The sequence below is a fragment of the Hyperolius riggenbachi genome, chromosome 3, assembly GCF_040937935.1.
Source record: "Hyperolius riggenbachi isolate aHypRig1 chromosome 3, aHypRig1.pri, whole genome shotgun sequence".
NCBI classification, from domain to species: Eukaryota; Metazoa; Chordata; class Amphibia; order Anura; family Hyperoliidae; genus Hyperolius; species Hyperolius riggenbachi.
The window spans coordinates 11434544-11495491 of record NC_090648.1 but is presented as its reverse complement, the minus strand read 5'-3'; the positions used below and the strand labels follow the sequence as shown (position 1 = coordinate 11495491).

At 47.6% G+C, this 60948-nt stretch overlaps 3 protein-coding genes across 3 annotated transcripts in view; 1 reads left to right on the top strand and 2 right to left on the bottom strand.

Moving 5' to 3' along the window:
* Window positions 1-390: 390 nt before the first annotated feature.
* MPDU1 (mannose-P-dolichol utilization defect 1) lies at window positions 391-35006 on the bottom strand. Its single transcript, XM_068273853.1, has 7 exons — window positions 34714-35006; window positions 28215-28280; window positions 18031-18163; window positions 8206-8291; window positions 6892-7010; window positions 6670-6780; window positions 391-650 (listed from the first exon to the last, which is right to left on the bottom strand). Exons 1-7 carry the CDS (start codon window positions 34958-34960, stop codon window positions 522-524), a joined length of 891 nt encoding a protein of 296 aa, XP_068129954.1. The 5' UTR covers window positions 34961-35006; the 3' UTR covers window positions 391-521.
* LOC137562477 (uncharacterized) lies at window positions 34900-37851 on the top strand. The gene has a single exon (XM_068273851.1). The coding sequence runs from the start codon at window positions 35188-35190 to the stop codon at window positions 36907-36909; it is 1722 nt and encodes a 573-aa protein (XP_068129952.1). The 5' UTR covers window positions 34900-35187; the 3' UTR covers window positions 36910-37851.
* Window positions 37852-55710: 17859 nt separating this feature from the next.
* The window catches only part of CD68 (CD68 molecule), a 29167-nt gene continuing 23929 nt past the window's right edge, over window positions 55711-60948 (bottom strand). Inside the window, exons 5-6 of the mRNA XM_068272010.1 lie at window positions 60672-60836; window positions 55711-56824 (exon numbers count right to left, since the gene is read on the bottom strand). Coding sequence (XP_068128111.1) covers window positions 56682-56824; window positions 60672-60836 — 308 coding nt within the window. The 3' untranslated portion in view covers window positions 55711-56681. The remainder of the gene's footprint in view (window positions 56825-60671; window positions 60837-60948) is intronic.

The window sequence follows — 60948 nt, the reverse complement described above, 5'->3', positions numbered from 1 at the left end:
CCCCCACACAGGGAGGAGTCTGAGGACTCGCTATAGAGCGCTCTGCAGTGTGTACAGCTCCCGCCACACAGGGAGGAGTCTGAGGACTCGCTATAGAGCGCTCTACAGTGTGTACAGCTCCTCCCACACAGGGAGGAGTCTGAGGACTCGCTATAGGGCGCTCTGCAGTGTGTACAGCTCCTCCCACACAGGGAGGAGTCTGAGGACTCGCTATAGAGCGCTCTGCAGTGTGTACAGCTCCTCCCACACAGGCAGGAGTCTGAGGACTGGCTATAGCCCGATCTGCAGTGCGTATAGCTCCTCCCACACAGGGAGGAGTCTGAGGACTGGCTATAGCCCGATCTGCAGTGTGTAGAGCAGTAATAGCCAGACAAAAAACGAAGACCAGAGTTAAAAAAACAACAACATACAGCCATTTATTCAATAATCAGCTAGGCTTAATGTGCAATCTGATTGGATGGGGGGGGGGGAATGGAAGTGGGCGTGTTCTTGGCGGAATGATTCAGTGATGGGCAGTGTCCTCAGCTCCTCTTTTTCTTCTTCTCGTCCGCAGAGCTGACATTCCAGTAATACAACAGCTGTGCAAATATGATCCCGTTACACGTTGATGACACAATGAATGTGGTCGCCATGAGGGAGTCTCCCGTCTCCTGCAGAAGAGAGAAGCAGAAAGATGCAGTCAGACATGCCAAGATGCTATCGTACCGGAATCGTATACAACAAGATGACCCCGCCCCCTGAAGCCCAGTACTGGCCACCATAGGTCCATCCGAGTTATATTTATTAAAACCTGCCTGCTTACTGGTCGCGTATGCCTCATTTCCCCAGTAACTCTGCGTGCAAAGCAGGTGGCCGTGGTGACGCACAGCTACGCCATGCTGCACGATTTTCCGAGATGCGCTTGAGATCCCATTCGTTTATAATGAATGCGATCACTGCGCAAAATGCACCAAAACACATGCAACCAGTGCATCGCAACGCTTGTACGTAAACATCAGAAAGTGCAGTCTATGCACGTCTCATGTCCCTGCAATCGTGCAGATGGAAATGAGCCTAAGCAAACCTGTGATGTCGTAAAAAGCTAAATATTTACCTTGGGTGAGGGAAGCCTTTGGCTCCTGCAGTGGCCTCCAATAGTCTGCCTCCAACTCGCTGTTCTAGCGCAGTTTCCTCCTGAAGCTCACAGCCGCGCTCTCGTACGTGAACGACCACCGCCGCACTACGCCTGCACAGCATCATGGACCTGCTCGGACTGCGGTGGAAAAAGCCGAGACCGATCGCATGTGTTATCGTGCGTACGCAAGTGCAGTGCCCTCCCTCGTTTCCTACTCGTTTCCCCGCCTCTCCTCTAGCCACACAACGTGTCTGTACAGTGCTTGATCCCTGAAATGTCACCCTAATGATCCATCAGCACTTGTGAAGGGGGACATAAATCTGGAGTTTGTAAGCAGTCTTAGGACTGAGCCCCCTTCAGCTGCCCACTAATCCTGTCCCTATAATCATGATTACAGATACACCGGGAGCTGTGTACCGGGATCAAACTCCACCCTGCGAGTTACACTAGGAGACCCCAGTCCTGTTGCTAGACAGCCAAGCGAGACGTTCTGTCTCTATGGAGAGGGGAGGAGGGATGACAGCACCAGGAACTATGGACTAGCAGCCAAATGTCACTTAAAGGGCAACTAAAGTGAGAAGACTATGGAAGCTGCCATGTTTATTTCCTTTTAAACAATACCAGTTGCCTGGCAGCCCTGCTGGTCTGTTTAGCTGTAGAAGTGTCTAAATAACCCCAGAAACAGGCATGCAGCTAGTCTTGTCAGATCTGACAATGTCAGAAACACCCGATTTGCTGCATGCTTGTTCAGGGGCTATGGCTGAAAGTATTATAGGCAGAGGATCAGCAGTGCTGCCAGGAAACTGGTATTGCTTAAAAGGAAATGAAGATGACAGCCTCCATATACCTCTCTCTTAAGATGTCCTTTAAACATCCCGTATGCTGGATCTTTAAAGAGACTAACAAAAAAAAAAAATGTCCCCTGGGGGGTCCTCAGTAGGGGGAAAGGCTCAGGGTCCCAATGAGGCTTCCCCCTCCCCTGTAGCTGCAGGCAATCCAGCGCTGGCTCCTCCGAAGTGTCCGGTAATCCTCCCTCGACAAGCCTGACAAGCTACATTTATTTACCCTTCATGGCTCCAGCGGGGGCGCTGTCGCAACTCTCCGCACGGAGATAGGTGGAAATAGCCGATCTATGTCAGGTCCGCTCTACTGTGCAGGATCAGGAGACTTGCGCCTGCGCAGTAGAGTGGACGGACAGCGATCGGCTATTTCCGCCTATCTCCGTGCGGAGAGCCGATATTGCGCCTGCACTGGAGCCGGTAAGGTATATATTTACATCCCCGCTGTTCGGAGGGCTGCAGCGAGACCGCCGTGGGACAGAGGAGGACGGGGGAAGCCTCAATAGGATCCGGAGGCTTCCCCCACCCGAGGTGAGTACCCCCCAGGGGCGGTTTTTAAAGTTACAGGTTTTCTTTTAAAACGACCACTAATCTTAAAAATAAAAAAATAAAAATTTAAAATGTAAAACCCATGTGTATAAGATGTACATTGCTCCTAGAGTAAGATGCACAATAAACTGACAGCAACACTACAATATTGTCTTCAGAGAGGCCCTTCTTTGGCCAGGAGAGCGATAGTGATGAAGGGGGTTCCCTCTAGATCCAGCCTTGCAGTCACCCAACTCTCTCTGATGGATCAGGATTTCAGAAACATATTCTCCCCACAAATGTCCTTCAAAGCTGGGTAACATCTGGAGTACTTTTACAAACAGACAAAAACGGGTTCTTTTTAGAACCAGAATTTTTTCTTTATCATTTATTCTTTCTTTGCAGTCTCTCCAAATCGTGGACAAAACCAAGCTTCTACTTCACATAGATAGCCTGACACGTGTTTCGCGGCCAACAGCCGCTTCCTCAGAGGCACATCGCATACAAACATCAGAAGGTCAGCATAAAGGGCATCACGATCTGGAGTTGCAAAAGAGGACTGCATTCAACGACTATTCCAAACCTCTAGGTCTCTTGCTATTCATAGAGGTTTGGAATAGTCGTTGAATGCAGTCCTCTTTTGCAACTCCAGATCGTGATGCCCTTTATGCTGACCTTCTGATGTTTGTATGCGATGTGCCTCTGAGGAAGCGGCTGTTGGCCGCAAAACACGTGTCAGGCTATCTTTTTATGTGAAGTAGAAGCTTGGTTTTGTATCCACATGCCTTGTCCACGATTTGGAGAGACAGCAAAGAAAGACTAAATGATAAAGAAAAAAATTCTGGTTCTAAAAAAAAAAAACCCGTTTTTGTCTGTTTGTATTTGTATCTTGATATATTAGGGGTGAACCATACTGTAACTTTTTATCTTGTCTATGTGACCTGGAGTACTTGGTTATGGGTCAGCACCGTGTCTGCTCCATTTCTCCTGCTGTGTCCACAGGTCCTGACGTGTATTCTGGGCTTTCCATTGGATGTTTTACAGCATGGGATTTTCAGTTCACATTTTGAGATGCACAACTTTGTAATCTTGCCAGCATCACTTTTAACCTCCTTAGCGGTATGCAGACACTGTCTCGGGCATACCGCTCTGTGGCCCCAGGAGTCCTCCTTAATGAAATAAAAGTGCCAAACTGCTGTAAATTCTATAGCTAGCACTAGGCTAGCTAGTAAGAGTCTCCGGCACCACTGGATCCCCGCCGATCCCCCCCGTTTATACGTTACCCCCCCTTGGATCCAGCGATCGCGCAGCCTCCCTGCACAGCTCCGGTCTCTCTATGGGGAGGATCGGGTCTGTGCATGATGTCATCTGCGATCCTCCCCATAGTGAACACCGAAGCTGTCCGGGGAGGCTGCGCTGATCGCTGGATCCAGGGGGGGTAACGTATAAATGAGGGAGCGGCGGCGATCGGGGGGGTTCCGGAGACTTCTTCTAGCTAGCCCAGTGCTTTATTGGATTTGTTTGTAAAATACATCTTGAGATGTTTTTACACTCAGGGCTTTAGGCAATTGCCAAATATGAGTTAGGCCTTAGGGTGGCCACTAATGGTCCAATCTCCTGAACAATTAACCAGCTGAAAAATCACTGGAAACAATCAGGAACACTAAACGGAAAGAGAAAACTTGCCAGATTGATTAGTTTTTCCGATCAATTCCATTACTTTTTCACTTCCTGTTAGTGTTCCCAATGATCGTTAGTGGCAATTTTCAGTTGGTCAATCACTCAGAAAGTCTGTATTGACTGCTAGGTTTGTACAATACATTTCTTATTACCTAGTTGAGATCTAGAGTATATTGTTACTGTAGTAAGTCAATTTTTTTTTCTTTTAATCAATAATACAACTTGAAAAGCATTATAGACTTTTTTTATTTTCTTAATGTTGCTGTCACTTAAAGTAGATCTTAGAAATCTGACAAGTCCATCTCCTCATGAGGGACTCTTAGGGTACAATACACAAGATGTCTGGAGGTTGCCACTCTAACTGGGAGCACAGACAGAGTGCTCCCGGCTGCTGGAGAGCGATCAGGGTGCGCAGAGCTCAGGGCATGCACAGCAGCCATCGACTCTCGGTGACCGGCCAGCTTTGTGGGGATCGCCGTTGTTGGCCGGAGGGGACCAGAAACACGTTGCGGGCACAGGACGAGTCCAGGGGGGCTGGAAGAGGTTTTTTTTGGTTTAGTAAACCTACTGTCTCCAGGCCTCAGTGGATCAAGACAATGTCATACAGCTGCTTTTATGAGGGTCAGCGATCCCAGAGTGACTTTGAAATTCATAATTTTAATATTTGATGATTTTTCTAAGCACTGTGAAAAGAACCATGTTATCAAGGATTAGTAAGGCCAATCTGACACACCTTCTGGGCAGTTCCCAGGCAGATCGAACCCTCAGACACTGAGGAATACAGGTTCTCAGTAACACTTTACAGTTTAATACAGTGCTCATGTTTCATATGTGTGGATTCAGAATGCTTTACATCGTGCAAATATGCAATCCATTTATTCATAGGCCTTACCTGCACTGAGAAATGGTTTTCTGCCAGATTTTCTCATTTCTGAAAGGCGGCTGGAGTTTCCACTTCTGGAAGAAGGGCATCAGCTCTTATGTCAGCCACTCCCATGAGGATGAAGTGTTTAATGTGAACACGAGGTGAGAGAGATATGGAGGCTGCCATATTCCTTTTAAACAATACCAGTGGGCTGCAGTAGTGTCTGAAGTGCACCAGGAACAAGCATGCAGCTAATCTTGTCAGCTTTGACAATAATGTCAGAAACACCTGATCTGCTGCATGCTTGTTCAGGGCCTATAGCTAATAGTATTAGAGGCAGAGGATCAGCAGGGCTGCCAGGCAATTAGTATTGCTTAAAAGGAAATAATTATGGCAGCCTCCATATACCTCTCACCTCGGGCTCACTTTAATAGTACAACAGAGTCGTTGTCCATCATCTGTTTCGTCAAATTCCGTCTCCCAACAAGCCAGCAGGTACTCCGGACTTTACCGCTGATTGGACAATTGGCCAAACATGGGATTTTGACCATTTCAGACATTCTACCTCATTTCCTGCTTACTTTCAAACTAACCAATCCTGTTAAGCTGCCAGTTAATATTTTGGTATCTTTAGGGCCCGTTCTCACTCAGGTTATTACTGATAATCACGTCAGCGCAATGATAACTAAATGGCAGTGATCTTAATGCCGCATTTGCAATTAGTGGTGGTGATTGCCAAACACGTTACATGCAGCATTTTATCGCAATTTTAGAGTGATCGAGATTATAATGCTAAAAAGCGCTAATTGCGATCAATCAAAAATTGTGATATTGTTTTTATTACGCATATAATAATAATAGTAATAAAAAACCCACCAGCACTAATTCCTAGCGTTTTGTATTTGCAAGTGTGAATGGGCCCTTCATGTATTTTTTTTTTTTGCATACAGTTTATAAAATAAAGCTTGGTGTAATTGCCTTCTTAAAACAGAAGGAAATTTGCAATAATTCAGTTATAAATGAACATTTGTGGTTACCCACAATACACTACTACTAAATATGCAAATTATCATAAAACCAGCTATTGAATAGTTTTCGGTTCTGCCCTTGTTATCTGATTATGTTGATCCACTGTACCTCTGTCCTGACGTAAGTACACACTACTGCATTGTCTTATCTTCATCAATTGCTCGATTTGGCTAGTCAGGTGGCAAATAGCTAGTTTCTTCCTTTCAGGAATAGCCAATTCTGAGGTCTCTCCACCTCGTTTCAATGAGGGGAGTGACGGAAGCAAAATACCAGATTTCCAGCACGACATCAATAACTTTTCTTACCAATTGTACATACAATCGAGATTGTTATGTATGGGCACACCATTCATCTTAAACGTTTACTCCACTCAGTGTATTCACCTTCAGAACCCTCTAGTGGATGTGACTAAATGACAACTGTAAGCCGGGACTGGCGGTATTAATCACAAAGGGGTATGTGGCAGATTTCGCTCGCCCTGAATATTACGTCTCTGGTCCTAGCGTTTTGCACATATTTACCCCGATTCTCAATCCATAGTATTTGTGTTTTGAGTATTTGCGTTTTGAGTATTTGTGTTTTGACTATAGCACATATACAGTTGTATCTCTTACCTGGACGGAGGTAAATATTCTAGCCAGAGATCCGAGGAATAATAGCGCTACTGTGATTGCCGACAGCTGGCCGGTGTGGCCGTTCTTGTAGTTGGTCACCGCTTGGATAAGCTACAAGAGATATACGCGCATTACAGAGGAGGAGTCGCTGCGCCCTACACGTGTGGGGCGAGACAATCTAAAGCGATATTCTACAAGGAATCCACAGCACTGTATACGTACCCGGCTAATGATTACTGCTGGCATATTGCTGGCCTGGAGCAGAGTGACTGCAGCCATGGGGACAACCGGTGACAAGAGGACGGCCACCACACAGAAGTATATGCCCAGGAAGAGAATGCCTGCAGGAGAGAAGAGAGCAGGGTGAGGATGTAGAGAGAGCAGGGGTTTGCCAAGCACAGAGGGGGAGAGCATTGGAGCATAGAGGGAGGAGCCAGGCACTGAGGGGGAGGGCATAGAGCAATTCAGCATAGAGGGAGGAGCCAGGCACAGAGGGGGAAGAGCATAAAGCATGTCAGCATAGAGGGGTAGGGCATACAGCATGTCAGGGATGTAGAGGGGGAGGAGCCAGGCACAGAGAGGGAGGGCAAAGAGCATGTCAGGGATGCAGGGGGGCAGGCACAGAGGGGGAGGGCATACAACATGTCAGGGATGTAGAGGGGGAGGAGCCAGGCAGAGGGGGAGGGCATAGAGCATGTCAGGGGTGTAGAGGGGGAGGAGCCAGGCACAGAGGGGGAGGGCATAGAGCATGTCAGGGATGTAGGGGGGGGCAGGCACAGAGGGGGAGGGCATACAGCATGTCAGGGATGTAGAGGGGGAGGAGCCAGGCACAGAGGGCAAAGAGCATGTCAGGGATGTAGAGGGGGAGGAGCCAGGCACAGAGGGGGAGAGCATAGAGCATGTCAGGGATGTAGAGGGGGCGGAGCCAGGAACAGAGGGGGAGGGCATACAGCATGTCAGGGATGTAGATGGGGCGGAGCCAGGAACAGAGGGGGAGGGCATACAGCATGTCAGGGATGTAGAGGGGGAGGAGCCAGGCACAGGGGGGGGGCATACAGCATGTCAGGGATGTAGAGGGGGAGGAGCCAGGCACAGAGGGGGAGAGCATAGAGCATGCCAGGGATGTAGAGGGGGAGGAGCCAGGAACAGAGGGGGGAGAGCATAGAGCATGTCAGGGATGTAGAGGGGGCGGAGCCAGGCACAGGGGGGGGCATACAGCATGTCAGGGATGTAGAGGGGTGGAGCCAGGCACAGGGCGGGCGCATACAGCATGTCAGGGATGTAGAGGGGAGGAGCCAGGCACAGGGGGGGGGGCATACAGCATGTCAGGGATGTAGAGGGGGAGGGGCCAGGGACAGGGGGGGCGCATACAGCATGTCAGGGATGTAGAGAGTGAGAGTACAGGGGAGAGGAAGGTTGGGCAGCAGAGTGCGGAAGTGGAGGCTGGAGGAGGAGTCACACACACTGGGCGGAGCTGTGTAGCTAATATGAATAGAGGGGGGGGGGGGGGGGGGAAGGAAGACATAACTGACTTACCCAGATTGGTGCGGCTCCCCAGATGCTGGATGAGAAAGCCAATGATCAGCGTCTGTATGAGAAGGAAGAGAACCTCTCCCCAGGCACTGCAAGAGATACACAACCTTACTCAGGCCAGTCACACTGCTGACTTACCAACACATCAGCAATCCGCACTATGTTCCGATGTGACCCAAATCTGCAGGATACAGATGCTGCAAATCATGCAATGTGTGGGCACTTTAAAAAGTGTACCAGAAATGGATTAAATTAAAGATTTGATACATATCCGGGGCCCCAGCCCTGATAACTGGTTCAGTTGGATCCAGTCTGGGTGTTCTGCACATGCTCAGTAGACCCCAGACTGGACCCGACTGAACCAGTTACCGGGGCTGATCACAGCTGAGCGGCAGACCGCGGGAGGACGGCGAGGGTCTCACACTTGCTTATGGGGCTGGAGGAAGCCCCGGGTAAGTATTAAATCTTTACTCTAATCCGTCTCTGGTACAATTTAAGGCTGTACGCATATAATTCCACAGCACTTGGTGCTTTAAATCGGCATCTGCAGCATCACCACAGGGCTCAAAAACAATAATGCATAGTGACCATCACCAGAAACAAATCCAACAGGTCACTTCTCCATTCCAATAATATAGAAGCACTAGCTGATTGCCTGGCGTTGCCCGGGAATGTATTTGGCTGGTGTTGGCTCCGCACACTTAATGACCAAGTTTGTGAGCTTTTGGGGTCTTTGGTATCAATAATCTGCATTGAAATGAAACAAATCTGATTGGCTGTTTGTGACTCCACCCCATTTCTGAATTTGAACCCCAGTGACCCAATAACCAACTGTACCAGGTTTGAGGCCCGTGCCCTTAACAGTGCAAGAATGGTAGCAATTAAATATTCCCCTTGAAAAGCAACAGGTGAAGTTTGATTCACTTTTGTAGGCTCCACCCACTTTTCTGAATATTAATCCCAGTCACCCAGTGACCAACTGTGCAAAGTTTAACCACTTAAGGACCGCAGTCTTTTCACCCTTAAGGACCAGAGCCTTTTTTCCATTCAGACCACTGCAGCTTAAATGGTTTATTGCTCAGTCATACAAGCTACCATCTAAATGAATTTTACCTCCTTTTCTTGTCACTAATACAGCTTTCTTTTGGTGCTATTTGATTGGTGCTGCGATTTTTACTTTTTATTCTATTCATCAAAAAAGACATGAATTTTGGCAAAAAAATGATTTTTTTAACTTTCTGTGCTGACATTTTTCAAATAAAGTAAAATTTCTGTATACATGCAGCGCGAAAAATGTGGACAAACATGTTTTTGATTAAAAAAAACCCATTCAGTGTATATTTATTGGTTTGGGTAAAAGTTATAGCGTTTACAAACTATGGTGCAAAAATTGAATTTTCCCATTTTGAAGCATCTCTCTCATTTCTGAGCACCTGTCAGGTTTCATGAGGTGCTAGAATTCCAGGATAGTATAAATACCCCCCAAATGACCCCATTTTGGAAAGAAGACATCCCAAAGTATTCAGTGAGAGGCATGGTGAGTTCATAGAAGATTTTATCTTTTGTCACAAGTTAGCGGAAAATGACACTTTGTGACAAAAAAAATAAATAAAAAAAAGTTTCCATTTCTGCTATCTGGTGACAAAAAAAAATGAAATCTGCCACGGACTCACCATGCCCCTCTCTGAATACCTTGAAGTGTCTAGTTTCCAAAATGGGGTCATTTGTGGGGTGTGTTTATTGTCCTGGCATTTTGGGGGGTGCTAAATTGTAAGCACCCCTGTAAAGCCTAAAGGTGCTCATAGGACTTTGGGCCCCTTAGCGCACCTAGGCTGCAAAAGAAATGTCACACATGTGGTATCGCCTTACTCAGGAGAAATAGTATAATGTGTTTTGGGGTGTATTTTTACACATACCCATGATGGGTGGGAGAAATATCTCTGTAAATGAGATTTCTTTTGATTTTTTTACACACAATTGTCCATTTACAGAGATATTTCTCCCACCCAGCATGGGTATGTGTAAAAATACACCCCAAAACACATTATACTACTTCTCCTGAGTACGGCGATACCACATGTGTGACACTTTTTTGCACCCTAACTGCGCTAAGGGGCCCAAAGTCCTATGAGTACCTTTAGGATTTCACAGGTCATTTTGAGGCATTTATTTTCTAGACTACTCCTCACGGTTTAGGGCCCCTAAAATGCCAGGACAGTATAGGAACCCTACAAGTGACCCCATTTTAGAAAGAAGACACCCCAAGGTATTCCGTTAGTAGTATGGGGAGTTCATAGAAGATTTCATTTTTTTTTCACAAGTTAGCGGAAATTGATTTTTATTGTTTTTTTCACAAAGTGTCATTTTCCACTAACTTGTGACAAAAAATAAAATCTTCTATGAATTCCCCATACACCTAATTGAATACCTTGGGGTGTCTTTTTTCTAAAATGGGGTCACTTGTGGGGTTCCTATAATGCCCTGGCATTTTAGGGGCCCTAAACCGTGAGGAGTAGTCTAGAAACCAAATGCCTCAAAATGACCTGTGAAATTCTAAAGGTACTCATAGGACGTTGGGCCTCTTAGCGCACCTAGGTTGCAAAAAAGTGTCACACATGTGGTATCGCCGTACTCAGGAGAAGTAGTATAATGTGTTTTGGGGTGTATTTTTACACATACCCATGCTGGGTGGGAGAAATATCTCTGTAAATTAAAATGTTTTGATTTTTTTTACACACAATTGTCCCTTTACAGAGAGATTTCTCCCTCCCAGCATGGGTATGTGTAAAAATACACCCCAAAACACATTATACTACTTCTCCTGAGTACGGCGATATCACATGTGTGACACTTTTTTGCAGCCTAGGTGCGCTATGGGGCCCAACGTCCTATTCACAGGTAATTTTGAGGCATTTGGTTTCTAGACTACTCCTCACGGTTTAGGGCCCCTAAAATGCCAGGGCAGTATAGAAACCCCACAAGTGACCCCATTTTAGAAAGAAGACACCCCAAGGTATTCCGTTAGGTGTATGGTGAGTTCATAGAAGATTTTATTTTTTGTCACAAGTTAGTGGAAAATGACACTTTGTGAAAAAAAACAATACAAATCAATTTCCGCTAACTTTTGACAAAAAATAAAATCTTCTATGAACTCGTCATACACCTAACGGAATACCTTGGGGTGTCTTCTTTCTAAAATGGGGTCACTTGTGGGGTTCCTATACTGCCCTGGCATTTTAGGGGCCCAAAACCACGAGGAGTAGTCTGGAAACCAAATGCCTCAAAATGACTGTTCAGGGGTATAAGCATCTGCAAATTTTGATGACAGGTGGTCTATGAGGGGCCGAATTTTGTGGAACCGGTCATAAGCAGGGTGGCTTCTTAGATGACAGGTTGTATTGGCACTGAAGTGCAGGAATGTTCTCAAATCATGACCTGGACATGGCAATTAAGTCGTACCAGCAGTGATCAGAAAAAAAATTTCTGTCACTGCGGTGGGGCGGGTGAGGGTTTGGCCGGGTGATCAGAAGCCCGCAGGGGGCATATTAGGGCCTGATCTGATGGGTAGCAGTGACAGGTGGTGACAGGGGGTGACGGGGTGGTTGATAGGTGATCAGTAGGTGATTACAGAGGAGAATATATGCAAGCAATGCACTGGCGAGTTGATCAGAGGGGGTCTGGGGGGCTAATTTAGGGTGTGGGCAGGTGATTGGGTGCCCGCAAGGGGCAGATTAGTGTCTGATCTGATGGGTAGCAGTGACAGGTGGTGACGGGGTGATTGATGGGTGATCAGTGGATGATTAGAGGGGAGAACAGATGTAAACAATGCACTTTCAGAGGTGATCTGAGGGTGGGTCTGCACGCAATCTGAGGGTGTGGGTGGGTGATCAGGTGCCCACAAAAGGCAGGTTAGGGTCTGATCTGATGGGTGGCAGTGACAGGTGGTGACAGGGGGTGATTGATGGGTGATTGACAGGTGGTCAGTGGGTGATTATAGGGAAGAATAGATGTATACAGTACACAGGGGGGAGGGTCTAGGGAGGATCTAAGGGTGTGGGGGGTGTGTGTTCAGGAGCCCCCAGGGGGCAGTTTAGGACCTAATCTAAAAAATAGCGTTGAGATAGTGACAGGGAGTGATTAATGGGTGATTAGGGGGGTGATTGGGTGCAAACAGGTGTCCCAGGGGTGGGCAGGGGGGGTCTGATGGGTGCAGTGGGCGATCAGGGGGCAGGATCAGTGTGCTTGGGTACTTACTAGGAGGGCTGCAACCTGCCCTGGTGGTCCCTCAATCACTGGGACCACCAGGGCAGGAGGCAGCCTGTATAATACGCTTTGTATACATTACAAAGCGTATTATCCGCTTTACATGCGGAAGATCGGGGGTTAACAACCCGCCGCCGCTGCTAATTGGCTGGCGGGTTGACGTCGCGGGTGGGCACATCCAGCATGCGATCCCCGGCCAGCTAGTCCGCAACGAGCCGCCGCCGATCGGCGTATTGCGCGGTCGTTGCGGGCTCCACTTTGCCGCCGCCCCTAGGTAGGGGCGGCCGGCAAGTGGTTAAAATCACAATCCAGTTATATATATATATATATATATATATATATATATATATATATATATATATATATATATATATATATATATATATATATATATATATATATATATAGATCTATATATATATAGATCTATATATATATATAGATCTATATATATATATAGATCTATATATATATATATATATATATATATATAGATATATATATATAGATCTATATATATATATAGATCTATATATATATATATATATAGATCTATAGATATATATATATAGATCTATATATATATATATATATAGATCTATATATATATATATATATATAGATCTATATATATATATATATATAGATCTATATATATATATATAGATCTATATATAGGTGGTTGGGAGGGGATCAAGGGATACATGGGGGGGAGAGAGCTGGAAAAAAGTTTATTTTTACTCTAAAATCGCACAGCCTGTCACGGCTGCAGGCTGTGCGTCTCTCCCTGTCACACAAGATCCACAGTGACAGGGAGAGGGAGGCGGAGAGGGAGGCGGAACGGCAACTATGTTGCCTTTCGGAGGGTGATCGCTGTGATTGGCTCACAGCGATCACACGGCAGGGAGCCAATCAGTGACGGCTCCTGCCGATACCCGGAAGCCTTAGCTGTCATAAGACAGCTAAGTGCAGCCGGTTCGGTGCGCGCGATCGCGGCGGGGAGCGGCGGCGCCGGTGATAGAGATCTACGCCTTGCCAGCCAGGAGCCCATCAAAACAGGGCGTAGATCTCTATCACTGCGGTCCGGAAATGGTTAAAAACCCTGCCATTAACAGTGTAAGAATGGCTGCAGTTTACATTTTCCCAGTGAAATTTGTATTTGTCTCCACCCACTGATGACCAGGCGTTGCCCGCTTATGTATTTGACTGGTGTTGGCTCCGCCCACTTTCTAACCCTAACGCACACTCAATGAGTAAGTTTGTGAGCTTTGGGGTCCTTGGCATCAATAATTTGTATATTCCCATAGAAATTAAATCAGATAGGCTGTTTGTGGCTCCACCCCTCTCCAGCATTTGAACCCCAGTCACCCAATGACCAACTGTAGCAGGTTTGAGGCATCTGCTATTAACAGTGTAAAAATGGCAGCAATTTAAATATTCCACTTGAAAATCAACAGGTGAATTTTGATTGGCTATTATTGGCTCCACCCACTTCCCTGAATATTAATCTCAGTCACTCAGTGACCATCTGGGCAAAGTTTGAGAACCCTGAAATAAACAATGTAAGAAGGGCTGCAGTTTACACTTTCCCAGTGAAATTTGTTTTCGGCTCCGCCCACTTTTTGTAACCTGGACACAAAGTCACTACTCACTGACAAAGTTTGTGAGCTTTGGGGTCCTTGGCAACAATAATTTGTATTTTCCCATGTAATGAAACAAATCTGATTCACTGTTTGTGGCTCTGTCCCCTTTTCAGAATTTGAACCCCAGTGACCCAATGACCAACTGTACCAGGTGTGAGGCTTGTGCCATTAACAGTGCAAGAATGGCAGCAATTGTAATAATCTCCTTGAAAAGTGACATGTGATTTTTGATTGGCATTTTTAGGCTCCACACACTTTTCTGAATATTAATCCCAGTCACCCAGTAACCAGCTATGCTAAGTTTGAGAACCCTGCCATTAACAGTGAAGAAAGGCTGCAGTTTACAATTTCCCAGAAAAATCTGTTTTTAACTCCACCCACTTTTTGTAACCTTGACACACAGTCACTACTCAATGACCAAGTTTGTGAGCTTTTGGGTTCCTGGCATCAAAATTGTGCTAATGGAAGCAGTTTATACAGCAAAGAAATCTGGCTGTTTTTGGCTCCGCCCTTTTACTGAATTGAACCCCACTGCTATTAACAGTGTGAGAATGGCTGCAGTTTCAATAATACCCTTGAAAATCAATAGGTGAATTTTGATTGGCTCTTGTAGGCTCCACCTACTTTTCCGAATATTAATCCTAGCCACCTAGTGACTAACTGTGTGAAGTTTGAGAACCCTGCCATTAACAGTGTAAGAAAAGCTGCAGTTTACATTTTACCATGTAAAAAGTTAGTTGTTTTTTGGCTCCGCCCACTATTTCTAATCTTGACATACAGTCACTTAATGACCAAGTTTATGAGCTTTGGTGTCTTTGGCATCAATATGTTGCATTTTACCATTGAAATTAAACAAATCTGATTGGCTGTTTTTGGCCCGCTTCCTTCAGAATTTAAACCCCAGTCTCCCAGTGACTGACTGTAGCAGATTTTAGGCCTCTGCCATTAAGAGTGCATGAATGGCAGCAATGTAAATATTCCCCTTGAAAATCAAAAGGTGAATTTTGATTGGCTGCTGTATGGCTGAAATCAATCTAACAAATCTGATTGGCTGTTTGTGGCTCCACCCCTTTAGTGAATTTGGACCCCAGTCACCCAATGACTGACTGTATCAGGTTTGAGGCCTCTGCCACTAACAGTGTAAGAATGGTAGCAATGTGAATATTCCCCTTGAAAATCAATAGGTACATTTTGATTGGCTGTTGTAGGCTCCACCCACATTTCTGAATATTCATCCCAGTCACCCAGTGGCCAATTGTGTAAAGTTTGGGAACCTTGCAATGTAAAAAATGAAATTGTTGGCACCGCCCACTTTTTCTAACCTTGACATACAGTCACTCAATTATCAAGTTTATCAGCTTTAAGGTCCGTACACACGCCGGACTTTAGGCAACGACGGGTCCGTCGTTGCCTCCCGCTGGGTGGGCGTGCCAGCGACAGTCCGGCGTGTGTACGCTCTGTCGTCAGACTGATACTCAGAAACAGCCGTATCAGTCTGACGACAGAGCGTACACACGCCGGACTGTCGCTGGCACGCCCACCCAGCGGGAGGCAACGACGGACCCGTCGTTGCCTAAAGTCCGGCGTGTGTACGGACCTTTAGGGTCCTTGGTATCAATACTTTGTATATTCCCATTGAAAAACAAACAAATCTGGCTGTTTGTGGCTCCGCCCCCTTCCTGAATTTGGACCCTAGTCACCCAGTGACCAACTGTACCAGGTTTGAGGCATCTGCTATTACCAGTATAAGAGAATGGTAGCAGATGAAACATTCCCTTTGAATTTTTATTGGCTGTTGTAGGCTCCACCCACCTTCCAAAATCCTAATCTGTCACCCAATGACCAACTGTGCAAAGTTTGAGAACCCTGCTATTAACGGTGTAAGAATGGCTGCAGTTTATATTTTCCAGTGAAATTTGTTTTTAGCTCCGCCCACTTTTTGTAACCTTGACACACAGTCACCCAGTGACCAAGTGTGTGAGTTTTCAGGTTCCTGGCATCAAAAATGTGTGATTTGAAGCAGTTTATCCACCAAGGAAATCTGATTAGTGAATGTGGACCCCAGTCACCCACTGACTGACTGTAGCAAGTTTGAAGTCTCTGCCATTAAAAGTTTAAGAATAGCAGCAGTTTAAATATTCCCCTTGAAAATCAATAGGTGAATTTTGATTGGCTGTTGTAGGCTCCACCCATTTTCTTGAATCTTAATCACATTCACCCAGTGACCAAGTGCGCCAAGTTTGAGAACCCTGCGATTAACAGTCTAAGAATGGCTGCAGTTTACATTTTCCCATTTAAAATGAACGGCTGAAATTTGATTGGCTGTTTTATGCTCCTCCCACTTTTCCTGGATTTGTAACCTCGGTCACCAAGTGACCAACTGTGCCAAGTGTGGGGACTCTGGCTTGATTACTGTGAGAATGGCAGCCTTTTACATTTTTTCCATTGACTTGAATGGGTGAAATCTGATTTGCTGTTTGTAGCTCCGCCCAGGTGTACAGGGGGGATGCGAGACCCTCAGAACATATCCCAGGTAGTAAGGGATCTGTGTACCAAGTTTCATTCAAATTGGTCAAGCCGTTTTCGCGTGATCGACACACACACACACACACACACACACACACACACACACACACACACACACACACACACACACACACACACACACACACACACACACACACACACACACACACACACACACACACACACACACACACACACACACACACACACACACACACACACACACACACACACACACACACACACACACACACACACACACACACACACACACACACACACACACACACACACACACACACACACACTATTTTTGACAGGGACCCTTAGTAGTTAAAAGCATGTAGTGTATTACAATACACATATACAATCTCATGCAGATTGCCCAATCTCCAGTTCCGACCGGTTTCAGCGTTGCACCGTCGATTTAAGGCTGGCCATAAATGTATAAATCATCACCCGATGTGGCCAAACGATCAATTCTTCTCTGAAAAGAATGGATTCAGATAAGGATTGATTCAGAGAAGAATCGATTATTGCTACACACTGTACATCAATGGAACTGCTGCACTCAACGGTTTGATACAGTACAACGCAATCCCACCCCCAATCAACCTACATCTTCCATCCTGTCCAATCAGTATTTTACGTAGAACTTTTGGGCAAAATCAATCAAGTCAACCGCTCTGACATTTTGGGGAATCGATTCCCAGCAGATTGATCAAATCTGTCAGCAATCGAATGGGAAAATTGATAGGAGTATGGGCACCATTAGCTTTGCTCGCCCAGGAAACCAGCATACATATTTATACTCACACAATGCCCGGAATCATCATAATGCCTACTACAAACCATGCAATTGCCTGTCAGACGGGTCGAATCGATATTTTCCAGCGGGGTCAATCTGATTATAGATGGTTTATCTGATCACTGCTATACAAAAATCGATCAGAAATCAGATTGGACCTCTCAGAAGATATCGATCCAACCCATGCATCGGACAGGAAATTGCATGGTGTGCACCAGGCATTACATTGTCCATAGACTTTAGAGTGTAAGCTCACAAGGGCAGGGCAGGGCAGGGCTCTCTCCCCCCCCCCCCCCCTTTTGTGTCTTGGAAATTATACGTTTTATTCATCATGTTACTTTTATCACTTTCATTATCAATTCTGTATTTTATATCATTTTTGTATTTTGTCACTACTTGTGTATCCTGTATATTGGTGTACACCATTGTCTATTATTCTGTACCCCATGTTTGTTTCTTACTTTGTACAGCGCCACGGAATATGTTGGCGCTTTATAAATCCATAATAATAATAGTAAAACAACAGTAAATGCTAATCTGGAGATCTCCCCTGTAATGACCCCTCCCAGCCAGCAGGGGGTGCCTCACCTGAAGGGGAAGCTGCGGGTGATGCTGTACACCATGGTGCCCGTCAGTGCTAGCAGCTCCAGGAGGACAGACTTGAAGCTGAGCCCCTCGGCTGTCCCAGCCCGCACAATCTTCACAATCTGAGGAACCTTGACTGGGCGACAGAGAGACGGAGGCTGAGAAACAGGACACTTACTGCTGAGGCCTCACCCACATCGCTTAACCTGAAGTGAGAAGAATATGGAGGCTGCCATCTGTATAAACAATGCGGGTTACCTGGCTGAGCTTCTGGCTTTAGTTTTGTGAGTCACAGCCCTGGAACAAGCATGCAGCCAGAGGAGTCACACCAGGAGTCCCAGCATCTGATCTGCATGCTCATTCTGGGGCCAGTGACTTATAGTATTAGAGGCGGAGCGTCAGCACAATAGCCAGGCAACGGACGTTTATTAGAGAATGAAGATGGCAGCTGCCACATGGCTCATTTCAGGTTCCCTTTAAAATGTACCCGAGGTGACATGATGAGATAGACATGTGTATGTACAGTGCCAAGCACACAAATAACTAGGCTGTGTTCCTTTTTCTGCCTGTAAGAGTCAAACCTTCAGCAATGCAAGGGACAGTTTCTCTTCAAGCAAATCTAGTCGGATTATTGCATAACTCTCACTGATAAGGAATTACAGCCATAAAACACTTTCATGGCAGAGAACAGATAAAAATTCAAAAGTTCATATATTTTAGCTCTGGGTCACTTGAAAGACTGTGTCATTAAGCAGAGACGATAAAATATTAAATCTACTTTTTAAACATAAAATAAACCAAGGATTTCTAAAAAGTCATGTTCAGGAGGATGCTATGCCAGGAGGAGAGATACAATTGCTTATTTCATCAGTTTATTTTCACCTTTGGTTCAGTTTAAAGTGACCCAGAGCTACAAAATGAGATACTTACCTAAAGAGAAGAGAAGGAAGCCTCAGGATCCCATTGTGGATATTCTGATGTTATATTCCGTATTCTGTGGATATTCTTTATTCTGATGTCCCCCGTTGCTGAGTGCCCCCCCCCTAAATGCCAATCATATAAGGGCCGCACAAGCCTGCCCATGAGCAGTAAGCCGGAGCTGCTCGTGTAGGACTGCGCATGCGCGGCCATGCTTGTAACAGAGGAGGTTCCAGAGGTAGAGTGTGTGGGTGCTGGTGCAGGATTCCCAGGCTCCTCCTATTACACAATTGGAAGGAGGAGTCCGCACACAGACCTGCTGGAACACAGTGCAGAAGTTTATTGTCCCATCACATACATGTGCAATTTACATGTACGGTCAGATGAAATTGCTTGTGTGTATGATGGGACAATAAACCTCTGCACTGTGTTCCAGCAGGTCTGTGTGCGGACTTCCTTGGGTGTAACAGAGCAGGAGTGCGGCCCCGATCTGGAGGACGACATCGGAGCACTGAGGGATGCCTCAATAGAATCCTGAGGCTTTCCTCTCTTCAGGTTAGTAGAAGCAGTAGAGTGTTGTACCGTGTTAGCCATGAGTAAAAGCAAGAAGTTTTGAATCAGGATGATACCATTTATTGGCTAACTTAGAGATGGATAAACAGTGAGCTTTCCACTTATAAAAAGGCTTTTTATAAGTGGAAAGCTCACTGTTTATCCATCTCTAAGTTAGCCAATAAATGGTATCATCCTGATTCAAAAATTCTTGCTCTCTTCAGGTTAATATCTTATTTTGCTACCGAGCTTCAGCTGGGGATCGCTTTACTGAATATAAACGTGCATGAAAAACATTACAATATAAGCATACAATATGTGATTGTACGCACTGCGTTCCAATCACACGGCCATCTGCATTGCATAGATGTGAAGGAGGCCCAAAACTAGTCTTTGGTAAGAGTACTTGTAGAAGGTACAGACAGGAACCAAGAACCAGGCCCTAGGCAATGTAAGTGTGGGTACATGTAAGAGTGATGTGCAGGTACTCTGCAGGAGAATGAGGGGATTCTTCCTCTATTACACATTCTTCATGCACAATCTGAACACGGATCAGGCCCTAGGCAATGTAAGTGTGGGTACATGTAAGAGTGATGTGCAGGTACTCTGCAGGAGAATGAGGGGATTCTTCCTCTATTACACATTCTTCATGCACAATCTGAACACGGATCAGGCCCTAGGCAATGTGACTGTGGGTGCATGTAAGAGTGATGTGCAGGTACTCTGCAGGGGAATGAGGAGATTCTTCCTCTATTACACATTCTTCATGCACAATCTGAACACGGATCAGGCCCTAGGCAATGTAAGTGTGGGTACATGTAAGAGTGATGTGCAGGTACTCTGCAGGGGAATGAGGAGATTCTTCCTCTATTACACATTCTTCATGCACAATCTGAACACGGATCAGGCCCTAGGCAATGTAAGTGTGGGTACATGTAAGAGTGATGTGCAGGTACTCTGCAGGAGAATGAGGGGATTCTTCCTCTATTACACATTCTTCATGCACAATCTGAACACGGATCAGGCCCTAGGCAATGTGACTGTGGGTGCATGTAAGAGTGATGTGCAGGTACTCTGCAGGGGAATGAGGAGATTCTTCCTCTATTACACATTCTTCATGCACAATCTGAACACGGATCAGGCCCTAGGCAATGTAAGTGTGGGTACATGTAAGAGTGATGTGCAGGTACTCTGCAGGAGAATGAGGGGATTCTTCCTCTATTACACATTCTTCATGCACAATCTGAACACGGATCAGGCCCTAGGCAATGTAAGTGTGGGTACATGTAAGAGTGATGTGCAGGTACTCTGCAGGAGAATGAGGGGATTCTTCCTCTATTACACATTCTTCATGCACAATCTGAACACGGATCAGGCCCTAGGCAATGTGACTGTGGGTGCATGTAAGAGTGATGTGCAGGTACTCTGCAGGGGAATGAGGAGATTCTTCCTCTATTACACATTCTTCATGCACAATCTGAACACGGATCAGGCCCTAGGCAATGTAAGTGTGGGTACATGTAAGAGTGATGTGCAGGTACTCTGCAGGGGAATGAGGAGATTCTTCCTCTATTACACATTCTTCATGCACAATCTGAACACGGATCAGGCCCTAGGCAATGTAAGTGTGGGTACATGTAAGAGTGATGTGCAGGTACTCTGCAGGAGAATGAGGGGATTCTTCCTCTATTACACATTCTTCATGCACAATCTGAACACGGATCAGGCCCTAGGCAATGTGACTGTGGGTGCATGTAAGAGTGATGTGCAGGTACTCTGCAGGGGAATGAGGAGATTCTTCCTCTATTACACATTCTTCATGCACAATCTGAACACGGATCAGGCCCTAGGCAATGTAACTGTGGGTACATGTAAGAGTGATGTGCAGGTACTCTGCAGGGGAATGAGGAGATTCTTCCTCTATTACACATTCTTCATGCACAATCTGAACATGGATCAGGCCCTAGGCAATGTAACTGTGGGTACATGTAAGAGTGATGTGCAGGTACTCTGCAGGGGAATGAGGAGATTCTTCCTCTATTACACATTCTTCATGCACAATCTGAACACGGATCAGGCCCTAGGCAATGTAACTGTGGGTACATGTAAGAGTGATGTGCAGGTACTCTGCAGGGGAATGAGGAGATTCTTCCTCTATTACACATTCTTCATGCACAATCTGAACATGGATCAGGCCCTAGGCAATGTAACTGTGGGTACATGTAAGAGTGATGTGCAGGTACTCTGCAGGGGAATGAGGAGATTCTTCCTCTATTACACATTCTTCATGCACAATCTGAACACGGATCAGGCCCTAGGCAATGTAAGTGTGGGTACATGTAAGAGTGATGTGCAGGTACTCTGCAGGAGAATGAGGGGATTCTTCCTCTATTACACATTCTTCATGCACAATCTGAACACGGATCAGGCCCTAGGCAATGTGACTGTGGGTGCATGTAAGAGTGATGTGCAGGTACTCTGCAGGGGAATGAGGAGATTCTTCCTCTATTACACATTCTTCATGCACAATCTGAACACGGATCAGGCCCTAGGCAATGTAAGTGTGGGTACATGTAAGAGTGATGTGCAGGTACTCTGCAGGGGAATGAGGAGATTCTTCCTCTATTACACATTCTTCATGCACAATCTGAACACGGATCAGGCCCTAGGCAATGTAAGTGTGGGTACATGTAAGAGTGATGTGCAGGTACTCTGCAGGAGAATGAGGGGATTCTTCCTCTATTACACATTCTTCATGCACAATCTGAACACGGATCAGGCCCTAGGCAATGTGACTGTGGGTGCATGTAAGAGTGATGTGCAGGTACTCTGCAGGGGAATGAGGAGATTCTTCCTCTATTACACATTCTTCATGCACAATCTGAACACGGATCAGGCCCTAGGCAATGTAACTGTGGGTACATGTAAGAGTGATGTGCAGGTACTCTGCAGGGGAATGAGGAGATTCTTCCTCTATTACACATTCTTCATGCACAATCTGAACATGGATCAGGCCCTAGGCAATGTAACTGTGGGTACATGTAAGAGTGATGTGCAGGTACTCTGCAGGGGAATGAGGAGATTCTTCCTCTATTACACATTCTTCATGCACAATCTGAACACGGATCAGGCCCTAGGCAATGTAACTGTGGGTACATGTAAGAGTGATGTGCAGGTACTCTGCAGGGGAATGAGGAGATTCTTCCTCTATTACACATTCTTCATGCACAATCTGAACATGGATCAGGCCCTAGGCAATGTAACTGTGGGTACATGTAAGAGTGATGTGCAGGTACTCTGCAGGGGAATGAGGAGATTCTTCCTCTATTACACATTCTTCATGCACAATCTGAACACGGATCAGGCCCTAGGCAATGTAAGTGTGGGTACATGTAAGAGTGATGTGCAGGTACTCTGCAGGAGAATGAGGGGATTCTTCCTCTATTACACATTCTTCATGCACAATCTGAACACGGATCAGGCCCTAGGCAATGTGACTGTGGGTGCATGTAAGAGTGATGTGCAGGTACTCTGCAGGGGAATGAGGAGATTCTTCCTCTATTACACATTCTTCATGCACAATCTGAACACGGATCAGGCCCTAGGCAATGTAAGTGTGGGTACATGTAAGAGTGATGTGCAGGTACTCTGCAGGAGAATGAGGGGATTCTTCCTCTATTACACATTCTTCATGCACAATCTGAACACGGATCAGGCCCTAGGCAATGTGACTGTGGGTACATGTAAGAGTGATGTGCAGGTACTCTGCAGGGGAATGAGGAGATTCTTCCTCTATTACACATTCTTCATGCACAATCTGAACACGGATCAGGCCCTAGGCAATGTAAGTGTGGGTACATGTAAGAGTGATGTGCAGGTACTCTGCAGGAGAATGAGGGGATTCTTCCTCTATTACACATTCTTCATGCACAATCTGAACACGGATCAGGCCCTAGGCAATGTGACTGTGGGTGCATGTAAGAGTGATGTGCAGGTACTCTGCAGGGGAATGAGGAGATTCTTCCTCTATTACACATTCTTCATGCACAATCTGAACACGGATCAGGCCCTAGGCAATGTAACTGTGGGTACATGTAAGAGTGATGTGCAGGTACTCTGCAGGGGAATGAGGAGATTCTTCCTCTATTACACATTCTTCATGCACAATCTGAACATGGATCAGGCCCTAGGCAATGTAACTGTGGGTACATGTAAGAGTGATGTGCAGGTACTCTGCAGGGGAATGAGGAGATTCTTCCTCTATTACACATTCTTCATGCACAATCTGAACACGGATCAGGCCCTAGGCAATGTAACTGTGGGTACATGTAAGAGTGATGTGCAGGTACTCTGCAGGGGAATGAGGAGATTCTTCCTCTATTACACATTCTTCATGCACAATCTGAACATGGATCAGGCCCTAGGCAATGTAACTGTGGGTACATGTAAGAGTGATGTGCAGGTACTCTGCAGGGGAATGAGGAGATTCTTCCTCTATTACACATTCTTCATGCACAATCTGAACATGGATCAGGCCCTAGGCCAGGGGTCTGCAACCTTTAAGACATAAAGAGCCACCCCCATACGCACAATTCTTCAGCAGATATGACCCCCATATGCACAATTCTTCAGCAGATATGACCCCCATATGCACAGATCATTAGCAGATATGACCCCCATATGCACAGCTCATTATCAGATATGACCCCCATATGCACAGTTCATTAGCAGATATGACCCCCATATGCACAGCTCGTTATCAGATATGACCCCCATATGCACAGTTCATTAGCAGATATGACCCCCATATGCACAGCTCGTTATCAGATATGACCCCCATATGCACAGTTCATTAGCAGATATGACCCCCATATGCACAGATCGTTAGCAGATATGACCCCCATATGCACAGCTCGTTAGCAGATATGACCCCCATATGCACAGCTCGTTAGCAGATATGACCTCCATATGCACAGCTCATTAGATATGACCCCCATATGCACAGCTCATTAGCAGATCAGAAAAAAAAAAACATTTACTCACCTAGTCAGAAGACCTCCTGTCACGATGTCCTCCTGTCCCGACCTCCGGTCCCGACCTTGTGGCGCGCAACTCCCACGATCCTCCTCCTACGTCACGTCCTGCCTGCAGGGCTACGGGAAAATGGCCGCCCGAAGCCCTGCACTGCACTGGTCCGGCGGCCTTTCTGATAGGCTGCCGGCCAACGACAGCACACGCGTCACACTCGCGCCGCAGCCAGCCAGCCACTGACACCGGAGCCGCGGCGAAGGTGGAAAAGAGCCGCATGCGGCTCCACAGCCGCGGGTTGCCGACCCCTGCCCTAGGCAATGTAACTGTGGGTACATGCAAGAGTGATGTGCAGGTACTCTGCAGGGGAATGATGGGATTCTTCCTCTGTTACACATTCTTCATGCACAATCTGAACATGGATCAGGCCCTAGGCAATGTAACTGTGGGTACATGTAAGAGTGATGTGCTGGTACTCTGCAGGAGAATGATGGGATTCTTCCTCTATTACACATTCTTCATGCACAATCTGAACCAGGTTTATGGGTGATAGACAACACCTCTGTGTTCAATGTGCATAACATTCTCAGTGGATTCCCTGCATCTCTGTAGAGAGTGCATATGTAGAGTATAGTACTACTGTGTAACAAAGTAAACCTCAGACAGATGAAATTAAAGTTTTATACATACCTGGGGCTTCCTCCAGCCCCCTTCAGGCTAATCAGTCCCTCGCTGTCCTCCTCCGCCACCTGGATCTTCTGCTATGAGTCCAGGTACTTGAGCCAGTCTGGTGTAGTGCGCATGCACACACTCCGCCGCCAGGAGCATACTACACCTGTGCAGCACTATTGCTCAGGTGCAGAATGTTCCTGGCTGTGGGAGTGGCATGCGGCCGGACAGCGCCGACTGGCTGAATTACCAGGACTCATAGCAGAAAATCCGGGTGGTGGAGGACAGCGAGGGACTGATTAGCCTGAAGGGGGCTGGAGGAAGCCCCAGGTATGTATAAAAAAACTTTTCTTTTCATCCGTCTCAGGTACCCTTTAATTCGTAGTCACCAAACCAAATTTTAACATCAAATTATTTGATTTCATGAGCAAAGGGAGTGCATACATTTGCATAAATCAGCATCAATGCAGAATTATTTCCATCTCGTTGACCATCTCTATTAGTGACACAGCTACACATCAGGCTTTATTCTTACAGCATAGAAGGGTCCCCAAACGTTTTGGGTCGAGGGCCTGGTCAACATACTTCAGACTGCGGGGGGGGGGGCTGGGGCGGAGTATAAATTGAAGTCTTTGCGGGCCAGACAGTGATGCATACTAAGGTGACAACCTTCAGTCCAATTGGACAGCAGTGTCACCTGATGTGGAATTTGATTGGAAACCAGCTAATTGCTGCTTTCTGGCTTCATTCTACAATCGGACCACCAATATTTAAAGATGTAGCTGACCGCATCTATAATACATTTTGAAACAAACCAAGGTGAGATAAAGAAGTGAGGTGGGTATGCCCTGGGCAAACAAAAACATCCAATAGTCACCAATATAATCAAAATGCAAAAGCTTTATTAATCCAAAATTGTATGACAGTATCAATTAAAAATCTGTCGCCCTGCCACCCCCACAGCCCCCTCCCCCCTGCCTCAGATGTAACCGTAGCCAGTCAATCCCCGCATACACATACGGACTCAGCAACACACATACCGATCTGTATGGCCATACAGTCAAAAAAACAAAACCAAAATTGTATATGTATCTAGATAACAAGATCCAGCAAAAATGCATATATGCAGGCCAATCTTAGGTATATTGTGATGAGCAAATTCTACTTGTTATGAGCAGAAAGATGATCCGTCCGGAGACATACACTAGGCACAGCAAAAGGTTAATCAAGCCTGTAATTAGATGTCAAACTCCAATGTTAGTAAGAATGCAGCATGCAGGCAGAGCTCCACCGAGCACTAAGTATAAATTGGCATAAGCAGAAGTTCAGGTTTAAGCAAAGCATTGAACATCTTCAGACAGTGAGATCCAGATTCAAAATTCAAAGCATCTTGCATATACTGTATAGTTAGAGCCAATGCTCACACCGCATCAGTCCAATGTATCAGTCCACATACACAAACAAAAGTCATGCCCGTGGGGCTGCTTACATATCCTGGTTGAAGATGGTGAATAGCAATATAGCCATCCAGGCTGAACGTGGTGTGGCCGGGGTTACTGCCTGCAATAGATGGATTGTCCAATGCGAGATGGAGGCAAGAGGCTTGGTGCGTGCTCAGCGGTGTCCGGATTGGTGTACGCCGGGTTGGCTGGAGAGGGGGAGCAAACTCCCAAACAGGCTGGAGGGGGGACGGTGCGGCGGCAGGGACGCAGTCAGGCGTCCTCTACCGGTTTCGCCGGACTTCCGGCTTCCTCTGGAGGTAATACATTTTGTGTGTGGGGGGGGGCCGGTAAAAAAGCCTCAGGGGGCCACATTTGGCCCGCGGGCCTTAGTTTGAGGACTGCTTTATTGAAGCAGCACAAGTAACTATTTCTTTGATTGGTTTATTTCATTTTTGTGGATTAAGCACAGCTATTACTGTATGTATAAATTATTGATGATGACAATTATCTGAGAAATAGAACATTTTATCATATTTTCTATTTTAATTTAAGTTTAAATTCAGTAGGAGTCGGAGTCTGTGCATTTTTCCTAACTCCAACTCCAGGTACCGAAAAGTTACTCCGACTCCACAGCCCTGCTTTACTGCGCTGATCTGCAAATGAAACAAGCAATACGATGGCTCCTAAAAGCCAACAGTGAGGGTATGTTTCCACTAGAGCGAATCTGCATGCGTTTCCTGCATGCAGATTCGCTCAACCAATATAAGTGGATGGCGCCGTTTCCACTTGTCAGGAATTCTGTGCGGCTCGCTCTGCAGAAAAAATCTGCACAGCAGAGCCGTCAGAATTCGCACGCCGCACACCCGCACGCGAATCGTCGGTCATGTAACTAAATAGAAAAACCGCAAGCACTTGAGTCTTGCGGTTTTCCCGGCGTTTCCGCGTGCGATTTCTTTTAAAAACCCATGTCAATGTTTGCCGGCATTGACATGATTCAAATCGCGTTGTTAAAATCGTAAACCGTTCCGCGTGAAAATCCGCATGAAAACGTCAACGAATCTGCAACCGTATGCGGATTCGTTGACGCGTTTTCCGCGAGCATATCGCGCCGCACAAGTGGAAACGCACCCTTACAGCTTGGATACAACTTTACTGCAAAGTGTGTGCAGCTTACAATTGAGCCAATCAAAAATCAGCAGGAAATCTAATTGGCCCAATTCCAAGGATCGGGTGACTGCTTGGGAGCTGCAGGAGTTGATGGTAAATGATGTTTGGGGTTGATTCACTAAACAAAAGGTAATATTGCATTGCGCAGGCAGCCGCAGCACACGGCTATTTTACCAGCGTTTACGAAACCGGAATAACGCACTTTGCGCACAACACGCATTATGAATACAACATGCGCTATACTTCCATTACACAAACACCGTAGCGTGCATCGTATGCGTAATGCGCCGTATGCAAAACACATGAAGTTGGTCGCATGAACTCCACTGTGTGCTACCTGCGGATGGCAATCTTACCTCTGTTTAGTGATCATCCCCATTATGACATTATAGACACTGTGCAGGAACTCACCCATCACTGAGCCGGCAATGATTCCAATCCCCAGCAGCTTGCTGATCAGAATCTTCAGGCACGGAACTGGAAGGAACAGAAGACAAGTCAGATATAAGAAGCCCTATAAAGGATGACTGTGATTTGTCACATCGCCAGGTGATTGCGGTGACCTTGTGCCTGCTGCAGTCTCATCATGTGCAAGGCACGAATCACAGCGGTGGTCGGGGTCCCTCTTAAACAGCCTATTCAGTCTACATTAAAGGGGTTATTTTGCGAAAAAAGTAGGCAGTTAAAAAATGTGACAGATGACAGGTTTTGAGCCAGTCCATCTTTTTAAGGGGGATTCTCAGGGCTTTCTTTGTTTTCAACAGCATTTCCTGAACAGGCAGAGGGTAGTGGTGGGTCAGGTGACAGTGGGGTGACAGGCAGAGGGTAGTGGTGGGGAGGGTGACAGGCAGAGGGTAGTGGTGGGTCAGGTGACAGTGGGGTGACAGGCAGAGGGTAGTGGTGGGTCAGGTGACAGGCAGAGGGTAGTGGTGGGTCAGGTGACAGTGGGGTGACAGGCAGAGGGTAGTGGTGGGTCAGGTGACAGTGGGGTGACAGGCAGAGGGTAGTGGTGGGTCAGGTGACAGTGGGGTGACAGGCAGAGGGTAGTGGTGGGTCAGGTGACAGGCAGAGGGTAGTGGTGGGTCAGGTGACAGGCAGAGGGTAGTGGTGGGTCAGGTGACAGTGGGGTAACAGGCAGAGGGTAGTGGTGGGTCAGGTGACAGTGGGGTAACAGGCAGAGGGTAGTGGTGGGTCAGGTGACTGTGGGGTGACAGGCAGAGGGTAGTGGTGGGTCAGGTGACAGTGGGGTAACAGGCAGAGGGTAGTGGTGGGTCAGGTGACAGTGGGGTAACAGGCAGAGGGTAGAGGTGGGTCAGGTGACAGTGGGGTAACAGGCAGAGGGTAGTGGTGGGTCAGGTGACAGTGGGGTGACAGGCAGAGGGTAGTGGTGGGTCAGGTGACAGGCAGAGGGTAGTGGTGGGTCAGGTGACAGTGGGGTGACAGGCAGAGGGTAGTGGTGGGGAGGGTGACAGGCAGAGGGTAGTGGTGGGTCAGGTGACAGTGGGGTGACAGGCAGAGGGTAGTGGTGGGTCAGGTGACAGGCAGAGGGTAGTGGTGGGTCAGGTGACAGTGGGGTGACAGGCAGAGGGTAGTGGTGGGTCAGGTGACAGTGGGGTGACAGGCAGAGGGTAGTGGTGGGTCAGGTGACAGGCAGAGGGTAGTGGTGGGTCAGGTGACAGGCAGAGGGTAGTGGTGGGTCAGGTGACAGGCAGAGGGTAGTGGTGGGTCAGGTGACAGGCAGAGGGTAGTGGTGGGTCAGGTGACAGTGGGGTGACAGGCAGAGGGTAGTGGTGGGTCAGGTGACAGGCAGAGGGTAGTGGTGGGTCAGGTGACAGGCAGAGGGTAGTGGTGGGTCAGGTGACAGGCAGAGGGTAGTGGTGGGTCAGGTGACAGTGGGGTAACAGGCAGAGGGTAGTGGTGGGTCAGGTGACAGTGGGGTAACAGGCAGAGGGTAGTGGTGGGTCAGGTGACAGTGGGGTGACAGGCAGAGGGTAGTGGTGGGTCAGGTGACAGTGGGGTAACAGGCAGAGGGTAGTGGTGGGTCAGGTGACAGTGGGGTAACAGGCAGAGGGTAGAGGTGGGTCAGGTGACAGTGGGGTAACAGGCAGAGGGTAGTGGTGGGTCAGGTGACAGTGGGGTGACAGGCAGAGGGTAGTGGTGGGTCAGGTGACAGGCAGAGGGTAGTGGTGGGTCAGGTGACAGTGGGGTGACAGGCAGAGGGTAGTGGTGGGGAGGGTGACAGGCAGAGGGTAGTGGTGGGTCAGGTGACAGTGGGGTGACAGGCAGAGGGTAGTGGTGGGTCAGGTGACAGGCAGAGGGTAGTGGTGGGTCAGGTGACAGTGGGGTGACAGGCAGAGGGTAGTGGTGGGTCAGGTGACAGTGGGGTGACAGGCAGAGGGTAGTGGTGGGTCAGGTGACAGTGGGGTGACAGGCAGAGGGTAGTGGTGGGTCAGGTGACAGTGGGGTAACAGGGTGACAGTGGGGTAACAGGCAGAGGGTAGTGGTGGGTCAGGTGATGGTGGGGTGACAGGCAGAGGGTAGTGGTGGGTCAGGTGACAGTGGGGTGACAGGCAGAGGGTAGTAGTGGGTCAGGTGACAGTGGGGTGACAGGCAGATGGTAGTGGTGGGTCAGGTGACAGTGGGGTGACAGGCAGAGGGTAGTGGTGGGTCAGGTGACAGTGGGGTGACAGGGTGACAGTGGGGTAACAGGCAGAGGGTAGTGGTGGGTCAGGTGACAGTGGGGTAACAGGCAGAGGGTAAAGGTGGGTTAGGTGACAGTGGGGTGACAGGCAGAGGGTAGTGGTGGGTCAGGTGACAGTGGGGTGACAAGCAGAGGGTGGTGAGGGTCAGGTGACAGGCAGAGGGTAGTGGTGGGTCAGGTGACAGTGTGGTGACAGGCAGAGGGTAGTGGTGGGTCAGGTGACAGGCAGAGGGTAGTGGTGGGTCAGGTGACAGTGGGGTGACAGGCAGAGGGTAGTGGTGGGTCAGGTGACAGTGGGGTGACAGGCAGAGGGTAGTGGTGGGTCAGGTGACAGTGGGGTGACAGGCAGAGGGTAGTGGTGGGTCAGGTGACAGTGGGGTGACAGGCAGAGGGTAGTGGTGGGTCAGGTGACAGTGGGGTGAGAGGGTAGAGGTGGGTCAGGTGACAGTGGGGTGACAGGCAGAGGGTAGTGGTGGGTCAGGTGACAGTGGGGTAACAGGCAGAGGGTAGAGGTGGGTCAGGTGACAGGCAGAGGGTAGTGGTGGGTCAGGTGACAGTGGGGTGACAGGCAGAGGGTAGTGGTGGGTCAGGTGACAGTGGGGTGACAGGCAGAGGGTAGTGGTGGGTCAGGTGACAGTGGGGTGACAGGCAGAGGGTAGTGGTGGGTCAGGTGACAGGCAGAGGGTAGTGGTGGGTCAGGTGACAGTGGGGTAACAGGCAGAGGGTAGTGGTGGGTCAGGTGACAGTGGGGTAACAGGCAGAGGGTAGTGGTGGGTCAGGTGACTGTGGGGTGACAGGCAGAGGGTAGTGGTGGGTCAGGTGACAGTGGGGTAACAGGCAGAGGGTAGTGGTGGGTCAGGTGACAGTGGGGTAACAGGCAGAGGGTAGAGGTGGGTCAGGTGACAGTGGGGTAACAGGCAGAGGGTAGTGGTGGGTCAGGTGACAGTGGGGTGACAGGCAGAGGGTAGTGGTGGGTCAGGTGACAGGCAGAGGGTAGTGGTGGGTCAGGTGACAGTGGGGTGACAGGCAGAGGGTAGTGGTGGGGAGGGTGACAGGCAGAGGGTAGTGGTGGGTCAGGTGACAGTGGGGTGACAGGCAGAGGGTAGTGGTGGGTCAGGTGACAGGCAGAGGGTAGTGGTGGGTCAGGTGACAGTGGGGTGACAGGCAGAGGGTAGTGGTGGGTCAGGTGACAGTGGGGTGACAGGCAGAGGGTAGTGGTGGGTCAGGTGACAGGCAGAGGGTAGTGGTGGGTCAGGTGACAGGCAGAGGGTAGTGGTGGGTCAGGTGACAGGCAGAGGGTAGTGGTGGGTCAGGTGACAGGCAGAGGGTAGTGGTGGGTCAGGTGACAGTGGGGTGACAGGCAGAGGGTAGTGGTGGGTCAGGTGACAGGCAGAGGGTAGTGGTGGGTCAGGTGACAGGCAGAGGGTAGTGGTGGGTCAGGTGACAGGCAGAGGGTAGTGGTGGGTCAGGTGACAGTGGGGTAACAGGCAGAGGGTAGTGGTGGGTCAGGTGACAGTGGGGTAACAGGCAGAGGGTAGTGGTGGGTCAGGTGACAGTGGGGTGACAGGCAGAGGGTAGTGGTGGGTCAGGTGACAGTGGGGTAACAGGCAGAGGGTAGTGGTGGGTCAGGTGACAGTGGGGTAACAGGCAGAGGGTAGAGGTGGGTCAGGTGACAGTGGGGTAACAGGCAGAGGGTAGTGGTGGGTCAGGTGACAGTGGGGTGACAGGCAGAGGGTAGTGGTGGGTCAGGTGACAGGCAGAGGGTAGTGGTGGGTCAGGTGACAGTGGGGTGACAGGCAGAGGGTAGTGGTGGGGAGGGTGACAGGCAGAGGGTAGTGGTGGGTCAGGTGACAGTGGGGTGACAGGCAGAGGGTAGTGGTGGGTCAGGTGACAGGCAGAGGGTAGTGGTGGGTCAGGTGACAGTGGGGTGACAGGCAGAGGGTAGTGGTGGGTCAGGTGACAGTGGGGTGACAGGCAGAGGGTAGTGGTGGGTCAGGTGACAGGCAGAGGGTAGTGGTGGGTCAGGTGACAGGCAGAGGGTAGTGGTGGGTCAGGTGACAGTGGGGTGAAAGGCAGAGGGTAGTGGTGGGTCAGGTGACAGTGGGGTAACAGGGTGACAGTGGGGTAACAGGCAGAGGGTAGTGGTGGGTCAGGTGATGGTGGGGTGACAGGCAGAGGGTAGTGGTGGGTCAGGTGACAGTGGGGTGACAGGCAGAGGGTAGTAGTGGGTCAGGTGACAGTGGGGTGACAGGCAGATGGTAGTGGTGGGTCAGGTGACAGTGGGGTGACAGGCAGAGGGTAGTGGTGGGTCAGGTGACAGTGGGGTGACAGGGTGACAGTGGGGTAACAGGCAGAGGGTAGTGGTGGGTCAGGTGACAGTGGGGTAACAGGCAGAGGGTAAAGGTGGGTTAGGTGACAGTGGGGTGACAGGCAGAGGGTAGTGGTGGGTCAGGTGACAGTGGGGTGACAAGCAGAGGGTGGTGAGGGTCAGGTGACAGGCAGAGGGTAGTGGTGGGTCAGGTGACAGTGTGGTGACAGGCAGAGGGTAGTGGTGGGTCAGGTGACAGGCAGAGGGTAGTGGTGGGTCAGGTGACAGTGGGGTGACAGGCAGAGGGTAGTGGTGGGTCAGGTGACAGTGGGGTGACAGGCAGAGGGTAGTGGTGGGTCAGGTGACAGTGGGGTGACAGGCAGAGGGTAGTGGTGGGTCAGGTGACAGTGGGGTAACAGGGTGACAGTGGGGTAACAGGCAGAGGGTAGTGGTGGGTCAGGTGACAGTGGGGTAACAGGCAGAGGGTAGTGGTGGGTCAGGTGACAGTGGGGTAACAGGCAGAGGGTAGAGGTGGGTCAGGTGACAGTGGGGTAACAGGCAGAGGGTAGAGGTGGGTCAGGTGACAGTGGGGTGACAGGCAGAGGGTAGTGGTGGGTCAGGTGACAGTGGGGTGAGAGGGTAGAGGTGGGTCAGGTGACAGTGGGGTGACAGGCAGAGGGTAGTGGTGGGTCAGGTGACAGTGGGGTAACAGGCAGAGGGTAGAGGTGGGTCAGGTGACAGTGGGGTGACAGGCAGAGGGTAGTGGTGGGTCAGGTGACAGTGGGGTGACAGGCAGAGGGTAGAGGTGGGTCAGGTGACAGGCAGAGGGTAGTGGTGGGTCAGGTGACAGTGGGGTAACAGGGTGACAGTGGGGTAACAGGCAGAGGGTAGTGGTGGGTCAGGTGACAGTGGGGTAACAGGCAGAGGGTAGAGGTGGGTCAGGTGACAGTGGGGTGACAGGCAGAGGGTAGTGGTGGGTCAGGTGACAGGCAGAGGGTAGTGGTGGGTCAGGTGACAGTGGGGTGACAGGCAGAGGGTAGTGGTGGGTCAGGTGACAGGCAGAGGGTAGTGGTGGGTCAGGTGACAGTGGGGTGACAGGCAGAGGGTAGTGGTGGGTCAGGTGACAGGCAGAGGGTAGTAGTGGGTCAGGTGACAGGCAGAGGGTAGTAGTGGGTCAGGTGACAGGCAGAGGGTAGTGCTGGGTCAGGTGACAGGCAGAGGGTAGTGCTGGGTCAGGTGACAGTGGGGTGACAGGCAGAGGGTAGAGGTGGGTCAGGTGACAGTGGGGTGACAGGCAGAGGGTAGTGGTGGGTCAGGTGACAGTGGGGTAACAGGCAGAGGGTAGTGGTGGGTTAGGTGACAGTGGGGTGACAGGCAGAGGGTAGTGGTGGGTCAGGTGACAGGCAGAGGGTAGTGGTGGGTCAGGTAACAGGCAGAGGGTAGTGGTGGGTCAGGTGACAGTGGGGTGACAGGCAGAGGGTAGTGGTGGGTCAGGTGACAGGCAGAGGGTAGTGGTGGGTCAGGTGACAGTGGGGTGACAGGCAGAGGGTAGTGGTGGGGAGGGTGACAGTGGGGTGACAGGCAGAGGGTAGTGGTGGGTCAGGTGACAGGCAGAGGGTAGTGGTGGGTCAGGTGACAGGCAGAGGGTAGTGGTGGGTCAGGTGACAGTGGGGTGACAGGCAGAGGGTAGTGGTGGGTCAGGTGACAGTGGGGGGATAGTGAGGCAGGTGAGGGTCATGTGACAGTGATAGTCAGGCAGAGGGTAGTGGTGGGTCAGGTGACAGGCAGAGGGTAGTGGTGGGTCAGGTGACAGGCAGAGGGTAGTGGTCAGGTGACAGTGGGGGGTTAGTGAGGCAGGTGAGGGTCATGTGACACTGATAGTCAGGCAGTGACAGCCGTACCGTGCAGCAGGTTGTACTGCAGGAAGAACTCATCATAGCAATCCTCGGGGAGGAGCCCCGGGACCAGCACACTGCGGAAAGCCTCCATCCTCCCCGGTATCCCCTGACTTCCGGGTCCAGGAGTCCGACTTCTACTCAGCCCAACGTCACTTCCTGTGCAATGCTTCCGACATCCGGTTACTGAGCCCGAAAGTTCCGCCATGATAAGTGAGGGCAGCGGAAGAGGAGAGGCGGAATTGTGTGACATCTATAACACCGCCCTCATAGTGGGAGGCCGATGTTACTCCCTCCTATAGCCGCACCTGTACCGCAAGGACTGCTGTAGCTCCGCCCCCGCACCTGAGCAGGCCGTTTCCTGGGAAACAAAGCGCGTGAATCGCAACCCCGCCCTCACAACGGCGCCAGAGAGTGTTTCTAAGGTGACAGCTGAGGGGGAAAAGGCGGGAAAGGCTTCTGACTGGAGTGTGAGGGGAGATGAAGGACAGCTCAGAGGAGGCCAGTGACATGGAGGAGGAAGGGGAAAGATGGCCTCCAACCTGTGACAGCCTTCCACAGGTGACCAGCTCAGGGAGAGCAACATGGCTGCCGCCTTCAAGGGGTGCCCATCGGTCAGTGGCGGAGGTCGCCACACCCCGGAGACCATGGCCGCCATCGCAGCAGCCCATTATGGATGAGATATATGGAAAGACAGGTTTCCGATATGGGTGCCAGAGGGGCAGTGTATCTGGTTACACCAGTTCCTATCAACCCACTGGGGAAGCATTTCAGAGACGCACAGGGCATCGTCTCCTCAGGAGTAAAATATGGGCCAACTTAGGTTCCATTCTGAGTGATGCGGACTCTTCCACGCTCCAAAATGGTGCAGCAGGCAAGAATCAAACCCCGGGTGTCGAAGGAGGAGGAGAAACGGCTGCCCCGAGCAATTCTCAGCCCCTTTCTGAGCTCTGCGCGGGAACCATCACCCTTTGTTCCCTGTTTTATGCCCGCCTCAAGAAAGAACGCCGGCAAAGGGAGCTGGAGAGGCGGAGGAGAATGTTCCTCTTCCGGCGTAATAAGGCACGCGAACGCCTACGATTTGCTGCCTTGTGGGCGTCACGGCTGGTGGCCGGCAGTAATGATTTCTCTTCAGAATCTTCATCTGGCGTCGATTGGGTGAGGCAGGAGTACCAGATTTGGCGCAACATGATTGATAAAGTCTTTGAAAACTTTGACTGGATCGAGAGCTTCCACATGACCAAGGCAACGTTTAATTACCTCTGTGACCAGCTGCGACCAGCTTTTCAAAGATTGGCTGCCAATGCCGATCGGGAAATCCCTACAGAAGTACAACTGGCCGTTACGCTGTGGCATTTGTGCTCCTCTAGTGAATATCGGACCATTGAAACTCTTTTTGGTATATCACGCTCCACCCTACATAAGATTGTCGGTGATACGTGTGAGGCAATAGAATCCATCCTCACGCCTAAATTTGTCTCTGTTCCTCAAGGAGAAGTCCTTCGAGAGACTCTTAGGTCTTTTGAACATCGCTATGGCCTGTCACAGTTGGCCGGGGTGATTGGGACCTTCCATGTACCAGTAGGCCTCCCTAGTGAATCTGCAAATCAGTACTGTAACACCAAAGGTTGGAATTCAGTTGTCCTTCAAGGTGTTGTGGATCCTGACTTTTGTTTCTGGGACCTGAACATTGGCTGCCCCGGTACCTTGTCAGACTCTCAAGTTCTAGTGACATCAGAGATTTATGAATGGGGTGCAGAAGGGACTCTGTTCCCCCACATGACCAAGAACATTGATGGAGTTGAGGTACCTGTCTACTTACTTGGGTCACGTTCTTATCCTCTCCTTCCATGGCTCATGACCCCCATTGCTGAGGAATCTTGCCCAGCGGACACCGAACTGAATAGACGCTTTAGCTCTGCCTTGAGTCTGACAGAAATAGCATTTGGGCGTCTCAAGAACCGCTGGCGATGCCTGTTAAAGCCCGACATTGAACTTGCCTTCTTGCCGACCCTGGTTACAGCCTGTTGCACCCTTCACAACATTTGTGAAAGCCGCAGAGAACCTTTTGAGGACCACTGGCTGGAAGACAGCGCAGAAGAAGAATTGGAGCAACCCAGTGAAGTGGAAGAAGATGATTTGGAGACGGAGGAAGCCGCGGAGGAGATCCGCACTGCTCTTGCGAATGACATATGCAGATGACACACTGGGCATGTGCAGTTAGGCTTCTTTCACATTGGTTAGGATAGGATCAGTTCTCATTGGTCTGCTCGTAATGGGTCTGCTCTAGTGAATAGAACACAAGTTTGGGTCCTAAGCAAATTTTTCTGGATGGTCGGAGTGGATTGCGATGGATGCCGACAGAATCAATGGTAGCCTATGAGAGCGGACAGTGTCCATTCTTCCTAGGCCCCTCGTGTGTATTGTAAGACAGTCACCTGTCTTCATCCATCCAGATCCCTGCACAGAACAATGCCGGTATGCTGATCCTAGGAGCATCTCGGGCCCTTATTGGTTTATTGCAACCAATAGTCCTCCCCAGGGATGTCGATTCTCATTGGTTCACAGAGTAGTGCACCAATGAAAATTGTCCCTGGGGAGGGACGATTGTCACTGGTGCTTTGCAAAACATTGGGAACCTGTGATGCTTCTGCTAGGGCTCTGGGATGAGTATACCCACGTTTCCTGTGTGCAGGGACCCCAATGGAGGGCGGTGGGTGAGGACCCCAATGGACGGAGTGGCAGGGGGCCGCAGGGACAGGTACCGAGCAGGTAGCGAACGGAACAGATCATAGAAAACCATTTGAAAAACTGATTAACAATGTAAGAAACTGAAAATGGATCAGTTTTTCTTCAGAGACGGCGTGAATCTAGCCTAACGCTTTAGTATCAGACAGCATGCCATGTTTGCAGAGCATTTACACATTTCAAAACGTTTAGAATGTATATACAGTATTAATATAACTGCATTGGTGTATGATGGGAATTCCAGCTATGGTTTCCCTGTGTTCCCCAAATAGAAGAAATTCTGTGTCTTTGTTGGAAAGATTTTATTGTTATTGAATTATACAATGCTAACATCGTTCATGGTGCTCTACAAATGAATACTGTATTGTACAAATAATAATAATAATAATGCCATAACATTTTTAAAGCGCTTTTCTCCCATAGGGTAATGTATGTAGACAATGGCCTCGATTCATAAAAGTGCTGTCGGTAAGGTAAACTCGAGCGGGGAAACACCGCTGTCGGTATTTCAGCCTTCTGGGTGGTCATTCATAAAAATGTTTCTAGTTGTTATAGGAGTGCGGAGATATCCCGCTGTAGGCAGGCGTTAGGCTGTTGGTAGGCATGCGGAAACAGGAGAAGCAGGCGGAGTCCCTCCGTGCGGTGTTCTCTCTGCAGCTGCTTGGGAGGTCTGTCCCATTCACTGCACTGTATTCCGCACGCTTCTCGCCACATCAGAGGTAGCGGTAATCCCCGTCCGCATACCGCTTCCTCTAATCTTTATGAATTGACATGTTACTTTTGTTAAGATAATCACAGCACAAGGCGGTGATTTATCACTCTGCTCGCGAATGTCGGCTTTTCATGCGGAAAAAGCCTTTACGAATACAGATTTTGCTGTGTGGTCGGTAAAGTGAGCCGTTTTCAGCATTTCCGCTTGCGGAAATGCTTTATGAATCGAGGCCAATGACGTATACCATATTTTTCGGCATATAAGACGCTCTGGACTAAAGACACACCTAGTTTTAGAGGGCAAAAAGCAGGGGAACAAAATATAGACTAAACCTGGTGCATCCATGGTCCAGGAGAGTCTTGTAGATACTCTCCTCTAATTATTGTGTCCCTCATAAGTCCCCATGTCCTCCTGTGTTCGCCCCAACCCCCCGGTTCCCCTTCTGTCCTTCTTGGCCTCCCCTCTTTGTCCCCCTGTGTCTTCCTCCGGTTGACCGCATGTCTCCTCCGCTCCCCATTTGTAAATACAATTAGCCGCAGCACCAGCTCGCTAATCCACCGTTCCAGTCACAATCACAGACCTCTCCTTTCCCGCACGGCTCCCCCTAGTGACAGCTTCAGCTGATCACATCTTTAGAGGTTTGTGATCGCCGCTGGAACTGTGGTTTAGGTGAACTGTGCTGCTGCTAATTGTATTTACACACAGGGAGCGGAGGAGACATGCGAGGAATGCTGGGGGACAAGGCTGGTGGAGAGTACAGGGCGTCCTCGACGTCGTGGCGGTTCGTATCGGCGGGGGATCGTATTCAGCATATAAGACGCAGGGACTTTCTCCCCATAGTTACTACCTGTTTATAGAATACTCATTTGGGGGAAATCCTGGGCAATGCCGCTTCAGTTCACTAAGGGATAGTTCACACTACAAGAGCGTTCCTAAGTGCTTTGTGAATCCAACCCAGTAGCCAAGCAGCTCGGGGTGACCCAAACCACAAGCAAAGCATACGGGGTTGGTGTGGCTCTGTAACATGTATAAGCTATAAGCTTTCTATACACCAGCGGTTCTGGATGTGAGCCTGGCTTCAGGGGCATAAACAGGTCATTTGCATATTCAGTAGAGGTGCATTGTGGGTAACTACAGATGTTCACTTAAAGCTGAATTATCGCAAATTCCTTCTGATTTAAGAAGGAAAACCACCCTAAGCATTTGTGATTTAAAAGCTCTTGCTAATGCAATGCTATGTGTGTGTTCTCACTGGTGTGATGTTATTTTGTAAAAATCCCCCATAGCAATGCATTAGCAAGAGCTTTTCAAATCACTAGCGCTTAAAAAAGCTCTGGCAGTGTGAACCAGGCCTAAGACCTGTTTGGTAAAACGTATAAATGTGAGCAGCTGGGGAGTGTGTCTGCGGCAAGCTGAGTTATGCTGCGGTGATGATCTCCCACTTCTGACCAGAGCTGTGCTGATTCCTTAGTCGGTCCGCCTATTACATGAGCCGTTCCTTTGCAAGAGCTGTTTATGGCAGCTTAGAAGAGTAAAAGGCGTCCCCAGCGTCCCTTTAGATCTTCATGCAGCCACTAGAGGGCCCTCTCTCTGTATCAGACTGTAGATGTGCACATCTAAAGGGATACAAGAAAGCCTCTATGAATGTGCCCTACTCCTAGTTCTAGTATATTACTTTCTGCTGTCCCGCCTGGAAGTACATCGGCACCAATGGAGTGAGGAGGACAGGTGGCTCCTCCTATTGGCTGTCTTCTTTGCCTGTCTATTTTACCAGATGGCTGATTGTTAGTTACCGACAGCTCCAGGCTGGAGATACCCAACATCAACTTGTTTTCCTGAATGGTCTTATCTTTGTGAATTGACATTTGTTGATGTATTGACCTCAGAGGTCGGTTATTGAGTTGTTCCATCCAATAACCTCCTCCGTGAATAAAATTTGATGACATGTATGTTTGGTAAAGTCAGCTGTTCTCTGCATTGCTGAATGCATTAATTACTAGTGCATTGAGCCCCTTGTCTTGTTTTAGGGATGAAAGCACTCAATCCGCACACCAGCAATGTGGACTCAGAGATTTATAAATGTAAAAATATTACAGCATACAAACAGAAGCAGCAAGCTCTACGAGTAAGCACTGAAGAGCGAAACAGGTCAGAGCTTGTTGCCTCGAATTGTATGCTGTAATATTTTAGTTTCAAAGATTTTTATTGAGAGATATCAAAAGTGGCACAAAAGTATTTAAAGTGAACCTTAAGTGAGAAAAAAAAATTGAGTTTTACTCACCTGGGGCTTACCTCAGCCCCCTGCAGCTGATCGGTGCCCACGACGAGTCGCTCTGATGCTCCGGGTCCCGCTGACGGCCACTTCCGGTTTCGCCGTCAGGACCCGTCAGGCTGGGGAACGCGGCTGATACTACGCGTTCCCAGCCAAAATAGCACCCCTATGCGGCCATATGTCCGCATACGAGTGCCTATGCGGACATATGGCCGCATAGGGGTGCTATTTTGGCTGGGAACGCGTAGTATCAGCCACGTTCCCCAGCCTGACGGGTCCTGACGGCGAAACCGGAAGTGGCCGCCAGCGGGACCCGGAGCATCAGAGCGACTCGTCGTGGGCACCGATCAGCTGCAGGGGGCTGAGGTAAGCCCCAGGTGAGTAAAACTCATTTTTTTTTCTCACTTAAGGTTCACTTTAACCACTTCAGCCCGAGAGCAATTTTCACATATAGGCGCTGCTCCCATTCATTTGCCAATAACTTTATTACTCCTTATCACAACTAAATGATCTATATATTGTTTTTTTCAGGACAAATTCGGCTTTTAGTGTGTGTTCATTTTGTTTAGTAATCACCTTATTTTCTATGCATTTTAAAGGGAAAATAAGGGAAAAAGATGAAAAAAACAATCTATTCCTCCATTTACATCCATTATAGCTTTAAATTAAACAGTGCTGACTATAAGTTAAACCCACTAATTTTATTTGCTCATCCATCCTGGTTATTGCAACATTTAGATTATGTTCCTAGCACAATGTATGGAGAGAATATTGTATTTGGAAATAAAGGTGTCTTTTTTCTGTTTTGTGCTTTTTGCTTTCTCATTGTACACTGTCAAAGATTACAAGGCCTTATTTTGAAAAATAATAGTAATATACCCTTATGGCATACATATTTAAAAAGCCAGGTTCCTATGGTAACAATATATGTTGTTTCTTTCATATTCTGTCACTTTGTTTTCATTTTACAAGTCTTTTATTTTGGTACAGAATATGCAAAAATGTAATTTCTTTTGATTCAGTTTGTGACTAAAAAAAATACAGGAGAAAAGGGCCTCGACCCTAAAACTCTCTAAACTCTATTCTACTACTTATCACGGTTAAAATGATACCACATATGTCTCTTGTAGTGTTGCTAAAACTTTCCTAAGTTTGATCATAATCCTGAAAATGACTTTTTATCTTTTGATTGAGTTTGTCCCTACCTATTTTTTATGTGACGTGGTTCACAGGTTTTAGACACACCAAAATGGATTCCACAACTCGTCACGGTTAAAATGATACCACATGTGCCTCATTTAGTAGCAAACTGGTGGTGCACCCTCCACAACTACAGTGGACAAATATATTTGTCCAGTTGGGCTTAAGTGGTTAAGATAAAATCCCTGCGGGGTACTTCCAGAAATCTGTATGTTGTAATATGTTGATATTTATAAATCTCTGAGTCAGCATTACAGGATCGATGGTTTTGGTGTATGTTTGTACCCATGCCACAATTATTTAATTGACATGGGCAATCGTTTTCACAATATAGTGTAACATTGTTTAATTAGAATTTGTGAAATGGTAGACTACTCGCGAATATCGTTCATTTTTAATGATTATCATGACAGATTACATAGCAGTTGATCGTTTAAAGGGAACCTAAACCAGCCCAACTGGTGACTGCCTGATGGTGGTTTAGCCAAGACACATATAATTTTGCTCTCTCCTGGGTTCCGATGAGAAGCTTACCAATTTCAAGCTTCTGGGGTGAACTAACAAAATTCTGTATCACTAATGAAAACAGTTATGGCCTAGAAATAAACCCATAAGCAGTTTATGGTCTCAGGGTAATGGTCTGTGGGGAAAGCCAAATCTCCATCACCTTACCACAATACTAGAATCAATCATTTGGGACCACAAGGGTCAGAGATAAAATCATATCACAACAGACATTAAACCATTTAATGAATTGAGGTCAGAATATGACTTACCAAATAAAATGTTTTTCAGATACATACAACTAAGACACGCCTTCTCTCAATTCCCGAGAGACACTTCATGGGTGGAGAGCAAAAGGTTAGAGGTCACCCTTCTGCAGAGATCACTTGAAAAGCCACTATTAGCCATCTATTTGTGCTTATCCTGGCCAATACATACAAAGTTGTCAAATGCATGATTAAAGGGAACCTAAACTGAGTAGGATGTGGATTTTTCCTTTTAAAATAATACCAGTTGCCTGGCAGGCCTGCTGATCCTGTGTCTCTCATACTTTCAGCCACAGCCCCTGAACAAGCATGGAGATCAGGTGCTCTGACTGAAGTCAGACTGGATTGGCGTACAGCCCATGTTTTCCCATTATTTAAGAAGGGCAAAAAATCTGATCCAGGAAATTATAGACCTGTAAGCTTAACATCAGTTGTATGCAAACTATTTGAGGGGTTATTAAGAGATACTATACATGACTTTATAGTAGAAAATAATCTTATTTCTCAGCATCAACATGGGTTTACTAGAGACAGGTCCTGTTTGACTAACATGCTCAGCTTTTATGAGGTAGTGAATGCTAATATGGATATTGGGAATGCTGTAGATGTGATATACTTGGACTTTGCAAAGGCCTTCGACACTGTTCCCCACAAAAGTCTGGTGCAAAAGTTGAGGATGCAAGGACTGGGGAAGAGTCTGTGTGCATGGATAGGGACCTGGCTAATGGACAGAAAACAAAGAGTTGTGGTCAATGAATCGTACTCAAAATGGGAGACTGTTAGCAGCAGGGCTGTGGAGTGGGAGTTGGAGTCGAGGAGTCGGAGTCGGGGCAATTTTGGGCACCCGGAGTTGGAGTCGGAGTCGTGGTTTCAGAAACTGAGGAGTCGGGAGTCGGAGTCGCATGATTTTTGTACAAAATCCACAGCCCTGTTAAGTATTAGACTAAGGAGTCGGAGTCTGAGCAATTTTTTGTACCCGGAGTCAGAGTTGGAGTCGTGGTTTCAGAAACTGAGGAGTTGGAGTTGGAGTCGGAAGATTTTTGTACCGACTCCACAGCCCTGGTTAGCAGTGGGGTCCCACAGGGGTCTGTACTGGGTCCAGTGCTCTTCAATTTATTTATTAATGACCTAGTAGATGCAGTAGTGAGCAATGTTGCTATTTTTCCAGATGATACAAAATTGTGCAGAATCATCAACTCTCAGGAAGATAGTGTCAGATTGCAACAGGATCTGGATAGGATGGCTATATGGGCACATAAATGGCAGATGAAATTCAATGTTGAAAAATGTAAAGTCATGCATTTTGGTCGTACCAATGGGCTAGCACCATACAAAATAAATGGGATACAGTTGGGGACATCAAACTTGGAGAAGGACTTAGGAGTACTCATTGACAACAAGTTAAATAATCGTACTCAATGCCAAGCCGCTGCAGCTAAAGCTAACAACATTTTGGGATGCATTAAAAGGGAAATAAAAACTTGAGATGCTAGCATAATATTGCCCCTGTTTAACTCTCTAGTAAGGCCACATCTGGAATATGGAATTCAGTTCTGGGCACCACATTACAAAAAAGATATTGCAGTTTTAGAGCAGGTGCAGAGACGAACAACAAAATTTATACGTGGGATGGAAAGTCTCGCTTACCAAGAAAGGTTAGATAAACTGGGTTTATTTAGTCTAGAGAAAAGACGCCTTAGAGGAGATCTAATTAACATGTATAAGTACATCAGAGGGCAATATAATAGCTTGGCGGATGAGCTTTTTGTCCCTAGGCCTTCTCAAAGGACTAGAGGACATGATCTGCGCATGGAGGAAAAACGTTTTAGCCATTTATTTAGGAAAGGGTTCTTTACAGTAAGAGTGATTAAGATGTGGAATGCATTGCCACAGGAAGTCGTTATGGCAAACTCTATACCTGCATTTAAAGGGGGCTTAGATGCTTTCCTTGCGTTGAAAGACATCCGTGGCTACAATTACTAGGTAATGCCTAATGATGTTGATCCAGGGATTTTATCTGATTGCCATCTGGAGTCGGGAAGGAATTTTTCCCTTTTGGGTGTAATTGGACCATGCCTTGTAAGGGTTTTTTCGCCTTCCTCTGGATAAACAGGGATATGTGAGGGAGCAGGCTGTTGTTGTACTTTATACTGGTTGAACTCGATGGACGTATGTCTTTTTTCAACCGAAATAACTATGTAACTATGGATTAGCTGCATGCTTGTTTCAGGTGTGTGATTCAGCCACTACTGCAGCCAAAGAAACCAGCAGGGCTGCCAGGCAACTGGTATTGTTTAAAAGGAAACTTCCATATTCCAATCAGTTAAGGTTCCCTTGAAAATGGCAAGCAGATATTCCACCACTCACTGCAGAGGACTGGACTGAGGTGCTTGAAGATTATATTCGAGCCCTGATCTCAGTGAAGCATTGCCTCATTTAGCTTACATTTTTGCATAGAGTGTACTGCACTCCCAAAGAATGGCAATGATTGGCCCATCTAAGGATCCATACATCTCCAAGTGCCGTGCTGAAGTGGGGTCGTTCCTACGTGTTGTGGGATCGTAGCCTTGTACACGGGTTTTGGGGAGAAGTGAGCAAAGCTGTTACTACTGTACAGGGGCAAACCTAGAGGGGAGCAGCACCTGGGATTGCAGGGGGGGAGAGCTGTGGAGGGCCCAACTACTAACCTTCCCATCCCCCGATACAGGGAACTATACTTCAGATCAGGTGTTTTTGTGGCTACACTTGTTTTATGACTCTTGTAAGAAAGGCCCCAAGGTTGTAAAAAGGGGAGGCAAGGGAAAGGGGTGTGATCATGGGGGGAGGGGCATCAAAGTTTTCACAGGGGGGGGGGCATGAATTGTAGTTACGCCACTTCTACTCAACTTACAAAAACACTCTCTCCCAAAATGGCTCCGCTTGTTGTCTTAGATCCTAGGTTCTCAACGTGTGGTACGCGTACCCCAGGGGGTACTTCTGATGGTTCCAGGGGGTACACGGGCTTGTTATACTTAACCAAGAACAACACATTTAGAGTTTAGAAAATAATAAATATTATTTAAACAAGGCCAAATTGGTGTTGTAGCTAATTAAAAGTAATGGTAAATGCTTGGAAATTGTTTAGAACCAATTTTCATGTACTACGATTTAATATATATTTGTCAAGGGGTACTTGTAATAATGTTTCCTATGTTAGGGGGTACCTCGGTGAGTACAGGGTTTTAAAAGGGGTACATACCAATAAAATGTTGAGAAACAGATGATATATGGCAGAATCTCGTTATAGTAAACCTCTGGCTTTAGTAAACTCAGTCCTCAGGTACCAGCAAATGTGTCTGTATAAATATACAATGCATGACCAATTCTGATATAGTGAACTTCTGATATAGTGAACTACTTTTCCCGGTCCAGTGGAGTTTACTATAAAGGGATTGTACTGTAGTGAAAAGCAAACAATTACTTCTTCGGATCTTATGCTACTATGCTTAGGGAGACATTCTCCTGAAATGGTCAGGTTCAGCTCTGCCCTCCAAGACAAACTTGGTAAAGGAAGTTAATAAAGCCCTGCCATTATACCGTCTTACATACCCCAATAGAGGATGTTCAGCCAAATGTGATCAAATCTATTCTGTGTGGCTGAGCACAGAGGAGCCGGTGGGCGGTGGTGAATGGGAGATTATGGGGTGTGGCAGTGGAGGCATCGGGGGGGGGGGGGGGGGGGGGGGGTTCCTTCCTATCATCTCCTTCCTTTCTCTTTCCTTTCCCTTCTTCCTACACACCTGGCCCCATATGCGAGTCACTTTCTCACCTGAGTTTTCTCCTGGGAGATCATTTTTCAACTTCAAATTAAAATAACTTTCCAGCACTTTTCAACTAAAAAAGTAATAGAAAAAGTACTCTCAGAATTATTTTCAGCATTTTCTTGCTCTCTGGTGGCTTAAAATGCATTTTATTGACAAGTTTAAAAATATCACCTAGGAGAAAACTCAGGAGAAAAAGTGAATTGCATATAAGCCCATATATATACCAAACAGAAGACCATCTATGCCCTTGCCTTGATCTATATACTACTATGGGCTAAGATACTTGGCTTAAAGAGACACTGTAACAGTAAAAACGTCCCCTGGGGGTTACTCACCTCGGGAGGGGGAAGCCTCCGGATCCTAATGAGGCTTTTCCCGTCCTCCTCTGTCCCACGGGGGTCTCGCCGCAGCCCTCCGAACAGCTGCCCGACAGACCCGACAGCCTGTTCAATATTTACCTTTCCAGGCTCCAGCGGCGGCGCTGTTGCAGCTCTTCTGAAGGAGATAGGCGGAAATAGCTCATCTCCGTCGGGTCCGCTTTACTGCGCAGGTACTGGAGAATTGCGCCTGCGCAGTAGAGCGGTCCGACGGAGATCGGCTATTTTCGCCTATCTCCGTGAGAAGAGCGGATACTGCGCCTGTGCTGGAGCCAAGAGGTAAATATTTACATCGCCGCCGCTCCAGGAGGATTTTCGCCGCCACCGTGGGGCCGAGGAGGACGGGGGAAGCCTCAATAGGATCCGGAGGCTTCCCCCACCCGAGGGGAGTACCCCCCAGGGGAGTTTTTTTTTTTCCTTACAGATTTTCTTTAAAGAGAACCCGAGGCGGGTATTTTAAATCTTAAGAGACCACAGAGGTGTGTCCTGTGCATAGTGACCTGCCCCTGGGTCTCGCTATGGCCATCACTCTTCCCAACCCCCCCCCCCCCCCCCCTCTGTGCATAATGACATGCCTCTGGGTCTCGCAATGGCCGTCTCTCGTCCCCATGGGGGAGGTTTTTTTTCCTTACAGATTTTCTTTAAAGAGAACCCGAGGCGGGTATTTTAAATCTTAAGAGACCACAGAGGTGTGTCCTGTGCATAGTGACCTGCCCCTGGGTTTCGCTATGGCCATCACTCTTCCCAACCCCCCCTACCCTCTCTGTGCATAATGACATGCCTCTGGGTCTCGCTTTGGCCGTCTCTCGTCCCCCCCCCCCCCCCCCCCCGGGGTCTGCTGTGCTGTGCTGTGCATAATGACATGCCTCTGGGTCTCGTTGTGACTGCCTCTACTCCCCCCTGGCTGTGCCCCCCTGTAATAAGCTCCAGAATAGCGACAATCTGCTTGCCGCTAGCCATGTATTTACCTGCAGCCTGTCAGTCTATTAGTGCTCCCCCGCCTCTGTCCCCGCCTCCGTGAGCTTCCTCAAATTGGAAGCGAAGCCGAGACCTGCAAGGTACCTCCTGAGTCGTGGTTTAGCTTCCAGCGCGGGGGGGGGGGGCAGAGGCGGGGGAGCGCTGACTAGACAAGACAAGACAAATAACATTTATATAGCGCTTTTCTCCTTGCGGACTCAAAGCGCCAGAGCAGAGCAGCAGCCACTAGGGTGCGCTCTATTGGCAGTAGCAGTGTAAGGGAGACTTGCCAAAGGTCTCCTACTGAATTAGTGCTGGCTTACTGAACAGGCAGAGCCGAGATTCGAACCCTGGTCTCCCGTGGTCTCCCGTGTCAGAGGCAGAACCCTTAACCATTACACCATCAGCCAACTGCTAATTGACAGGCTGCAGGTAAATACAAGGCTAGCGACAAGCAGATTGTGGCTAGCCTAGCGCTATTTACAGGGGGCAGAGCAGACCCCGGGGAGGGGACTAGAGGCGGCCACAACGAGACCCAGAGGCATGTCATTATGCACAGAACATGCCTCTGTGTTCTCTTAAGATTTAAAACACCCGCCTCGGGTTCTCTTTAAGATAAGGAGTGTATTAATCTCTGACCTTCGTCTTCTTACCTTCTTAGCTAGCGTAACATTTCCTGCTAGATTGTCACTCCGGGGGATTGTGGATTAAGAACATTGGATCATTCTAATGAATAACTACTGTATACGGTGTGCACTGTTCTCTAATATGAAGCTAGAGGTTCTCATACATATAACCTCTTTTGTATGTTCTGTACCATTTGGCTCAGATGGTTAATGTGCTATCACTGGATGTTTGTTCTTACCACTTTTATAATCAATAAAATGATCGATGTGGTCAGTGCAAATGTGCAAGAATATGTTCAGAATAGGTTATCATTTAATTTAGAATGTTTGCATTTCTGATAGAATTTCCTTATTCCTGTCTGGCGCACACACTCAGATGACATTTCTATGTATGTGAGAGAAATATTCTCGCATTACACAAACATCATTTTGTAATACATTTGGAATTTGCATGTCGGAATTCTGTGAATTATGATTCAGACTTTCAACTCAAAATTGCAAAATTCAGTTGAGAATTCTGAGGACTCGGTGCGCTCACCCCAGCTGCTGGTTTTACTTGCTGGTCTCTGGGGGGCGCTTCTGTGCTGTACACTCAGCTTAAAGAGGACCTGAACTCTTGCACAGGACAGAAGGAAAACAGAGAAATGCACCCTGTATGTATTTAGAGAGCTTAGCCGGTCTAATTCCCCCTCATCTGTGACTAATCACAAGTTGTAATTTAACCACTCAGCTGTGTCAGCTGACTGCCATGGCAGAGCAGCTAATTTGTAAACACAGGATGTTAACCCTGTCTCTGCTTACATGAAAGCAGGAAGTAGAAACACTAAAAGATTTATTGAAGGATTTGTATCAGCTGGAATGCTGGCTACACACGATCCGTTTTCCCGCACGATTCTCTACCCAATCGTTTTTTCCGCTCCATTCTGCGCTCAATTCTCTTATTTTCCGCTTGTTTTTCTTATCTTTTCCCATTCACTTCTATGAGAAATCGGGCCAAAAACCGGTCGGGAAGGAATATCGGACATGTCGGAAATTATCTATCGAACCATCTATTGGGGGTAAAACCGTATGGCGGATTCCCAGCATTACTAAGACATGTTTTCCTGTAATGGATACCAGAGCCCAAAAATGTTGGAAAAACGGGGGAGCAGGCTTATACTACTACCTGTCCTTATGCCCACCGCTCCCCTTGTTGTCTTATCTGCCCTGTAGCTCACCTAAAAGCCCCCCGGGATCGTCTTACGGTGGCTGGGTCAGGACTTGCTGTGCAGGCCGGGATGCACGTGTCGTACAGTGCATGCCTGTGGCAGGGAGTGCACTGCGCATGCGTATGATGTCACTGCGTCATGCGCATGATGTCATGTGCAGTGCGCTCAGGGGCGCGCGCTGTAGGACGCGTGCAGCCTGGCCTGCGCAGTAAGTCCTCACCCAGCCAACCGGAAGACGATCCTGGGGGGCTTTTGGGGGAGCGGTGGGCATAAGAACCAGAAGGTTCTGTTCTCTTAAAACAGAAGGTATTTGGGATAATTCAGCTTTAAGTGAACATCTGTGGTTACCCACAATGCACCGCTACTGAATATGCAAATCATCTCTCTATGCCCCTGCAGCCAGGCTTACATCCAGACCCGCTGATGTATAGCAAACCTATAGCTTATACAGAGCCACACCTACCCCACATGCAGACAGCCTGACTTTCTGGTCCTCATCAGAGCATGGTATGGATTCATATGGCTGTTGCTGTGGTAGAGATGGCCAATAAAGTATATCTCTGTGAATAGGCTGACTTTTTGATCCCCAAATGTGGGGTGTAAAGTGGGGGAGGGGAGGTCAGCCTAGCTTCTGGCCTATTCTTTAATAAAGGGGTTGGCATACCCGCAGGAAGGCTTATCCGCGCATACATGCAGTCTCTGACATTTATACCTGGTGGTGGCTCTGGGCAATTCAGTTACATCACAACCTTGGACACCAAACTTATCTGCTGTACCGGAGCAGCAAGAAGCAGACAGCTGCATCATAACCGGGTTATTTCAGCCATTCACCTTTCCAGGCCCCTCAGGATCTGAATGGATGTAGCATGAATTCTGTCTCTCATGCAGCCCGTTTCCTTTCCACAGTCTTGTGACCGTTTGGCAAGCGGTTTGTGAAATCGCCCTACGCAGCATTGTGTGGAGGAAGTGAGGGCTGCAGTCACAATGCTTACTGGAGATTTCTCTCTATGCAGCATTGTGTGGAGGAAGTGAGGGCTGCAGTCACAATGCTTACTGGAGATTTCTCTCTACGCAGCATTGTGAGGAGGAAGTGAGGGCTGCAGTCACAATGCTTACTGGAGATTTCTCTCTACGCAGCATTGTGAGGAGGAAGTGAGGGCTGCAGTCACTATGCTTACTGGAGATTTCTCTCTATGCAGCATTGTGAGGAGGAAGTGAGGGTTGCAGTCACAATGCTTACTGGAGATTTCTCTCTACGCAGCATTGTGTGGAGGAAGTGAGGGCTGCAGTCACAATGCTTACTGGAGATTTCTCTCTATGCAGCATTGTGTGGAGGAAGTGAGGGCTGCAGTCACTATGCTTACTGGAGATTTCTCTCTATGCAGCATTGTGAGGAGGAAGTGAGGGTTGCAGTCACAATGCTTACTGGAGATTTCTCTCTACGCAGCATTGTGTGGAGGAAGTGAGGGCTGCAGTCACAATGCTTACTGGAGATTTCTCTCTATGCAGCATTGTGAGGAGGAAGTGAGGGCTGCAGTCACTATGCTTACTGGAGATTTCTCTCTATGCAGCATTGTGAGGAGGAAGTGAGGGCTGCAGTCACTGTGCTTACTGGAGATTTCTCTCTATGCAGCATTGTGTGGAGGAAGTGAGGGCTGCAGTCACTATGCTTACTGGAGATTTCTCTCTATGCAGCATTGTGAGGAGGAAGTGAGGGTTGCAGTCACAATGCTTACTGGAGATTTCTCTCTATGCAGCATTGTGAGGAGGAAGTGAGGGCTGCAGTCACTATGCTTACTGGAGATTTCTCTCTATGCAGCATTGTGTGGAGGAAGTGAGGGCTGCAGTCACTATGCTTACTGGAGATTTCTCTCTATGCAGCATTGTGAGGAGGAAGTGAGGGCTGCAGTCACAATGCTTACTGGAGATTTCTCTCTACGCAGCATTGTGAGGAGGAAGTGAGGGTTGCAGTCACAATGCTTACTGGAGATTTCTCTCTACGCAGCATTGTGTGGAGGAAGTGAGGGCTGCAGTCACAATGCTTACTGGAGATTTCTCTCTATGCAGCATTGTGAGGAGGAAGTGAGGGCTGCAGTCACAATGCTTACTGGAGATTTCTCTCTATGCAGCATTGTGAGGAGGAAGTGAGGGCTGCAGTCACAATGCTTACTGGAGATTTCTCTCTATGCAGCATTGTGCAGAGGAGGTGAGGGCTGCAGTCACAATGCTTACTGGAGATTTCTCTCTACGCAGCATTGTGAGGAGGAAGTGAGGGCTGCAGTCACTATGCTTACTGGAGATTTCTCTCTATGCAGCATTGTGAGGAGGAAGTGAGGGCTGCAGTCACAATGCTTACTGGAGATTTCTCTCTATGCAGCATTGTGCAGAGGAGGTGAGGGCTGCAGTCACAATGCTTACTGGAGATTTCTCTCTATGCAGCATTGTGAGGAGGAAGTGAGGGCTGCAGTCACTATGCTTACTGGAGATTTCTCTCTATGCAGCATTGTGAGGAAGAAGTGAGGGCTGCAGTCACTATGCTTACTGGAGATTTCTCTCTATGCAGCATTGTGTGGAGGAAGTGAGGGCTGCAGTCACAATGCTTACTGGAGATTTCTCTCTATGCAGCATTGTGAGGTGGAAGTGAGGGCTGCAGTCACTATGCTTACTGGAGATTTCTCTCTATGCAGCATTGTGAGGAGGAAGTGAGGGCTGCAGTCACAATGCTTACTGGAGATTTCTCTCTACGCAGCATTGTGTGGAGGAAGTGAGGGCTGCAGTCACAATGCTTACTGGAGATTTCTCTCTATGCAGCATTGTGCAGAGGAAGTGAGGGCTGCAGTCACTGTGCTTACTGGAGATTTCTCTCTATGCAGCATTGTGAGGAGGAAGTGAGGGCTGCAGTCACTATGCTTACTGGAGATTTCTCTCTATGCAGCATTGTGAGGAGGAAGTGAGGGCTGCAGTCACAATGCTTACTGGAGATTTCTCTCTATGCAGCATTGTGAGGAGGAAGTTAGGGCTGCAGTCACAATGCTTACTGGAGATTTCTCTCTACGCAGCATTGTGTGGAGGAAGTGAGGGCTGCAGTCACAATGCTTACTGGAGATTTCTCTCTATGCAGCATTGTGAGGAGGAAGTGAGGGCTGCAGTCACAATGCTTACTGGAGATTTCTCTCTATGCAGCATTGTGCAGAGGAAGTGAGGGCTGCAGTCACAATGCTTACTGGAGATTTCTCTCTATGCAGCATTGTGAGGTGGAAGTGAGGGCTGCAGTCACAATGCTTACTGGAGATTTCTCTCTATGCAGCATTGTGAGGAGGAAGTGAGGGCTGCAGTCACAATGCTTACTGGAGATTTCTCTCTATGCAGCATTGTGCAGAGGAAGTGAGGGCTGCAGTCACAATGCTTACTGGAGATTTCTCTCTATGCAGCATTGTGTGGAGGAAGTGAGGGCTGCAGTCACTATGCTTACTGGAGATTTCTCTCTACGCAGCATTGTGTGGAGGAAGTGAGGGCTGCAGTCACAATGCTTACTGGAGATTTCTCTCTATGCAGCATTGTGCAGAGGAAGTGAGGGCTGCAGTCACTATGCTTACTGGAGATTTCTCTCTACGCAGCATTGTGTGGAGGAAGTGAGGGCTGCAGTCACAATGCTTACTGGAGATTTCTCTCTACGCAGCATTGTGTGGAGGAAGTGAGGGCTGCAGTCACAATGCTTACTGGAGATTTCTCTCTACGCAGCATTGTGTGGAGGAAGTGAGGGCTGCAGTCACAATGATTACTGGAGATTTCTCTCTATGCAGCATTGTGTGGAGGAAGTGAGGGCTGCAGTCACTATGCTTACTGGAGATTTCTCTCTATGCAGCATTGTGTGGAGGAAGTGAGGGCTGCAGTCACTATGCTTACTGGAGATTTCTCTCTACACAGCATTGTGAGGAGGAAGTGAGGGCTGCAGTCACAATGCTTACTGGAGATTTCTCTCTACGCAGCATTGTGAGGAGGAAGTGAGGGCTGCAGTCACAATGCTTACTGGAGATTTCTCTCTACGCAGCATTGTGAGGAGGAAGTGAGGGCTGCAGTCACAATGCTTACTGGAGATTTCTCTCTACACAGCATTGTGTGGAGGAAGTGAGGGCTGCAGTCACAATGCTTACTGGAGAATGCTTCATCCGTGTGACTTCCAGTCTATGTACAGTCATCAGACTGTCTCTTTGTAAGGTACCTCAGCTTGGATCTTAGGTTCTACAACATGAAGTGTTTGCTTCATTGCTGACTGGTATAGTTAGAGTGGGGACCTGCTCTAAGCAGGGAACCTTGAGGCCCTTTTACACTTAGGATTTCCTGCATTGCAGTTCTCTCCATTGCCTGCAGGGGCAAAGGCAATGCAAGGATATGGAGCCTTGCACACTTTATGCGGCCCAATATGTTGCTCCAGAGGTGCCTGATTCGCTGCTGAGCTGACGCAGGGGAGACGGTGCGTTACCGCCAGACTACCGCGGTGCATTGTTGCATACAATTTGCATGACATCTACATGGAAGCCTTAAAGGGGCACTATAGCGAATTAGGGTTTATATAATGCTGGATAAAATTTAGTCAGCATGTCACAGAACCTGCAATGAAAAAGAGTAGCATTAAAGGGGTTCTGTGGAGTCCTGCAATAAACAAAAACAGACACTTACCTGGGGCTTCTATCAGCCCCCTGTAGCAGTAATGTCCCGTGCCGTCCTCCTACGATCACCCGTTCCCCGCCACCGGGCAATTAATCGTCTAACAAAGCACAAATAATGCGCGCTCCTGCTCATTTCTCTGGGAGCTTACTGCGCAGGCGCAGTACAAGGTTTTCTTGTACTGTGCCTGCGCAGTAAGCTCCCGGAGACAGGAGCACGCGCGCAGAGGCGTGACATGCATGATTAGTCCGGGGGCAGGTCATTACAGCTACAGGGGGCTGATAGAAGCCCCAGGTAAGTGTCTCTTTTTGTTTATTGCAGGATTCTACAGAACCCCTATAAAGAGAACCCGAGGTGAGTTCTAACAATGCTATCAGCACACAGAGGCTGCATATACTGCCCAGCCTCTGTTGCTATCCCAATCCCCCTTAAGTTCCCCCTTCACTCTGCTATGCCCCATAAATCATCAGCCAAGCTGTCGACACATGTCAGTCACGCTGCTCCCTGCCTCCTCCATAGCTGTGGTCCCTGCCTGCGTCCCTTCCCTCCCCGCTGATTGCACAGGAGGGACGCAGGAGGAGACCGGAGCTATGGAGGAGGTGAGGGAGCGGCTAGACTGACACTTACAGAGGTAAACAGCCGGGGCTGCGACACGCTGTGTGTCGACAGCTCGGCTGGTGATTTATGGGTCATAGCAGAGCGAAGGGGGAACTTAGGGGGGATTGGGATAGCAACAGAGGCTGGGCAGTATATGCAGACCCAGCCTCTGTGTGCTGTTAGCATTGTTAGAACTCACCTCGGGTTCTCTTTAAAGTGGATCCAAGAATTTTTACTCATTGCTTAATTGTGTTCCTTCCATATAGTTTATAGGGCATTCCTCAAGCCAAATACTTTTGTTTGTTTGTTTTGTTTTAATCACAGTGCCTTGGCACTGTAGCAAGGGCTTATGGGAGCTCAGTCTGGGCAGGAGGAGAAGGTTACTAGCCATTGATTTCAGAGCCCGAGGGGAGGAGGGAGGAGGAGAGGGGACTGAATTTACACACAGACCAGCTGATAGCATCTCCCGCCCTCAACCTGTGACAATGTGACAAACGGAACATGGCCGCTGTCATTGTATCACAGGAATAAATAATCATAAACTTTCGAAGCTGTTTGCAGCTAGATATGCTGTGTAAACTATCTAAACTTTAGATAAGACAAGTTACTTGTTATAGTTCGTTTTTCATCTCGGATCCGCTTTAAGGAAAAATCAGCCCATTATATTGTAGGGGAACATCTGTTGTAACAGACTTGTTTCTCTGACCTATTTAGGCGTCACGTTCTTGTTCCTCTAACCAATCGCAATGCCTGGAAATGAATGGACATGACACTCATCAGGGGCCATGTCCATTCATGATACAAGAAGTAGTAAGAGGCTTGTAAAATGTAAAAAAAAAAAAAAAAAAAAAAAAAGCACTTCCTAAACCAGACAGTGTTTGCAACACCATCTAGTGGTAACAAATTAAAATTACACACACACACCATACATTTGTAATTATAAATTAATAAGGCTAATCACTTCCTCTTCCAAGTCGACCCCCCCCCCCCCCCACACACACACACACACACACACACACACCAACACTTGTTTAAAAAAAACGTTTTTAAAAAATACAATAATAGTTGCCTTACGGACTCTGCTTTTTTATATGTATTTTACAAGGGTATATTACTGCTATTTTACTATGTATGGGCTTGTTATCATGGACCGGACACAAAAACAGAAAAATTACACCTGTATCTCCAAATGAAGTATTGTCGACATACATTGTGATAGGGACATAATTCAAATGGTGTAATAACCGGGACAAATGGGCAAATAAAATGTGTGGGTTTTAATCATGGTAACATGCTTTATTTTAAAATTATAATGGCTGAAAACTGAGAAATAATGATTTTTTCCCCAAAAATTTTTTTGTATTATTCCCGTTCAAATGAAATAATTCTTAGCAAAATGTACTACCCAAAGAAAGTCTAATTGGTTGTTAAAAAACCAAGATATAGATCAGTTTGATGTGATAAGTAGTGATAAAGTTATTGGTGAATGAATGGAAGGAGCGCTGACATGTTAAAACTGCTCTGGTCCTTTAGGGTAAAAACCCCGGGGGGGCGAAGTGGTTAAGCCAATTTACACCTTTAAAGTGGTAGTCCAGCCATATTGGAGCTGGGCCAATTTAATGCACTTCCTGTGGATTTTGATTGGCCCGGTTCCATGCTGCGTATAGTTTACATGTAAACTGGAATTATTAACCTCTCTACTGCTGACCAGCTTCTTGTTGAAGAGACTGACATCACTTCCTGGAATTGAAGGGAATCTCCCTCGCTAGGACACAGACAAGAATAATAATGGAAGCTCTAATCCTTCTGATCATGCAACCACTGGAGAAATGGTCAACAATTGTTGAACTTGAGACCTCTTCTTCAGACAAGAACCGCTTTTTCGGTTGGGGTTCCTCTTAAGGGTTACAGGCAGGCCCCTGCAGTGTCGGCTTGTCTGAGGACTGTTTAGCAAACTATTCAATGTGAAGTGTTCTCTTTGAAAGAAAATGTCTCAAATCGTCAGATTTCTGTCAATTCCGTCCTGCCGAAAGTCTTTATAGAGTCTGGTAGCCCTCTCGGTGCTTCCTCTGCCGGGCGATGATGTAGACGAGGACCACAATGACGATCAGAACCAGGAGGACGATTCCCACCACGATGGGGACAGTGTTATTGGTAGGACTTTTACTGCAGTTATACTCTGGAAGAGAGAGGAGAACGTTATAACCTGTGCAGGGCCCCATCTTCACAGTGAGCAGTTTTACGTTTTTATTACTTTGTACATAGATGGCCAGGTTCGTATTCTGGCCAGATCACTGCATAGAGATGGTATATTCTAGCAGTACGTATAGGATACAGTTGCCTAGGGCCTGGAGAAAGTCTAGGGGCCTGTTGGATGCCAGCCCCCTCCAAATCTTGCTAAAAATGCCAGGTGACCATCAGCGGTGGTCAAAAACTGCTATCTTGCCTAGGGCCCATTTAATCTTTTATCCTTTTCTGCTGCTAACCCTCCCCTTCGTCTCTGATAAGAAATGCTCAGAGATTTGTTGCCAACCATGGCGGCCGGTCAGGTGGCATCTAGAGAAGCTTTTGAACAAGACCTTCTAGCAGTCAGGCTATTCTATTGTAAGAAAGCCTCGAGAATGTATTCCATCACCCTTACAATCAGCATTAGGGTTACTCATCAGTGTTATTCCATCACCCCTACAATCAGCATTAGGGTTACTCATCAGTGTTATTCCATCACCCCTACAATCAGCATTAGGGTTACTCATCAGTGTTATTCCATCACCCTACAATCAGCATTAGGGTTACTCATCAGTGTTATTACATCACCCCTACAATCAGCATTAGGGCTACTCATCCGTGTTATTCCATCACCCTACAATCAGCATTAGGGTTACTCATCAGTGTTATTCCATCACCCCTACAATCAGCATTAGGGTTACTCATCAGTGTTATTCCATCACCCCTACAATCAGCATTAGGGCTACTCATCAGTGTTATTCCATCACCCTACAATCAGCATTAGGGGTACTCATCAGTGTTATTCCATCACCCCTACAATCAGCATTAGGGCTACTCATCAGTGTTATTCCATCACCCTACAATCAGCATTAGGGCTACTCATCAGTGTTATTCCATCACCCTACAATCAGCATTAGGGTTACTCATCCGTGTTATTCCATCACCCTACAATCAGCATTAGGGTTACTCATCAGTGTTATTCCATCACCCCTACAATCAGCATTAGGGCTACTCATCAGTGTTATTCCATCACCCCTACAATCAGCATTAGGGGTACTCATCAGTGTTATTCCATCACCCCTACAATCAGCATTAGGGTTACTCATCACTGTTATTCCATCACCCTACAATCAGCATTAGGGTTACTCAGTGTTATTCCATCACCCTACAATCAGCATTAGGGTTACTCATCAGTGTTATTCCATCACCCTACAATCAGCATTAGGGTTACTCATCAGTGTTATTCCATCACCCCTACAATCAGCATTAGGGTTACTCATCAGTGTTATTCCATCACCCTACAATCAGCATTAGGGTTACTCATCAGTGTTATTCCATCACCCTACAATCAGCATTAGGGCTACTCATCACTGTTATTCCATCACCCATACAATCAGCATTAGGGTTACTCATCAGTGTTATTCCATCACCCTACAATCAGCATTAGGGCTACTCATCACTGTTATTCCATCACCCCTACAATCAGCATTAGGGCTACTCATCAGTGTTATTCCATCACCCCTACAATCAGCATTAGGGTTACTCATCAGTGTTATTCCATCACCCTACAATCAGCATTAGGGCTACTCATCACTGTTATTCCATCACCCCTACAATCAGCATTAGGGTTACTCATCAGTGTTATTCCATCACCCTACAATCAGCATTAGGGCTACTCATCACTGTTATTCCATCACCCCTACAATCAGCATTAGGGTTACTCATCAGTGTTATTCCCTCACCCCTACAATCAGCATTAGGGTTACTCATCAGTGTTATTCCATCACCCTACAATCAGCATTAGGGTTACTCATCAGTGTTATTCCATCACCCCTACAATCAGCATTAGGGCTACTCATCACTGTTATTCCATCACCCTACAATCAGCATTAGGGCTACTCAGCAGTGTTATTCCATCACCCCTACAATCAGCATTAGGGTTACTCATCAGTGTTATTCCATCACCCTACAATCAGCATTAGGGCTACTCAGCAGTGTTATTCCATCACCCTACAATCAGCATTAGGGCTACTCGTCAGTGTTATTCCATCACCCTACAATCAGCATTAGGGTTACTCATCAGTGTTATTCCATCACCCCTACAATCAGCATTAGGGTTACTCAGCAGTGTTATTCCATCACTCTACAATCAGCATTAGGGCTGCTCATCCGTGTTATTCCATCACCCCTACAATCAGCATTAGGGTTACTCATCAGTGTTATTCCATCACCCTACAATCAGCATTAGGGTTACTCATCAGTGTTATTCCATCACCCCTACAATCAGCATTAGGGCTACTCATCAGTGTTATTCCATCACCCCTACAATCAGCATTAGGGTTACTCATCACTGTTATTCCATCACCCCTACAATCAGCATTAGGGCTACTCATCAGTTTTATTCCATCACCCTACAATCAGCATTAGGGTTACTCATCAGTGTTATTCCATCACCCCTACAATCAGCATTAGGGTTACTCATCACTGTTATTCCATCACCCTACAATCAGCATTAGGGTTACTCATCAGTGTTATTCCATCACCCTACAATCAGCATTAGGGATACACATCAGTGTTATTCCATCACCCTACAATCAGCATTAGGGTTACTCATCAGTGTTATTCCATCACCCTACAATCAGCATTAGGGCTACTCAGCAGTGTTATTCCATCACCCTACAATCAGCATTAGGGTTACTCATCAGTGTTATTCCATCACCCTACAATCAGCATTAGGGTTACTCATCAGTGTTATTCCATCACCCCTACAATCAGCATTAGGGTTACTCATCACTGTTATTCCATCACCCTTACAATCAGCATTAGGGCTACTCATCAGTGTTATTCCATCACCCTACAATCAGCATTAGGGTTACTCATCAGTGTTATTCCATCACCCTACAATCAGCATTAGGGTTACTCATCAGTGTTATTCCATCACCCTTACAATCAGCATTAGGGCTACTCATCAGTGTTATTCCATCACCCTACAATCAGCATTAGGGTTACTCATCAGTGTTATTCCATCACCCCTACAATCAGCATTAGGGTTACTCATCAGTGTTATTCCATCACCCTACAATCAGCATTAGGGCTACTCATCAGTGTTATTCCATCACCCTACAATCAGCATTAGGGCTACTCATCACTGTTATTCCATCACCCCTACAATCAGCATTAGGGTTACTCATCACTGTTATTCCATCACCCCTACAATCAGCATTAGGGTTACTCATCACTGTTATTCCATCACCCTACAATCAGCATTAGGGTTACTCATCAGTGTTATTCCATTACCCTACAATCAGCATTAGGGCTACTCATCAGTGTTATTCCATCACCCTACAATCAGCATTAGGGCTACTCATCAGTGTTATTCCATCACCCCTACAATCAGCATAAGGGCTACTCATCAGTGTTATTCCCTCACCCCTACAATCAGCATTAGGGGTACTCATCAGTGTTATTCCATCACCCTACAATCAGCATTAGGGTTACTCATCAGTGTTATTCCATCACCCTACAATCAGCATTAGGGCTACTCATCAGTGTTATTCCATCACCCTACAATCGGCATTAGGGCTACTCATCAGTGTTATTCCATCACCCCTACAATCAGCATTAGGGTTACTCAGTGTTATTCCATCACCCTGCAATCAGCATTAGGGTTACTCATCAGTGTTATTCCATCACCCCTACAATCAGCATTAGGGGTACTCATCAGTGTTTGTGGACTTTCTGCTGATAAAGACAGCTAAGCATTGAAGAGAATTGTTTTGCTTCAGCTCATCTTAATTCACCTTTTCCATAATTGCCTCCTGGTACATCGAAGGCCTGGACGTGGACATCTGAAAGCACGAAGGTCACGGCCGGGCTCAGCTTCACCACCACCTCTTTACAAGCAAACGAGCGTCCCATCGGTGTCGACATGTCTTCAAGAGACGAGTTGCTGAATTCAGAAGGATCTGTGAAGTGGAGGAACAAATAATCAGATCAGATCTGAGGCATGAAACCAGGGCATAACTACAATTCATGGGGTCCCCCCAGTAAAACTTTCATGGGCGCCCAAATGTTCAT

Coding starts and splice junctions, on each gene's coding strand:
- MPDU1 (XM_068273853.1), bottom strand. CDS start 34,960: ATGTCACACAATTCCGCCTCTCCTCTTCCGCTGCCCTCACTTATCATG. Junction 28,281..34,713: donor GCAGTACAACCTGCTGCACG/GTACGGCTGTCA, acceptor TGTTCCTTCCAG/TTCCGTGCCTGAAGATTCTG. Junction 7,011..8,205: donor GGGGAGCCGCACCAATCTGG/GTAAGTCAGTTA, acceptor TCTCTCCTGCAG/GCATTCTCTTCCTGGGCATA.
- LOC137562477 (XM_068273851.1), top strand. CDS start 35,188: ATGAAGGACAGCTCAGAGGAGGCCAGTGACATGGAGGAGGAAGGGGAA.